Source organism: Hordeum vulgare, chromosome 6H, assembly GCF_904849725.1.
Source record: "Hordeum vulgare subsp. vulgare chromosome 6H, MorexV3_pseudomolecules_assembly, whole genome shotgun sequence".
In the NCBI taxonomy this organism is placed as follows: Eukaryota; Viridiplantae; Streptophyta; class Magnoliopsida; order Poales; family Poaceae; genus Hordeum; species Hordeum vulgare.
The window spans coordinates 477,578,481-477,650,569 of NC_058523.1; the positions used below are offsets into that span (position 1 = coordinate 477,578,481).

The 72,089-nt window shown below is 45.9% G+C and overlaps 3 protein-coding genes across 3 annotated transcripts; 1 reads left to right on the forward strand and 2 right to left on the reverse strand.

Annotated features, from left to right (window-relative positions):
• The first annotated feature begins 27,652 nt into the window (after positions 1 to 27,652).
• On the forward strand, positions 27,653 to 28,619 carry LOC123404094 (PRELI domain containing protein 3A). Its single transcript, XM_045098020.1, has one exon. It carries the CDS (start codon positions 27,840 to 27,842, stop codon positions 28,428 to 28,430), a length of 591 nt encoding a protein of 196 aa, XP_044953955.1. The 5' UTR covers positions 27,653 to 27,839; the 3' UTR covers positions 28,431 to 28,619.
• A 1,922-nt stretch (positions 28,620 to 30,541) lies between these two features.
• On the reverse strand, positions 30,542 to 34,574 carry LOC123404093 (putative F-box/LRR-repeat protein 22). The gene is made up of 2 exons (XM_045098019.1): positions 33,789 to 34,574; positions 30,542 to 31,510 (listed from the first exon to the last, which is right to left on the reverse strand). The coding sequence occupies exons 1-2, from the start codon at positions 34,304 to 34,306 to the stop codon at positions 30,640 to 30,642; spliced, it is 1,389 nt and encodes a 462-aa protein (XP_044953954.1). The 5' UTR covers positions 34,307 to 34,574; the 3' UTR covers positions 30,542 to 30,639.
• A 7,383-nt stretch (positions 34,575 to 41,957) lies between these two features.
• On the reverse strand, positions 41,958 to 44,831 carry LOC123405627 (putative F-box/LRR-repeat protein 23). The gene is made up of 2 exons (XM_045099246.1): positions 44,455 to 44,831; positions 41,958 to 42,903 (listed from the first exon to the last, which is right to left on the reverse strand). Exons 1-2 carry the CDS (start codon positions 44,829 to 44,831, stop codon positions 41,958 to 41,960), a joined length of 1,323 nt encoding a protein of 440 aa, XP_044955181.1.
• Positions 44,832 to 72,089: the final 27,258 nt, after the last annotated feature.

Consider the following 72,089-nt stretch of genomic DNA (forward strand, 5'->3'; position numbering starts at 1 on the left):
GAGCTGGTACGCAACGTCGCCTCTCTTGCCAACAACTCTGAACGGACCAACGAAACGAGGCGCAAGCTTGCCTTTGATGCTAAAGCGTTGTGTACCCTTCATAGGCGACACGTTGAGATAGACGAAGTCATCAAGCTCATAAGACATGTCACGATGCTTGCTATCATAATAGCTCTTCTGACGGGACTGAGCTGCTCTGAGGTTGTCGCGAATGACCCGACACATCTCCTCAGCTTCTTCTATGAAATCATTCCCAAGAATCTGACGCTCGCCGGTCTCGGACCAGTTGAGCGGGGTACGTCGCTTCCTACCATAGAGAATTTCAAATGGAGCTTTGCCAGAACTAGCTTGATAACTCTTGTTATACGAGAACTCTGCAAAAGGCAGACAATCCTCCCACTTCATGCCAAAAGAGATAACACAGGCTCTCAGCATATCCTCAAGAACTTGATTGGCTCGCTCCACTTGACCACTAGTTTGAGGATGAAAAGATGTGCTGAAGCGTATCTTCGTGCCCATCGCAGACTGAAAAGAGTCCCAGAACTTGGAAGTGAAGATACTTCCGTGATCCAAAGAGATCATCATAGGCACGCCGTGCAAAGACACAATCCTGGAAGTGTACAACTCTGCAAGTTGAGCTGCCGAAATGGATTCCTTGACTGGAAGAAAATGAGCCACTTTACTCAACTTGTCGATGACGACGAAGATGGCATCATTACCCTTCTTGGACTTCGGAAACCCAGTGACGAAATCCATCTCAATATGATCGAACTTCCACTCGGGAATGGGCAATGGATGCAAAAGACCTACTAGACGTTGATGCTCTGCTTTCACCCTTCGACATACATCACATTCATTTACAAATTGAGCAATCTCACGCTTCATACGAGTCCACCATAAGGTCTGTTTCAAGTCCTGATACATCTTGGAGCTTCCAGGATGAATAGAGAGCAGAGAGTTATGAGCTTCTTCCATGATTACCTTTCTGAGATCACCTATCGGAACGACAAGACGATACTCAAAGAACAACGTGTCTTTGGCATCAACACTGGAGCACTTACACTTGGGAAGACTCTTTGCCACACCAATCCTGACTTTCTTCACCATTGCATCAAGAAGTTGTGCTGCTCGGACCTGATCTTCCAAGGTAGGAGAGATATGAAGGTTTGCAAGAAATCCGTGAGGTACTAACTGAAGGTTGAGCTTCCTGAAAGACTCACAAAGGCCAGGCTGGAGAGGTTGCAGAATGAGACTGTTGCAGTACGACTTCTTGCTCAAGGCATCTGCCACGACACTAGCTTTTCCTGGCGTGTACTCAACACTTGGATTAAAATCTTGGAGCATTTCCACCCAACGAGTTTGCCGAAGATTCAGGTTAGGCTGAGTGAAGATGTACTTGAGACTCTTGTGATCGGTGAATATTTCAACCTTACGTTCCAACAAGAGGTGTATCCAAGTCATCAGAGCGTGTACCACAGCTGCTAGCTCAAGATCATGCATAGGATAATTCTTCTCCACTGGCTTCAACTGCCTGGAGGTATAAGCAACCACTTTCTTCTCTTGCATCAGAACTGCACCAAGACCCTGGAGAGAAGCGTCGCAGAACACCTGGTAAGGCTTGGAATCATCCAGAGGAACCAAGACTGGTGTAGAGGTGAGCTTCTCTTTGAGTGTGTCAAAGGCCAACTGACACTCTGGAGACCAAGCATACTTCACACCTTTCTGAAGAAGACTTGAGAGCGGCTTAGCAATCTTGGAGAAGTTCTCAACGAACCTTCTACAATAGCTTGCAAGCCTGAGAAAGCTTTGAAGCTTCTTCACATTCTGCGGAGGCTCCCATTCAACAATGGCCTACACCTTTGACGGATCAACTTTGATGCCCTCGGCAGAGATAATGTGACCAAGATAGACGACTTCTTTCATCCAGAACTCACACTTGGAAAACTTGGCATACAATTTGTACTCCCTCAGCTTATCAAGAACCAATCTAAGATGTTCTTCATGTTCTTCCTCAGTTTCAGAAAAGACCAGAATGTCGTCGAGATAGAGCAAGACAAAGTCATTCTTGAACGGAGAGAATAGGTAGCTCATCAATCGACAAAATGTCGGAGGAGCATTAGCCAGACCAAAATACATGACCGTATACTCATACGAGCCAAAACTAGTCCTGAAAGCCGTCTTCGGAATATCCTCTTCGCGAATGCGAATTTGATGATAGCCCATTCTGAGATCGAGCTTGGAGAAGATCTTAGCCCCTTTTAACTGTTCGAACAACTCAGTTATGTTCGGAAGTGGATATTTGTTCCTGATTGTCTTCTTGTTCAATGGACGGTAATCGACACACAACCGGTCCGTGCCATCCTTCTTCTTGACAAACAGAACTCCACAGCCCCACGGAGACGAGCTTGGTCTGATCAGACCCAAACGCTCCTTCTCATCGAGTTGCCTCTTAAGTTCCTTCAACTCTTCTGGACCCAATGTGTACGGCCGTTTGCACACAGGCTCAGTACCTGGTTCAAGCTCAATGACAAATTCAACTTCTCGGTGCGGAGGCATGCCTGGCAGCTCTTGTGGAAACACATCTTCATATTCGCAGACCACTCAGACTTGCGAAATAGGATTAATCTCACCCTTTTCATTCAACGAGAACATACAGATTGTATCATCGCACGCCGCGAATATAATCACGTCCTCCGAAGAGTGAGTAAGCTTCACTTCTTTAGCTTCACAATCAATTGATGCCTTGTTCATGGCCAACCAGTCCATACCAAGGATCAAGTCAATGTCGGAATTTCCCAAGACAATAGGAGACGCCAGAAAATAATACTGCCTATCTTGATAGAAGCATACGAAACCAACATGTGAGAACTCATGTGCATGCCCGGAGAAACCACATGGAAGGGACTATCCAAATGAATTGCAGGAATATCATGCTTAGCAATGAAAGGCTTGGATATGAAGCAATGCGATGCACCAGAATCAAATAACACTTTAGCAGGAATATCATTAACGAGGAGGTTACCCATGATCACAGCTGACGAGTTTTCTACCTCAGCTGCATTCACCATGTTGACTCGAGCTGACCTGGGGTTGAACTTGACAAGAGCATTGCTTGGAGGTTTGCCTGGAGGAGGAGGCGGCAGATGGAGCTGAGAAGTGCACTTGTTGGCATAGTGACCTTTCTGCCCACACTTGTGACAAGTAACCTCTGCTGGCTGACGGTACTGTGTCTGTGGAGGCCCTTGCTTCTGATGCTGGAATCTCTGTTGAAAGACTTGGTTGGGTGGGTGGGAAGAACCACGGCCACTAGAATGCTTGAGCTGCTGCAAGTGCCGAGGAGGAGGAGGAGACACCCAAAACTTTTGTTGCTTCTGAACCACGTGAGTAGAGGAAGAGCTGGAATCTCGGAAGCGCTTCTTAGAATTCTCCACCAAGAGCAAGGCTGCCTCTGCCTTGAGAGCTAAGTTGTAGAACTTGTTGAACTCCTCGGGATCATGCAAAGCAAGAGCTAACTGCAAATATTCTTTCAAGCCACGTGTGAACTGATAAATCTTGCTCTTCTGATCAGGGATATTCTGCAAGGCGTATCGGGCTAGCTCGTGGAACTCAACATTGTACTTGTACACGGAGTTACCACCCTGCTTCAAGCGCCTGAACTTCTCACGCATTTCCTCCACGAAGCTGGAAGGAATATAGTGGGACCTGAAGTCACGGCAGAACTCATCCCAAGTGATGTTGGAAATATGCCCTAGAGGCAATAATAAAATGGTTATTATCATATTTCCTTGTTCATGATAATCGTCTATTGTTCATGCTATAACTGTATTAATAGGAAACAGTAATACATGTGTGAATAAATAGATCACAATGTGTCCCTAGCAAGCCTCTAGTTGGCTAGCTCGTTAGTCAATAGATGATCATTGTTTCCTGGTCATGTGCATTAGATGTCATTGATAACGGGATCACATCATTGGGAGAATGATGTGATGGACAAGACCCAATCCTAAGCATAGCACTAGATCGTATTGTTCGTATGCTAAAGCTTTTCTAATGTCAAGTGTCTTTTCCTTCGACCGTGAGATTGTGCAACTCCCGAATACCGTAGGAGTGCTTTGGGTGTATCAAACGTCACAACGTAACTGGGTGACTGTAAAGGTGCACTACGGGTACCTCTGAAAAGTGTCTGTTGGGTTGGTACGAATCGAGATCGGGATTTGTCACTCCGCGTGACGGAGAGGTATATCTGGGCCCACTAGGTAGAACATCATCATGAGCTCAATGTGACTAAGGAGTGCGCCACCCCGTTCCCCTGCCCTGGCCGCCGCACCTCTCATATGGGGGGCCTGCCGCACCACCTAGGGTGGGAACCCTAGGGGTAGCACCCCCCTCCCCTCTTCCTATATATAGTGGGGGTTTTGGGGTTGTTTTGGCACACGGTTTTCCCTGTCCCTCGGCGCAGCCCTGCCCCCCTCCTTCCTCCTCTCCCACAGTGCTTGGCGAAGCCCTGCCGGGAGACCTCATCTCTCCATCGACACCACACCATCGTGCTGCCGGAGATCTTCCCCAACCTCTCCCTCCTCCTTGCTGGATCAAGGTACGGGATACGTCACCGGGCTGCACGTGTGTTGAACGCGGAGGTGTCGTGGTTCGGCACTAGATCGGAATCACACCGCGATCTGAATCGCCGCGAGTACGACTCCATCAACCGCGTTCTAGCAATGCTTCCGCTTAGCGATCTTCAAAGGTATGAAGATGCACTCACCCCTCTCTCATTTCTGGTCTCTCCATAGGAAGATCTGAATATGGCGTAGGAAAATTTTGAATTTATGCTACGTTACCTAACAGTGGCATCCGAGCCAGGTTTTCTATGCGTAGATTCTATGCACGAGTAGAACACAAAAGGTTGTGGGCGATGATTTGTCAATTGCTTGCCGCTACTGGTCTTATTCTTTTCCGGCGGTATTGTGGGATGAAGCGGCCCGGATCGACCTTACACGTAAGCTTACGTGAGACTGGTTCCACCGACACACATGCACACCGTGCATAAAGGTGGCTAGCGGGTGTCTGTCTCTCCTACTCTAGTCGGATTGGATTTGATGAAAAGGGTCCTTATGAAGGGTAAATAGCTTTGGCATATCATCGTTGTGGCTGTCACGTAGGTAAGAAAGCGTTCTTGCTAGAAACCCAAATCAACCACGTAAAACTTGCAACAACAATTAGAGGACGTCTAACTTGTTTTTGCAGGGTTTGACATGTGATGTGATATGGCCAAAGTTGTGATGTTGCATGTATGATGTATGAGATGATCATGTTATTGTAATAGGTTTCACGACTTGCTTGTCGATGAGTATGACAACCGGCAGGAGCCATAGGAGTTGTCTTAATTTATTGTATGAGATGCAACGCCATGTGCTTACTACTTTTACTTCATTGCTAACGGTTAGCTATAGTAGTAGTGATAGTAGTAGTTGGCGTGACGACTTCACGGAGACACAATGATGGAGATCATGATGATGGAGATCATGGTGTCACGCCGGTGACAATGATGATCATGTGATGCCTGAAGATGGAGATCGAAAGAGCAAAGATGATAATGGCCATATCATGTCACTATATGATTGCATTGTGATGTTTATCATGTTTTTCATCTTATTGCTTAGAACGACGGTAGCATAATAAGATGATCCCTCTTAAAATTTTGAGAACATATTCCCCTAAGTGTGCACCGTTGCGAAGGATCGTTGTCTTGAAGCACCACGTGATGATCGGGTGTGATAGATTCTAACGTTCGCATACAACGGGTGTAAGCCAGATTTACACATGTGAAACACCTAGGTTGACTCAACGAGCTTAGCATGTACAGACTTGACCTTGAATACAAGAGACCGAAAGGTCGAACATGAGTCGTATGGTTGAATACGATCAACATGAAGTTGCTCACCATGATAACTAGTCCGTCTCACGTGATGATCGGACACGGGTTAGTCAACATGGATCATGTAACACTTAGATGACTAGAGGGATGTCGATTTAAGTGGGAGTTCATACTTAATTTGATTAAATGAACTTAATTGTTATGAACTTAGTCTAAAAGTTGTCTTTATAAATATTGTAGATGGCCAACGTCGACCTCAATTTCAACGCATTCCTAGAGAAAAAACAAGCTGAAAGATGATGGTAGCAACTATGCGGACTGGGTTCGCAACTTGAAGCTCATCCTTGAAGCAGCTAAAAAGGCTTATGTCCTTGATGCGCCGCTAGGTGACCTTCCCGCTCCCGCAGCAGCCCAGGACATTCTGAACGTCTGGCAAACGCGGAGTGATGACTACTCTCTGGTTAGGTGTGGCATGTTATACAGTTTGGAAACGGGGCTCCAAAGGCGTTTTGAGCAACACGGTGCATATGAGATGTTCCAAGAGTTGAAACTAGTTTTTCAAGCTCATGCCCGTGTCGAGAGATATGAAGTCTCCAACAAGTTCTTTAGCTGTAAGATGGAGGAGAACAGTTCTGTCAGTGAGCACATACTCAAAATGTCTGGGTTACACGGTCGTCTGACTTCACTTGGAGTCGAACTTCCGGATGATGATACAATTGACAGAATCCTCCAGTCTCTCCCACCAAGCTACAAAGGTTTTGTGCTGAACTACAACATGCAAGGGATGGAGAAGACCATTCCCGAGTTGTACTCGATGCTCAAGTCTGCAGAAGTAGAAATCAAGAAAGAGCATCAAGTGTTGATGGTCAACAAGACCACCAGTTTCAAGAAGGGCAAGGGTAAGAAGAACTTCAAGAAAGACGGCAAAGTCGTTGCCGCGCCCGGTAAGCCAGATGCCGGGAAGAATAAAAAGAATGGACCCAAGCCTGAGACCGAGTGCTTCTATTGCAAGGGAAAAGGTCACTGGAAGCGGAACTGCCCCAAATACTTAGCGGACAAGAAGGCCAGCAACGTTAAAGGTATATGTGATATACATGTTATTGATGTGTACCTTACCAGCGCTCGTAGTAGCTCCTGGGTATTTGATACCGGTGTTGTTGCTCACATTTGCAACTCAAAGCAGGAACTGCGGAATAAGCAGAGACTGGCCAAGGACGAGGTGACGATGCGCGTCGGGAATGGCTCCAAGGTCGATGTGATCGCCGTCGGCACGCTACCTCTACATCTACCGTCGGGATTAGTTTTAAACCTTAATAGTTGTTATTTAGTACCAGCTTTGAGCATGAATATTGTATCAGGGTCTTGCTTAATGCGAGACGGCTACTCATTTAAGTCAGAGAATAATGGTTGTTCTATTTATATGAGTGATATGTTTTATGGTCATGCTCCGCTGGTGAATGGTTTATTCTTGATGAATCTCGATCGTGATGTTACACATATTCATAGTGTGAATACCAAAAGATGTAAAGTTGATAATGATAGTCCCACATACTTGTGGCACTGCCGCCTTGGTCATGTCGGTGTTAAGCGCATGAAGAAGCTCCATACTGATGGACTATTAGAGTCTCTTGACTTTGAATCATTTGACACATGCGAACCGTGCCTCATGGGCAAGATGACTAAGACTCCATTCTCAGTAATAATGGAGAGAGCGACCGACTTATTGGAAATAATACATACTGATGTGTGTGGTCCAATGAACGTTGAAGCTCGCGGTGGCTATCGTTATGTTCTCACTCTCACCGATGATTTGAGTAGGTATGGGTATATCTACTTGATGAAGCACAAATCTGAGACGTTTGAAAAGTTCAAGGAATTTCAGAGTGAGGTCGAGAATCAACGTGACAGGAAAATTAAGTGTCTACGATCTGATCGTGGAGGAGAATATTTGAGTCACGAGTTTGGCACACACCTAAGGAAGTGTGGAATCGTTTCACAATTGACGCCGCCTGGCACACCGCAACGCAACGGAGTGTCTGAACGTCGTAATCGCACCTTATTAGATATGGTACGATCTATGATGTCTCTTACCGACTTACCGCTATCATTTTGGGGATACACATTAGAAACTGCATCATTCACTTTAAATAGGGCACCATCTAAATCCGTTGAGACGACACCGTATGAACTATGGTTTGGCAAGAAACCTAAGTTGTCGTTTCTTAAAGTTTGGGGTTGCGATGCTTATGTGAAGAAACTTCAACCAGAAAAGCTCGAACCCAAAGCGGAGAAATGCGTATTCATAGGATACCCTAAGGAAACTATTGGGTATACCTTCTGTCTTAGATCCGAAGGTAAAACCTTTGTTGCCAAGAATGGATCCTTTCTAGAGAAAGAGTTTCTCTCGAAAGAAGTAAGTGGGAGGAAAGTAGAACTTGATGAGGTAATTACACCCCCTCTCGAACAGGAAAGTAGCGCAGCGCGGGAAATTGTTCCTATGGCGCCTGCACCAACTGAAGAGGAAGTTAATGATAATGATCATGAAGCTTCGGATCAAATTACTACTGAACTGCGAAGGTCCATAGGGGCACTCTCCGCACCAGAGTGGTACGGCAACCCTGTGATGGAAATCATGTTGTTAGACAACGGTGAACCTTCAAACTATGAAGAAGCAATGGCGGGCCCGGATTCCAACAAATGGCTTGAAGCTATGAAATCCGAGATAGGATCCATGTATGAGAACAAAGTATGCACTTTGGTGGACTTGCCCGATGACTGGCGAGCCATAGATAATAAATGGATCTTCAAGAAGAAGACTGATGCAAACAGTAATGTAACCGTTTATAAAGCTCGACTTGTCGCAAAGGGTTTTTGACAAATTCAAGGAATTGACTACGAAGAGACTTTCTCTCCCGTAGCGAAGCTGAAATCAGTCTGAATCATATTAGCAATTGCCGCCTTTTATGATTATGAAATTTGGCAAATGGACGTCAAAACAGCGTTCCTTAACGGGAACCTTAAGGAAGAGTTGTTGGGGAACGTCGCAAGGGAAACGAAAATTTTCCTACGCGCACGAAGACCTATCATGGTGATGTCCATCTACGAGAGGGGATGAGTGATCTACGTACCCTTGTAGACCATACAGTAGAAGCGTTAGAGAACGCGGTTGATGTAGTGGAACGTCCTCACATCCCTCGATCCGCCCCGCGAACAATCCCGCGATCAGTCCCACGATCTAGTACCGAACGGACGGCACCTCCGCGTTCAGCACACGTACAGCTCGACGATGATCTCGGCCTTCTTGATCCAGCAAGAGAGACGGAGAGGTAGAAGAGTTCTCCGGCAGCATGACGGCGCTCCGGAGGTTGGTGATGACCTTGTCTCAGCAGGGCTCCGCCCGAGCTCCGCAGAAACGCGAGCTAGAGGAAAAACCGTGGAGGTATGTGGTCAGGCTGCCATGGAAAAGTCGTCTCAAATCAGCCCTAAAACCTCCATATATATAGGTGGGAGGGAGGGGGCCTTGCCTTGGGGCTCAAGGAGCCCCAAGGGGGTCGGCCGAGTCCAAGCGGGAGGACTCTCCCCCCCCCCAAACCGAGTTGGACTTGGTTTGGTGGGAGGGAGTCCCCCTTCCTTCCCACCTCCTCCTTTTTTTTTCTTTCTCTCTTGATTTTCTTCTCCTTGGCGCATAGGGCACTTGTTGTATTATCGAGTGGGCCCCGAGATACCTCTCCGTTCACACGGAGTGACAAATCCCAGTCTTGATCCATACTAACTCAACTAACACCTTCGGAGATACCTGTAGAGCATCTTTATAGTCACCCAATTACGTTGTGACGTTTGATACACACAAAGCATTCCTCCGGTGTCAGTGAGTTATATGATCTCATGGTCATAGGAATAAATACTTGACACGCAGAAAACAGTAGCAACAAAATGACACGATCAACATGCTACGTCTATTAGTTTGGGTCTAGTCCATCACATGATTCTCCTAATGATGTGATCCCGTTATCAAGTAACAACACTTGCTTATGGCCAGGAAACCTTGGCCATCTTTGATCAACGAGCTAGTCAACTAGAGGCTTACTAGGGACAGTGTTTTGTCTATGTATCCACACAAGTATTGCGTTTCCAATCAATACAATTATAGCATGGATAATAAACGATTATCATGAACAAAGAAATATAATAATAACTAATTTATTATTGCCTCTAGGACATATTTCCAACAGTCTCCCACTTGCACTAGAGTCAATAATCTAGTTCACATCACCATGCGATTCCAACGAATCCAACACCCATATAGTTATGGGGTCTGATCACGTCTTGCTCGTGAGAGAGGTTTTAGTCAACGGTTCTGAAACTTTCAGATCCGTGTGTTCTTTACAAATCTTTATGTCATCTTATGGATGCTTTTACTATGTGCTATTCAGAAATACTCCAAATATCTACTCTACTATACGAATCCGTTTCACTACTCATAGTTATTCGGATTAGTGTCAAAGCTTGCATCGATGTAACCCTTTACGACGAACTCTTTAACCACCTTCATAATCGAGAAAAATTCCTTAGTCCATCAGTTACTAAGGATAAATTTTGACCGCTGCTAGTGATTCAATCATGGATCACTCTCTGTACCTCTCAACAAACTTTGAGTCAAGGCACACATCAGGTGCGGTACCCAGCATGGCATACTTCAGATTCTACGGCCAAGGCATAGAAGACGACCTTCGTCTATTCTCTTTATTCTGCCGGGGTCGGGTTTTGAGTCTTACTCAAATTCACACCTCACAAAGCAACCAAGAACTCCTTCTTTGTTGATCTATTTTGAACTCCTTCAAAAACTTGTCAAGGCATGCATCTTGTTGAAACTTCCATTAAGCGCTTTCGATCTATCTCCATAGATCTTTCATGCTCAACGTTCAAGTAGCGCAATCTAGGTACTCCTTTGAAAACTCCTTTCAAACAACCTTGTATGCTTTACAGAAATTCTACATTACTTCTGATCCACAATATGTCAACCACATATACTTATCAGAAATTCTATAGTGCTCCCACTCACTTCTTTGGAAATACAAGTTTCTCATAAACCTTGTACAAACCCAAAATCTTTGATCATCTCATCAAAGTGTATATTCCAACTCCGAGATGCTTGCACCAGTCCATTGAAGGATCGCTGGAGCTTGCATACTTGCTAGTATCTTTAGGATCGACAAAACCTCCTGGTTGTATCACATACAATGTTTCTCAAGGAAACCGTCGAGGAAACAATGTTTTGACATCCTATGTGCAATATTTCATAAATAATGCAGCAACTACTAACATAATTCTAACAGACTTTCAGCATCGCTACGAGTGAGAAAGTCTCATCATAGTCAACTGTTTGATCTTGTCGAAAACATCTTTGCGACAAGTCGAGCTTTTCTTAATAGTGACTAATCACCATCATCGTCTGTCTTCTTTTAAAGATCCACCTCTACTCAATAGTCTTATGACCATCAAGTAGTTCTTCCAAAGTCTACACTTTGTTTTCATACATGGATCCTCTCTCGGATTTTCATGGCTTCCAGCCATTTGTCGGAATCCGGGCCCACCATTGCTTTCTCCATAACTCGTAGGTTCACTGTTGCTCAACAACATGACCTCCAAGACAGGGTTACCGTACCACTCTGCAGTAGTACGCGACCTTGTCGACCTACGAGGCTTGTAGTAACTTGATCTGATGCTTGATGATCACCATCATCAGCTTCCACTTCAATTGGTGTAGGCGCCACAGGAACAACTTCCTGCGCCCTGCTACACACTGGTCAAAGTGATGGTTCAATAACCTCATCAAGTTCTACTACCCTCCCACTCAATTCTTTCGAGAGAAACCTTTCCTCGAGAAAGGATCCGTTTCTAGAAACAAACACTTTGCTTTCGGATCTGAGATAGGAGATGTACCCAACTGTTTTGGATATCCTATGAAGATGCATTTATCCGCTTTTGGGTTCGAGTTTATCAGACTGAAACTTTTTCACATAAGTGTCGAAGCCCCAAACTTTCAAGAAACGACAGTTTAGATTTCTCTAAACCTCAATCTATACTGTGTCATCTCAATGGAAATACGCGGTGCCCTATTTAAAGCGAGTGCGGTTGTCTCTAATGCATAACCCATAAACGATAGTGGTAATTCGATAAGAGACATCATAGTATGCACCATACCAAATAGTGTGTGGCTATGACGTTCAGACGCATCATCACACTATGATGTTCTAGGTGGCATGAACCGCGAAACAATTTCCACATTGTCTTAACTGCGTACCAAAACTCGTAACTCAGATATTCATTTCTATGATCATATCGTAGATAGTTCATCCTCTTGTTACGACGAACTTCACTCCGAAACAGAATTGAACTTTTCAATATTTCAGACTTGTGATTCATTAAGCAAATACTCAAGTATCTACTCAAATCGTCAGTGAAGTAAGAACATAATGATATCCACTGCGTGCCTCAGCACCCATTGGACTGCATACATCAGAATGTATCACTTCCAACAAGTTACTATCTTATTTCATCTCAATGAAAACAAGGCTTTGCTCATGTGGTATGATTTGCATGTCACTAGTGATTCGAAATTAGGTGAGTACAAAGATCCATCAGCATGGAGCCTCTTCATGCGATTTATACTAACATGACTCAAGCGGCAGTGCCACAAGTAAGTGGTACTATCATCATCAACTCGTATCTTTTGGCACCAATATCATGAACATGTGTAACACTACGATCGAGATTCAATAAACCATTGAAGGTGATTATTCAAGAAAATAGAGTAACCATTATTATCTTTAAATGAATAATCGTATTGCAATAAACACGATCCAATCATGTTCATGCTTAACGCAAACACCAAATAACAATTATTTAGGTTTAACACCAATCTCGATGGTAGAGGGAGCGTGCGACGTTTGATTATATCAACCTTGGAAACACTTCCAACACGTATCGTCACCTCGCCTTTAGCTAGTCTCCGTTTATGCCGCAGCTTTCATTTCGTGTTACTAATCACTTAGCAACCGAACCGGTATCCAATACCCTCATGCTACTAGGAGTACTAGTAAAGCACACATCAACATCATGTATATCTAATATACTTCTCTTGACTTTTGCCAGCCTTCTTATCTACCAAGTATCTAGAGTTGCTCCGCCTCAGTGACTGTTCCCCTCATTACAGAAGCACTTAGTCTCGGGTTTGGGTTTAATCTTGGGTCTCTTCATTAGTGCAGCAACTGTTTTGCCGTTTCACGAAGTATCCCTTCTAGCCCTTGCCTTTCTTGAAACTTAGTGGTTTTACAAACCATCAACTATTGATGCTCCTTCTTGATTTCTACTTTCGCAGTGTCAAACATCGCGAATTGCTCAAGGATCATTGTATGTATCCTTGATATGTTATAGTTCATCACGAAGCTCTCACAGCTTGGTGGCAGTGACTTTGGAGAACTATCACTATCTCATCTGGAAGATTAACTCCCACTTGATTCAAGCGATTGTCGTACTCAGACAATCTGAGCACATGCTCAACGATTGAGCCTTTCTCCTTTACTTTGTGGACAAAGAATCTTGTCGGAGGTCTCGTACCTCTTAACAAGGGAACAAGCATGAAATCACAATTTCATCTCTTTAGAACATCACTTATGTTCCGTGACGTTTTACAACGTTTTCGGCGCCTTGCTTCTAAGCCATTAAGTATTTTTGTACTGAACTATCGTGTAGTCATCAGAAACGTGTATGTCGGATGTTCACAGCATCCACAGACGACGCTCGAGGTGCAGCACACCGAGTGGTGCATTAAGGACATAAGCCTTCTGTGCAGCAACGAGGACAATCCTCGGTTTTACAGACTCAGTCTGCAAAGTTTGCTACTATCATCTTTCAACTAAATTTTCTCTAGGAACATATAAAAACAGTAGAGCTATAGCGCAAGCTACATCATAATTCGCAAAGACCATTAGACTATGTTCATGACAATTAGTTCAACTAATCATATTACTTAAGAACTCCCACTCAAAAAGTACATCTCTCTAGTCATTTGAGTGGTACATGATCCAAATCCACTATCTCAAGTCCGATCATCACGTGAGTCGAGAATAGTTTCAGTGGTAAGCATCTCTATGCTAATCATATCAACTATACGATTCATGCTCGACCTTTCGGTCTCATGTGTTCCGAGGCCATGTCTGCACATGCTAGGCTCGTCAAGCTTAACCCGAGTGTTCCGCGTGCGCAACTGTTTTGCACCCGTTGTATGTGAACGTTGAGTCTATCACACCCGATCATCACGTGGTGTCTCGAAACGACGAACTGTAGCAACGGTGCACAGTCGGGGAGAACACAATTTCGTCTTGAAATTTTAGTGAGAGATCACCTCATAATGCTACCGTCGTTCTAAGCAAAATAAGGTGCATAAAAGGATTAACATCACATGCAATTCATAAGTGACATGATATGGCCATCATCACGTGCTTCTTGATCTCCATCACTAAAGCACCGGCACGATCTTCTTGTCACCGGCGCCACACCATGATCATCCATCAACGTGTTGCCATCGGGGTTGTCGTGCTACTCATGCTATTACTACTAAAGCTACATCCTAGCAAAATAGTAAACGCATCTGCAAACACAAACGTTAGTATAAAGACAACCCTATGGCTCCTGCCGGTTGCCGTACCATCGACGTGCAAGTCGATATTTCTATTACAACATGATCATCTCATACATCCAATATATCACATCACATCGTTGGCCATATCACATCACAATCATACCCTGCAAAAACAAGTTAGACGTCCTCTAATTTTGCTGTTGCATGTTTTACGTGGTGACCATGGGTATCTAGTAGGATCGCATCTTACTTACGCAAACACCACAACGGAGATATATGAGTTGCTATTTAACCTTATCCAAGGACCTCCTCGGTCAAATCCGATTCAACTAAAGTTGGAGAAACCGACACTTGCCAGTCATCTTTGAGCAAAGGGGGTTACTCGTAACGATGAAACCAGTCTCTCGTAAGCGTACGAGTAATGTCGGTCCAAGCCGCTTCAATCCAACAATACCGCGGAATCAAGAAAAGACTAAGGAGGGCAGCAAAACGCACATCACCGCCCACAAAAACTTTTGTGTTCTACTCGAGAAGACATCTACGCATGAACCTAGCTCATGATGCCACTGTTGGGGAACGTCGCAAGGGAAACAAAAAATTTCCTACGCGCACGAACACCTATCATGGTGATGTCCATCTACGAGAGGGGATGAGTGATCTACGTACCCTTGTAGACCATACAGCAGAAGCGTTAGAGAACGCGGTTGATGTAGTGGAACGTCCTCACATCCCTCGATCCGCCCCGCGAACAATCCCGCGATCAGTCCCACGATCTAGTACCGAACGGACGGCACCTCCGCGTTCAGCACACGTACAACTCGACGATGATCTCGGCCTTCTTGATCCAGCAAGAGAGACGGAGAGGTAGAAGAGTTCTCCGGCAGCGTGACGGCGCTCCGGAGGTTGGTGATGACCTTGTCTCAGCAGGGCTCCGCCCGAGCTCCGCAGAAACGCGATCTAGAGGAAAAACCGTGGAGGTATGTGGTCGGGCTGCCATGGAAAAGTCGTCTCAAATCAGCCCTAAAACCTCCGTATATATAGGTGGGAGGGAGGGGGCCTTGCCTTGGGGCTCAAGGAGCCCCAAGGGGGTCGGCCGAGTCCAAGGGGGAGGACTCTCCCCCCCCCCCCCAAACCGAGTTGGACTTGGTTTGGTGGGAGGGAGTCCCCCTTCCTTCCCACCTCCTCCTTTTTTTTCTTTCTCTCTTGATTTTCTTCTCCTTGGCGCATAGGGCACTTGTGGGCTGTCCCACCAGCCCACTAAGGGCTGGTGTGTCTCCCCCAAGGCCTATGGGCTTCCCCGGGGTGGGTTGCCCCCCCCCCCCCCCCCGGTGAACTCCCGGAACCCATTCGTCATTCCCGGTACATTCCCGGTAACTCCGAAAACCTTCCGGTAATCAAATGAGGTCATCCTATATATCAATCTTCGTTTCCGGACCATTCCGGAAACCCTTGTGACGTCCGTGATCTCATCCGGGACTCCGAACAACATTCGGTAACCAACCATATAACTCAAATACGCATAAAACAACGTCGAACCTTAAGTGTGCAGACCCTGCGGGTTCGAGAACTATGTAGACATGACCCGAGAGACTCCTCGGTCAATATCCAATAGCGGGACCTGGATGCCCATATTGGATCCTACATATTCTACGAAGATCTTATCGTTTGAACCTCAGTGCCAAGGATTCATATAATCCCGTATGTCATTCCCTTTGTCCTTCGGTATGTTACTTGCCCGATATTCGATCGTCAGTATCCGCATACTTATTTCAATCTCGTTTACCGGCAAGTCTCTTTACTCGTTCCGTAATACAAGATCCCGCAACTTACACTAAGTCACATTGCTTGCAAGGCTTGTGTGTGATGTTGTATTACCGAGTGGGCCCCGAGATACCTCTCCGTTCACACGGAGTGACAAATCCCAGTCTTGATCCATACTAACTCACCTAACACCTTCGGAGATACCTGTAGAGCATCTTTATAGTCACCCAGTTACGTTGCGACGTTTGATACACACAAAGCATTCCTCCGGTGTCAGTGAGTTATATGATCTCATGGTCATAGGAATAAATACTTGACACGCAGAAAACAGTAGCAACAAAATGACACGATCAACATGCTACGTCTATTAGTTTGGGTCTAGTCCATCACATGATTCTCCTAATGATGTGATCCCGTTATCAAGTAACAACACTTGCTTATGGCCAGGAAACCTTGGCCATCTTTGATCAACGAGCTAGTCAACTAGAGGCTTACTAGGGACAGTGTTTTGTCTATGTATCCACACAAGTATTGCGTTTCCAATCAATACAATTATAGCATGGATAATAAACGATTATCATGAACAAAGAAATATAATAATAACTAATTTATTATTGCCTCTAGGGCATATTTCCCACAAGAGTTGTATATGATGCAACCAGAAGGTTTTGTCGACCCTAAGGGTGCTAACAAAGTGTGCAAGCTCCAACGCTCCATCTATGGGCTGGTGTAGGCATCTCGGAGTTGGAACATTCGCTTTAATGAGGTGATTAAAGCGTTTGGGTTCATACAAGTTTATGGAGAAGCATGTCTGTACAAGAAAGTGAGTGGGATCTCTGTAGCTTTCCTCATACTGCATGTGGATGACATATTATTGATGGGGAATAATATAGAGATGTTGGAGAGCATAAAGGCCTATTTGAACAAGAGCTTTTCAATGAAGGACCTTGGAGAAGCTGCATACATATTAGGCATCAAGATCTATAGAGATAGATCGAGACACCTCATAGGTTTTCGCAAAGTACATACCTTGACAAGATATTGAAGAAGTTCAATATGGAAAACTCAAAGAAAGGGTTCTTGCCAGTTTTGCAAGGTATGAGATTGAGTAAGACTCGGTCACCGACCATGGCAGCAGATAGAGAGAAGATGAGTACTGCCCCCTACGCTTCAGTTGTAGGCTCTCTAATGTATGCCATGTTGTGTACCAGACCTGATATAAACCTTGCCATAAGTTTGGTAGGGAGGTACCAAAGTGATCCCGATATGGAACACTGGACAGCGGTCAAGAATATCCTTAAGTACCTGAAGAGGACTAAGGAGATGTTTCTCGTTTATGGAGGTGACGAAGAGCTCGTCGTAAAGGGTTACGTCGACGCTAGCTTCGACACAGATCCGGATGACTCTAAGTCATAGACCGGATACGTATATGTTTTGAATGGTGGGGCAGTGAGCTGGTGCAGCAGCAAGCAAGAAGTCGTGGCAGCGTCTACATGTGAAGCGGAGTATATAGCTGCTTCAGAAGCGGCTCATGAAGGAATTTGGATGAAGGAGCTCATCACCGACCTTGGAGTGGTTCCAAGCGCGTCGGGTCCAATGACACTCTTCTGTGATAACACTGGGTCCATTGCCATTGCCAAGGAGCCTAGGTTTCACGGGAAGACCAAGCACATCAAACGCCGCTACAACTCCATCCAGGACCATGTCCAGAGTGGAGTAATAGATATTTGTAAAGTACACATGGATCTGAATATTGCAGACCCGTTGACTAAACCTCTTCCACGAGCAAAACATGATCAAAACCATAATGCTATGGGTGTTCGATACATCACAATGTAACTAGATTATTGACTCTAGTGCAACTCGGAGACTGTTGGAAATATGCCCTAGAGACAATAATAAAATGGTTATTATCATATTTCCTTGTTCATGATAATCGTCTATTGTTCATGCTATAATTGTATTAACAGGAAACAGTAATACATGTGTGAATAAATAGATCACAATGTGTCCCTAGCAAGCCTCTAGTTGGCTAGCTCGTTAGTCAATAGATGATCATGGTTTCCTGGTCATGGGCATTAGATGTCATTGATAACGGGATCACATCATTGGGAGAATAATGTGATGGACAAGACCCAATCCTAAGCATAGCACTAGATCATATTGTTCGTATGCTAAAGCTTTTCTAATGTCAAGTGTCTTTTCCTTCCACCGTGAGATTGTGCAACTCCCGGATACCGTAGGAGTGCTTTGGGTGTATCAAACGTCACAGCGTAACTGGGTGACTATAAAGGTGCACTACGGGTACCTCTGAAAGTGTTTGTTGGGTTGGTACGAATCGAGATCGGGATTTGTCACTCCACGTGACGGGGAGGTACCTCTGGGCCCACTCAGTAGAACATCATCATGAGCTCAATGTGACGAAGGAGTTAGTCACCCGATGACATGCTACGGAACGAGTAAAGAGACTTACCGGTAACGAGATTGAACAAGGTATAGGTATATTGACGCTCGAATCTCGGGCAAGTTCTATACCGACAGACAAAGGGAATTGTATATGGGATTGATTGAATCCTTGACATCGTGGTTCATCCGATGAGATCATCGTGGAGCAAGTGGGAGCCACCATGGGTATCCAGACCCCGCTGGTGGTTATTGGCCGGAGAGGTGTCTCGGTCATGTCTGCCTGTCTCCCGAACCCATAGGGTCTACACACTTAAGGTTCGATGACGCTAGGGTTATAGGGAATTCTTATACGAGGTTATTGGCCGGAAAGTTGTTCGGAGTCCCGGATGAGATCCCGGACGTCACGAGGAGCTCCAGAATGGTCCGGAGGTAAAGATTGATATATAGGATGGATGGTTTTGGACACCGAAAATGTTTCGGGCGTCACTGGTAGTGTACCGGGACCACCGGAAATGGTCTCGGGGGTCCACCGGGAGGGGCCACCAGCCCCAAGAGGTAGCGTGGGCCAAAAGAGGGAGGGAAACCAGCCCAAAGTGGGCTGGTGTGCCTCCCACAAAGAGGCCCAAGGCGCAGGAGGTGGAGAGGGGGGAAACCCTAGGCGCTGGTGGGCCTAAGGCTCACCTAGGGGTGCGCCACCCCCTCCCCCTACCCTGGCCGCTGCACCTCCCATCTGGGGGGCCTGCCGCACCACCTACTGTGGGAACCCTAGGGGTGGCACCCCCCCTCCCCTCCTCCTATATATAGTGGGGTTTTTGGGGCTGTTTTGGCACACGGTTTTCCCTCTCCCTCGGCGCAGCCCTGCCCCCCTCTTTCCTCCTCTCCCACGGTGCTTGGCGAAGCCCTGCCGGGAGACCTCGTCTCTCCATCAAAACCACGGCGTCGTGCTGCCGGAGATCTTCCCCAACCTCTCCCTCCTCCTTGTTGGATCAAGGTACGGGAGACGTCACCGGGCTGCACGTGTGTTGAACGCGGAGGTGCCGTGGTTCGGCACTAGATCGGAATCACACCGCGATCTGAATCACCGCGAGTACGACTCCATCAACCGCGTTCTAGCAACGCTTCCGCTTAGTGATCTTCTAAGGTATGAAGATGCACTCACCCCTCTCTCGTTGCTGGTCTCTCCATAGGAAGATCTGAATATGGCGTAGGAAAATTTTGAATTTATGCTACGTTACCCAACAAGTGATCACTCTAGCGCCCCTGGAATCCTTCAACTGTTGCCACCGGATAGATGCTTGCCCCTTTAGCTGGAATGTTGCAAATTTGATGAAATCCTCAGGACGAACATTGATGCACTAAAAATGCTTGTTCTTGTCGCGGATCCAATCCTCGGCATCAAACGGCTGGTCACAGGAAGTGAAAGTCTTCGGCTGATTCGACATGAACTGACTCAGATTAGCAAACTGATTGCCACCATGCTGGAAATTGCCTTGCTGCTGATTACCCCTCTCTTGCAACAACTGTAGCAGCATCTGAGTGTTTGCATTTGTAGAAACCATCACCGCTTGCCAAGCCTCAGCAGGAGGAGGCGGCGGAGGATTCTCCGGAGGAGGAGGTGGTGGCGGCACATCCTCACGCTCTGGATTCTGACGAGTTGGTGGAGCCATCCTGAAGACGGACAACACATTAGCCCACAGAATAAATTGAAGGAATTGCTGAATCAAAATGGCGGAATAACTGAACAGGAATATAGCAATTGCACTCGAACATAATAGTAAGAATGCTTCCTCAAAGTGACGGTCGACAAAATTCTGATTAAGACCACTTGCAAACAAGTATGAGCTAGAACTGCTCGAAACAAACATATGATCGAAATTTCATCCGATATCTTCGTGGATAAGATCGCATAAGCTCGAATTTACAGTAGCCATCTTGTGTAAGGTAGTGCACACGACTTACGAAGTATCCCCGAGTCGTAGCGAGCTACAAGGAATCTTTAAGACACAACGAGAACCGCTGTAAGACGACCGTGAACAAACATACCCACTGAACATCGAATCCCAACCTCACATCATGCATCTGTAGGAAGATTGTCCTATAAGTTACTACTTGATATCCCACCTATGAATTCCCGAAATATCTGGTCATGCAATCTGGTACACAGATACAAGGAGTAATATCACATAACTCCTATACTAACCCGTCACCTGTATCACATCCGTCAACACATAACCAGAGTCTCGGACCTTCATCTACAACAGACCCTCGTGATCACAAGGATACAAAGTATGGCAGTACTCCCGAACAATCTGCACCAGTACTGTGGACATCGGGGTTATCTCGCCACTACTAGTATTGAAGCAATTACGAACATCCTTCGTTCTTAGATACTCAGAAATCTGAATGATGGCGATGTGCGCAACAATCCCCTGGAGCTCAACTCCCCAGAAGAAATCAAGGCAGACAGGAGGCACCAAGACAGAACTCCGTCGCATCGAAATCATATAGATTTCAAAAATACCCGCGTGATCCTAAAAATTTTTTGAGCGAGAAGAGGAGTAGAATTAAGATTTCCTAAGTCGGGAACCTCACCAGAGCATGGAAGAGGAGAAAAAAGAATCCTACTCTCCGATATAACTAAGACTCAAAACATTTTTACTAGACTCGACTCGGTCAAGTACGATCACACAAAGGCTCCTATGGTCATAAGGCTCTGATTACCAACTTGTAACGACTAAGATGCGGTCCTTTCTGATTTGTGGAACGAGGCCCCGAATTGGAAAGAAGCGCATCTAAGCGTTTCGCAAGCATAGTAACATAGCACATACATAATAATAGAAGAATGACAATAAGGGATTCAACTGCCATCTCATAAATATATCTGAGTTATATCACGCATCCAAACAAGGTAGTTCCACTACGGACTACAAAACATGAGAAATGACTATGCTACCCTGCATGCTTGCCCACAATCACGACCACGCATCAGTCTTCTGGATAGTTCACGTACAGGCGGTCGTTTTCCTCATCGTACTGCCACGCCAGCTGCGTGTCGTCGGGATCACCTGTCTCGGGGGTACCTGAACCTGTTGGTGTTTTGAAGGAATCTGTGAGCCACAGGGACTCAGCAATCTATGACATCGGTGCCAGAACTAGTCAAGTTATTAGGTAAGGAAGGTAGAATATTTAGGTCGCAGCATCCTAAGCTTATATGGTGGCTAACTTACATAGAACATGATTTGAAGGTGGTCTATACTAGCGATCAATGATTAACTGATCACTAAGTGATCCTGAACACCTACTTACGTCAATCATAACCCCAGCGTGTTCCCGATCGAAGAGAGGTCTTCGAAGGGGACAGTCACGGTTACGCACACAGTTGGCAATTTTATTAGAGTTGTCTTTAAGTTATATATTACCGGATGTTAACAAATATTCCAAGTTGCCACATAACCGCCGACACGGCTTTCCGCAAGATTAAACCCTGCAGGGGTGCTCCAACTAGTCCATCACAAACGGTCACGGGCCGCAAAGTAATCCTCTATCACGAATCTCGTGATCTCGTCGGATTCCTTAGAGGAAAACCTCAACTCTGGGGAGAACCAAAGCTTCACCGGGATTCCTATGCGCAAGATATATCGCTAAGGTAATACAAGACTAGCAGGACCTCCCGACGTGTCGACGACCCTCATGAGAGCCGCGTATCTCAGTCTCAGGACACGCCGGATGAGCGATGGTTACCACGCCAAAACACCGAGTTGCCCCGGGGAGCGTAATAAGCTGCTTTGGGTTGGACCAACACTCATGAGGAGCACTGGCCCGGGTTGTTGATTAAATTCCTTGGGGTAGCTATTCTCTATGCAGATTATTATTAAGTGATTAGCAAATTAAAACCAATGTTGGGTCCTGCCAGACAAGTCTTAACACTACACGATTTATCGAGGGGGTCCCCATAACAACCCCGAACGTGTTAGGACCGATCAGTTATGGAATCAAACACTGGTAGCCGGTAACTATGGCGGCAATAACGGAACATAACACCCGACAAAAGGCTAGGCCTTCCGTTATTTACCAAGTATATAGGTGCATTAATTAAATAACAGATTTAACATAATGATATCAAGCTCATGTTAACACATGAGACAAAGCACCTGCAACTAACAACGCTAACATTAGTAGCTGAGCAAATCCTACTTAGCCATTCAAGATTTGCTAGGAAGGGATAAGTGTTTGGGTTTCATGGAAATATCAGGAGACAATTATTTCAGTGGTAGGCAGCGAGCATATGACAAAGGAAATGTAGTCTAGCATAACAAGTATAGAGATGGAATCAAGGTCATATCATCTTGCGTGTGATGTCCGCAGCTTGGAACTGCTCTTGTTCGTCCTGCCCGTACTCTCCCGGATCCACATACTTGTTCTCCGATCCCGGTGCTACCAACATAAAAACAACATCCAATGAACAACAACACCTCAAGATGCAACAAGCACACGATGCATGAGATGAATATGAACATGCATCTCTATTCTACTCACTAGCACAAGCATGAGAAGAAAATACAAGTTCCTGGACAGAACTGCACTCTAAGCTATCTTGACATGCATGAGGATGACATGAACAGATGCTTCACGTGAAAATGATGCAAAAGCATATAAAGAACATTACAAACGGAGCTACGGATCAACGGGATACAACGAAACAAGAAATGAAGTGCTACATGTCAAATACATCACAACACGCTCCAATGGCATAACTCTGGTGTTTCCAGGTTGCCAAGACATAGAACAAACCAACATGGATGGGGTTGTGCAAATAATATCACCACACCATCAACTATGCACTCACAAGCATCAAAACATCAAAACTATACAATCTGCCATAAACAACATCATAGCCTTTTGAGAGCTACATGCAAAGCACCTACAACCACCCAAATATGCCAAATAAGATATGTGGCAGAAGCTATTCAAAAGTACTACAAGCACAAGCAAAACGATAATGCAAAGGAGTTTCACACAGAAAGTTACACAGCTGCTAACTTGGCCAAAATATCAGTTTTCAGGGACTTGGTGAAAATTTCAGATTCTCGCTAGCTGTTTATGCTCTAAAGCATTTTGACAGCACCCAAAACAATATCTACATGACTCCAAATGGAATGAAAATTTACAGGGAGCTAGACAAACACAAAAGCTACAACTTCCCAGTTGAAAGCTAAGGCTGAATCACAACACATGGATCTCTACAAGCACAACAACAGGAGAAGAAAATATAAGTAGATTCTCAGACTCAGTGAAAATCACAGATTTTCACTAAACTGGAATTTCAGCTACATGCCTACTTTGACTAGGCACAACTTGCATATATGAGTTACTAAGCATGAAACAAAAGCAACAAGTGGTATAGGGGGTCACCCTCTAATGCCACAACAAGGAATCAACCTCTTGGGCTCACCTCAACTCATGGAACCAAGCTCCAAACATAGAACAAATCTGAAATATGTCATCTCCAGAAAGTATTCCAAAGGCAAAACTGACTTCACCAATGGATTCCTGGGATGATTCTACCCCAAAAACATATATAAAACATGGGCACTTGCATAAAACAATTGGGCACGAACTAGAAAAGAAAAACTACATGGAATCACATATAGTGAATAGTGCATCATCACATGTACTATTCACTAGAACAACACCTACACAAGCATATGCACACTCTCACAAATCCAATGGTGACATGAGGGTTTAGACCTCATGTATGTGTGCCATAGCACATCACCATTCCCACACACATACAACAAGCACAAGCCTAAAAGTCACCTACACATGTTAAATGGAATTCACTACTAACTTGCACTCACATAAGCACTTCTACACCTACACATGTAATCTTGCACATGAGCACATCAAAGCATATCATGCCATGACATGTGTGAGACATACACACATGAGCACACACACACACTCACATACACATGGGAAAACACCCACACATGCTTCTCACTTGCACAACATGGATACACCACCTACACATGTAATCTAGCAAACATATATATACATGCACCCCTACACATGATATATCTTCACATGCACACCTAGTGCAAACACACACACACACACATATGATTTAGAACCTCATGTGCACATATGCTCCAAAGCCCACAAATGCATCCATCTCAAACTAGCAACAAATGCTAAGAACACCTACTATTGGGAGCAAGAAAATTAATACTACAAGGTGCCAAGCCTACCTCATGCAAGTATGCAGCAAGAAAAGCAAAAAAAGTAAATAAATACAAAAAAAATAAAGGACAGGGGAGGAGTCGAACCCCAGACCCCTTGTATCTCCAACAACCTATTCGCCACTCTGCTACTGCATCTACACTTGACAGCGAAGGGAAGCCAGGTGGGATATGGTGCTACTGCAGCTACTGCAATTGTGCCGAAAAACATGTATTAAAAGGGGGCAAGCTCGGACTCGAACCCACGCCCTAGGCCAACACACACAACACCATGCACTGCAACCACTGGGATACGATACGGGGACTCGACTGAACAGAGGGGGTATACTAGGTATACTACCAGGCCTCCCTGCTCTGCTCTGAGCACAGAGAGACGCCGGCGGCAGGGACTCTCACCGGAGCAAGCTCTCTCTACTGACGCTACTGCCACACCCGCAGGGAAGGGGGAAGATCTACTACGCTACTGCTGCGAGGAAACCACTACGCTACTGCATCTAACCGAGCACACACGCTACACAGAACACATAGCAACACATGCAAGAACTCCTCTCGGGATAGAGGTGTGTGCCGACGATCTCTAGGCCGATCTACTCGAGGGGGAAGGGAGAGAAGAGCTAGCTCACCTAGGGAAGAAGAAGGGAACCGATCGGGAAGAAGGAGCGCCTCGAGTAGATATAGATGAACAGAAGAAGGCGTCTGCTGCAGACTGAAGCAGGGGAAGTAGACCGACAGGTGCACACCGTAGACGAGGATCTGCCCATCGGTGAGGTCGCTCCCCGGCCTCACCGAGGACGGGAATGGAGCGCGGGGTGCAGCCCCGAGCCGCTGGACATGGCGGCCGGCGCCGGAGACGACGGATGCAGGGTAGACGACGGCGGGGCTCTTCTTCTCTCTCTGCTAGATCGGCTACCGAACTTACCTTGGGGGAGGAAGAAGAGATGGGGAGAGTGACGGCGCAAGGAGGGGAAAGGAGGAACCCTAGGGAAGGGGCACGCACACCGAGGCTATATGGGGGGGCCTCGACGCCCGTGAGCCCTCACGGCACTCACTCTCTCTCGGTTGTGTGACGGAAAGCGTGCACCTGGGAGGAACGGCGTCAGGAAGGAGAAAGAGGGACGCGCAGGTGGGCTGCCACGCTGTGGAGAGGAGGAGTGGGCCTGCTAGTGGGAGGGAGCCCACTAGTAGCGCCAGATAGAGGAATAAAACTCCTGGAGTTTTATCCAATTTCAAATAACCTGAGAAGGCAAATAAAACACAGGCTAATATAATAAAATATAACCTATTTAATAAAAATAGAAAAGGAATTTTAGGAGCCTCTCAATATTTACAAAACATAATATGTTGGGTTGTTTTGTGAATATTTTGCACCTTTAAAACTTGGATCAAAACAGCACCTTCACTTGCTCACAAATCCCACAAAATATAATAAATCAAGGCCATTTTAAAAACAGGAAAGGATCAAGTGAAACTTGACCTTGAGATGAATTAGAGAGGGGGGGGGGAGTTTTCTAAAACCCTAGTGCAAACCAACATGGCTTCCTACTATCGCATGCACACTCCACACAAGCTAACACATCACATCACCACATCACATGGATCACGCCAACACATAAGATCACAAGGCATCAAACATAACACATGGAATGATATGGAATGCATGCATGCAAAGAAAGAATAAACAAGGTGACATCACATGAAATCATATGCATAGGATAGCTCTCATATCAATGACAAGTTGGACCCACATAGAGAAGGTTCCAAAAAGGGAAAGATACACTCTTGGGGCATTACAAGTTTGTCTTCAATAGAGTAGTCCACTGATGATAGATAACATCAGCTAGGTAGTTTTCATTTTCGTACATGTGGCCATTGATCTCAACACTAACCTTCAGACTGTTGCCTTCCGCAAGTCTTCCAAACATCAGAGATCGTTGAGGCATGTTGATATCATTGTGAGATCCGACCATGTCGAAGAAAGAGTGTCAGATGTCGTATTGCCCCTGCCAAGCAGAAGGGCAACTCTTTCACTGTCAGTGCATACAATCTATGCTATCAAGCATCCCCGTGAAGCCCCAACTCGCATCCATCTCCAACAGCTCGGCAATATCCGCAACATTTGGCTCTCTCAAGTACTCAGGGCCAAACACTACAATCACGGGCCTACAGAACCAGGCATCGCGGCGTTGTCGAAGGAGCTGACCGAGGGCACGGTGCCGAGGTGGTACTCGCGACAACGACACAGAAGTAGCTCCCGTGGCCCGGCGAGGAGGTGGGAAGGTGGCCTGATGAGGGGACGGTATGTGGGCGTGGAGCTGCTGGCAAGGGCACCCGCACTAGGCAGCGGCGACGAGGGAGCAATGACAGGGGGTGAAGGGGCTTGGTGTCGATGGGGAGAAAAAGAATGGGTAATGTACCACTAACCAGTGGGCCAGGGTAGGAGTAGCCGAGCGTCGCGCGCGTCCGTCTCGTGTGCACGCCGACGCAAACGAGGCTTAAATTTAAAAAAAAATAGATTGACACGCGAACGAAAAGCTAACACGTATCTATTTAGATCGACGCGCTGGATCTATTTTTATGTCTGTTTTAACTTCAACGAACACACGTACAAACAAAATGGATGGGGACGTTCGGAGGGCGTGAATATTCCATGGGCGTATTGTGTTCAAGAAAGCGGACTTCAAACTAGCCGCTTACGACGACACATGCCAGGACGAGAGAGCACGCAAGTGACACGCGGGACGGACCACCGCACCGCTCCCAGTTCCGGTTCCGGGTCCGCCTTCCTTCCTCTCCAATCCAGCTTCCGCCTTCCTTTCCCACCCCCCCTCGCCGCAAGTAAGAAATCGAACCGAATCGAATCGAGGAGCGAAATCCAAAACCCCGCGAGCCAGGCACCCACCCCGACCCCCCGGCCATGGTGGTCTACACCCAGGAGCACGTCTACCGGCACCCGTGGGACCGCGTGACGGCGGCGGCGTGGCGCAAGTTCACGGACCCGGCCTCCCGCACGGCGCTCTCCCACGTCGCCGACGTGCACACCCTGCAGCGCCGCGTCGACACGGACGCCGGCCGCCTCCACGCCGCGCGCTCCATCACCGTCCGCTCCCCGCCGCTCCCCTTCATCCTGCGCCGTCTCCTCCCGGCCGCCGCCGCCTCCCCCTCGGGCGCCGCCATCTGCCACTGCGTCGAGACCTCCGTCGTCGACGCCCCGCGCCGCGCCATGGACATCGTCGTCCGCAACGTCAGTCTCCGCGGCATCATCGAGGTGGAGGAGCGATCCACCTTCCGCCCCCACCCGGACCGCCCCGACGACTGGACGCAGTTCAGGCAGGAGACCACTATCCGCTGCCGCCCGCTCGCCAAGCTCGCCGCCGTCGCCGAGAAGGTCGAGACCCGCTGCGCCGAGAGGTTCCTGCAGAACAGCGCCAAGGGGAGGGAGGTCGTCGAGCGGATCTGCCGCTACCTCGAGGCCGAGGCGGCCGGCGCCGCGCCTTCCGCCGTCTGATCCGCACTGGTTTGCGCTCCCTCTCTCTTGGCCGTTCTGGATCTGATCGAATCCAAGGTTTCGCTCGATCTGTGCTGCGGGTGCAGACCCAGGCCTCGCGTCGAGGCCTCCTTTTGTTTTTTTAATTTAATTTTGTTTTGTATATGAGCTGAATCCTGAACGGAATAAAGCTTGTGAGCATAGACTTCATTGCTGTGTTGTAAGTGGAGAATTTTTAACTCTCTTTTGCGCATATTCTTGTTGAGCTACATTCTGATCTGCAACTCTGAAGCACCTGCATCTTATTGCGTTAATTTGAAAAATTGGATTAAATGTTAACCCAGCTGTTGTGATGGATTGATGGCCTCCTGTGAAGGGGCTATTCCATTCTATGACATGTTGGTTATTGAATATGGAAGATGGGCAACTATGTGATTTAACATAGATGTGTCTGTTTAGCTGATTATTGACTAAGCTAGATATGCTAGTGTGGAATTCATGATTGTCTGAATCATGTCCCTAACAGCAAATAAGCCTGCAGCTCCTCTTTTTTTTTTTTTTTTTTTTTTGGGTTGAGAAAACGCGTTTCATTGCATTGAAAAGAGAGAGTTTGGTACAATCCTCCCAGGAGGCAAATTACAGGGCAAGTACGCCTGCAGCTCCTTTGGATGCCTAAAAAGATTATGACAGTGGTTGATTCTTGTTATGACATGGATTGTTCTTCTGTTATTGGCCCAGTATATCGACATATTTCATGTCTGTTTTCATGGTGGATAAGCACTAAGTAGTTATGTTGAATTAGTTTAGTCGAACTCCTTGAGTCCTCCAAGTAAGAATTAAGACAGCTTGGAGTAATTTTAAATGCAGTTTGCGTTGAACAAAAAATTGAGTCTGCTTCTGTGAGAATGGTCTTTGTGCTGTTGTATTATTATTATGCTGTGTTTCTTTATCCCTGAACAAATCACTATATTCTGCCAAGATGCTGAATGTTTATAATTGGGGCATTAGAGTGACTTGAACTTTGTTGCATAGTTTTGTGGGAGGAGTGAAAATATAATGTGTTGTGAAATGTTTGGATCTCACCAATATTAAGGATTAAATTTAGCTCTCTTATATTCATATGCAGCTTCTACTTTCTTGTGATGATCAATTGTTAGTTTCACTTAATCGGTTTCAATGATACTTCAGATGATTTAATTCAGCATCTTGCAAAGCATAATCTCATGGTAGGGCATGGGCAACCACTTAGCTCAGAAAACACTCGAACCAGGAATGCTCGGTATGCATTTTTGTCGGCAGGAAATTGTGCATTGAGCCAATCTACTAGATTTTTGTTGTGCCTATGAATTTTGTTGCTTGGTTCTTAAATCTCGTATTTAGCTTTCTTTGCTTGATTTTGCTTCAACATTTATCTGTGCATACTACATTTGCACATAAGAACGGTTGATCTGAATTATGAACTGCGATGTTCAACAGTTGCTGAGATTGTTCATTATTGTGGGATGGAAACATTGTACAACCCGGTGATTATTGCATGCCACTGGGTTTACCGACAGCAGCCTCATATTTTAGTAAATCTGATGTGCTTTACTGCTGGTGACATATATCCTCGCTGGCGTAAATTCAGAGTGTTGCTTGGCTGTCTAAATGGTAATAGTTCTCCTTGGTTTTATTGTGCTCCAGTTTTGCTAAGACAGACCATCATGTTTCCTCACCGTGTTTCAAAATTTGTGAATTTAATATGTTGCTGTCGCTGAGGAGAAGTGCAGCTGCATATCTGTTCGATTTCTGATTCAGGCTGAGCTGGGTATACGGTTTGGATATAGCTTCGTTCCGTTGAGCCATTCCTTTATAATCTGTGAAACTTTATAATCTGTGAAAGAAGAGTTACGCCTCCAGAACCAACCTGACAGAGACATGTATGTATGTGACAGTTTTCATGGTTATTTACCTGAACTATTAGTAAGGTATACAAATTTGATCCATGAAATCAAACAAAGCATAACATGTACATCTACCGAAATGCAGCCGAAATTAATCACAGTGGGTGAAAAACTCTTATTCCAGAAGGGAAAGTTGGACAAGTGGATTGTGTTTTTCTTGCCTGTCTAATTTTTTCATGCAAATTCAAATGAACCATCGCTGACCTCTTTTATTTCTCTGATCTCTCTATACATTCTGGGCAATTCCAAATCAGAGAGGTGAACCACAACCAGATTCACCGCCAAAATCAGAGCAAGGAAGCGCCAGATATCAGACAGTGCAACAGATGGCCTGGCCTGGCTGGGGCACTTCCATCAGAACATCCAAATGTTGTGTACACCAGTCCTTCAGATCCTCCAGTACTCAAACTCGGCCTCCTCGGCATCGCTAAACAAGAGAGAATGGTCAGAGTCATCGGAGTCACAAGGCTCCACATTGAAAAACCGACAGTCGGGCTCTTCGCCATTGCTGCGACACCACCAATAACTATCCCGTGGAGAATGGCATCTACTAACAGGGCTGCCAGGCTCGAAATACTTGGAAGAATCATCGAATCCCGTGGAGAATGGCATCTACTAACAGGGCTGCCAGGCTCGAAATACTTGGAAGAATCATCGACGAAGTCATCACGGACGCCAGATGGAGAACGCACCCAGTCATCAGTTGGTGCATATGGAAACACCTTCTTGGTCTTGACACGGGCACACTTTGCTCGCATGCTGCTGTCCATGGTGATGCTGCAATAGCGTATGTCAAGGGACTCCAAGTGAGGGCAGCCGCCAAGGATGGCTGTCAACCCTTGGTTGTCGAGGCCGCTGTGATAAAGCTTCAGGGACCGTAGCTCATGCATCCCTGCGATTGCCAAGGCTTCACGGTTGTCGACGGGGTATAGGTCCCGTTCCCAATTATACCACGAATATCCTCTATCGTTGACATGTTTGAAGTGCTTCAGCCGTGGACAAGCGGCGGCAAGAATCTCGAAGACCCAGGTGTCATATCTCTCGCATTCACAAAGCTCGAACTCCTCCAACAGAGGGAACTTCTTTATTGCCTCTGCCAATCCTTTGCTGGTTACATTGCAGGACTTGGTAAGATGAAGGCTCTTCAGTAAAGGTGCCCTGCAAGGGTAACACGTGAATCTTAGTGGCTTGAAACATGTGTGTTTTCTACCTGTTTAAAATCTCTCCTTTTGGTTATTCACGAAATGAAGAAGCTAAACGTTCAGACGATAAAAGAGAACATGTCATCACTGTTTCAGAATTTCATTTGTTTAAAGTTCGTTCTTACGGAGTACTACAAGCCCCTAATTTATGGGAATTCTAACCCTCTAAGACACACATGATTTAAATCCATAAAAACAGAGAAACGATTTTGTCATTACACAATGTCAAGATGTTGTGTAAGCACAGTTCAAGGTTTTTTTGTTCCTTCTCCTATTTGGTGGTGAGAAAAAACTTAATGTATAGACATCAGGCAATGCATCTATATGTATACTACTCCCTCCATAAATAAATATAAGAGCGTTTATAGATCACTGAAACAGTGATCTAAACACTCTTATATTTCTTTACGGAGGGAGTACTACATAGTGTACAATTAACTTTAAATAACAACGCTGGATGAAGTCGTCGATCCAACGGTAGAGACGTGGGAAATCCTAGTGTTGCTGACCGTTGGATCTTCTCTTTACCACACCAAATCCTGCCACATGTAGCATCTAATCTCTTCGTTTCTAAATATAAGTCTTTTTAAAGATTTCAATACCGACTTCATATGGAGCAAAATGGATGAATCTTCGTTCTAAAGTATGTATGTATACATTCAAATGTATTTTTTAATGGAATCTTTAAAAAGACTAATATTTAGGAACCGAGGGTGTATAAGATTCTATGGTTGGGCTTATCCATATGAACATGTTGCACAAAACTTAAAAGTTAAAACACAGTTATACTTTGTTCTTGACTCCTAACTTCTTTTTGGATCGAAACTATCATTCATTTTCACTTGATGTTTTTTTCTATGTATTCAGGGCTACAAGCCTACAGATGTACTTTCTATGTAAAGAAATGTAAGAACGTTTAGACCACTACTTTAGTGATCTAACGCTCTTACATTCTTTTACCCAGGAAGTACCTTCATAAACCATATTTATTTTTGTGTATTGAGCAGTAGCCATTCTTGTCATTTATCTATTCAGAATAGCAACGAGTTATTCAAAAAGATGCCTAGAAAAAACACGCTCGATATATTTTACAACAGTTTTGCATCTTACACTTCACCCATGTGCCTCAGTTTTTTTTTTTCATTTTTCTGTTATACATCAAGAGCATCTTCAACAAACACACAAAAATTTCGCGTACTAAAATAGTTTTAGTGCGTCATTGTAGCAATTTTAGTGCGTCGGGACCAACATTGCTTTAGCAGATGCTCAAAAACATGCATCCAAAAAACGTACAGTGTAAACTGTGAAGCGCGCGTAATCCGTCGTCCAAAATGTGTTGCGCGTGATAGCGTTTTTCAACGCGTGCCTAAATTTTTTAAACGCGCGTACTGTTTTGCAGAGTCGGTTAGAGCTGTCTGGCGTCCAAAAAACAAATCTTTCAACGTGTGAAACAATTTTTGGGCGCCTGTTGAAGATGCTCTATGTTTATGTTTGGTTGTAGTTGGATTATCCGAGCTCTCACGTGCAATGAATTGCATGTACTATATAACTTACTATTCCCTCCGTTTTTAAATACTCCATCCGTCCCAAAATTCTTGTCTTAAATTTGTCTAGAAACAGATGTATCTAAATACTAATACATGACTAGATACATTCATATCTAAACAAATCAAAGACGAGAATTTTGGAACGGAAGGAGTGTAAGTCTTTGAAGAGTTTTCACTAAAAAACTAAATATGGATGTATATAGACATACTTTAAAAAATAGATTTATTTATTTTATTCTGTATGTAGTCATTTAGTGAAATCTTTAAAAAAAACTTATATTCCCTCCGTTCGAAATTAGTTGTCACCAAAATGGAAAGAAATAAATCTAAATATAAGACTTTTAAGATATTTCACTAGGTGTCTACATATGGAGCAAAATGAATGAATCTATACCCGAAAATATGTCTATATACATCCGTATGTAGTCCATTAATGAAACTCTTAGAAAGACTTATATTTAGGAACGGATGGAGTATAAAACTAAAATATGTCTAGATATATCCAACATGTCTAGATATATCCATTTATATGACGAGACCGAAGGAGTATTTAGGAACGGAGGGAGTAGTAGCAGTAATTTCAGAATACATTTTGTACCAAATCAAGGAAGGGCGGACAGCGAAATAGCCAGATAACCAGGAAGTAGAGGTGCGAGTTTGGGGATCATGAACAGGAAGGAATCTTACCGGTCGGCCAGGAAGAGGAGGAGGTTGTTGTCCAGGTCCTGCTGGCCGAAGAATTCTCGGCACTGCCCGGCGCTGGACCAAATGGAGAGCTGCGTCACCTTGTTGAGCCTAACCGTCTCCCGGAAGCGCCGGGAGCGGCCGCACATGTCGACGCGGCGCCACAGCTCGGGCTCGCACACGGCGTCGTGCCAGGAGCGGCACACCCTGGCCGGGCCGCCGAACATGAGCTCGACGTCGTCCAGCTTGTGGAGGACGTAGAGCATCACGTCCAGGGGCAGCTCCGCCCAGTTCCTCCACTTTGATCGTCGCCTCCGTCGGCTGCCCAGTCTCCGCCTCCCGCACCCGGGAGGCGCCGCCGGCGGCGGCGGAGGCGGTAGCAGTGGCATCGTGATGTGGATGGAGCTGTGCCGTTGACGACTTGTTTTATGGATCGGTTGCAACGGCAGTACGTAGCCAGGTCTCGTCTCGGGGCGCTTCTCACGGGATCTCTGTTTTCTTTTCTTCCTTTTTTTCATCATTGAAACATTCAAGTAATTTGAGAAAATTAAAAGAAGATTGCTGTGGAGTATGGTCCAAAGATGATCTTATTTTCATATATGCATGCCTACATCTTGCTCGACTCGATGAGCCATTGTTGATTTCAGTGATTACTTGTGTATAGCCTTGGCTTGGACATTTCCGTGCGCAAGCGCAAGAGGGGAACCCATCTGACCACATGCAAAACCAGCCCATAGTTAGTCTTTGGGACGGAGTGGAAGAAAAGACGGAGACTCTCGAACGAGGAAAAATATCCCTTAAAATTTTTTGACCCGGGAGCATAGATAGAAATGGTATATAGTCTTGCTCGATCAAGATCCTGAACATTAGAGTTCAGAATTCAGATCAAGCATTTACATTGACTTCTCGTAGAGTGAACAAATGCACTCTATCCAGATGCTAAATGATTATAATGTTGAAATTTGGAGGTGGGCCTTAGGCCCATTAGAGAATTTCAGAAAATCTACAAGGGCCCATGTAGGTGGTGGTATGGCAATGTGGTGGGAGTTTAGTCTCACCCCGTTAGTGGAGGAGAGTTTGGACCCCTTTATAAGGGTCTCTCTTCCACATGCTATTGGAGAGTGAGAAGAGAAGGTGCCCTCGCGCACTCCTCCTCCGCCGCCCGCCTCGCCACGCCTCGCCTCGTCACGACGCGGGTTGCGGGAATGAGCTGAGCTCATACCTACGCGCTTATTTTTGCCACTCCACCCAGCCGCCTTTATAAGCACGCGATCGCCTACCCTAGCCGTCACGAAATCAGATCACATCTGCCTCACGCGTTCGTTCCTTGAACTGCTGCTGCCGCCGGCGACTCCGTCCCGTTTACCGCGTACACGGTCGACGGGAGAGCAGGCCTCCGAAACCTCGCCTCTCCGGTTCCTGTACGGGAGAGGGGCGATTAGGTTTTTGGGGAGCGATCACGCGACTGCTCGCCTCCGTCCGTCTGCTTCGTCTACGTCCGCGTCGCCCTCGTCATCGCCATGTCTTCACCAAGCGAAGCTGATCGTCTCCGCGAGGAAGCCGAGAAGAAGACGGCAGAGGATACTGCCGCCGCCGCTGCTGCTGCTACGGCCAACTGGCCGATTGGAGGGTATGACTCGTTTATCCTCTTGTTCGTATTTATTCTAGCAGTACTACTTGTTTGCATAGATGTATCCACTATATGCGTAGTATGTGCTAGGTTAGCTCAAGATCAGTATGTCATTAGTCTAGTCAATGCCATGCTAGTTATTATTTTGTGGATTAATCTACTCGGAAAATTGCCTATTTACTCAACAATCCAAAAACCTAATGTCTGTAGGAATTTTTCGAGTAATGGTTTTGCTGCTGCACTGAAACCGGATAAGTTTACCGGTACTTTTTTCAAGCGTTGGCAAACGAGAACCACCTTATGGCTCACGGCTATGAACGTGTTCTGGGTAGCCGGTGTCACTCCTACGGAAACTATCACTCCTGAACAGGAGAAGATGTTTAAGGAGGCCACCATCCTATTCCTTGGAGCAGTCATTAGCGTGATCGGAGATAAGCTGGTTGATGCATATTTACATATGCATGTTGCCAAGGACTTGTGGGAGGCGCTCGAATCTAAATTCGGGGCCACCGATGCTGGGAGTGAGATGTATGTTATGGAGCAGTTCCACGATTACAAGATGGTTGACAACCGTTCTGTATTGGAACAAGCTCATGAGATAATATGCATAGCTAAGGAACTTGAGGTTCTTAAGTGCAATTTGCCGGGCAAGTTTGTCGCGGGCTGTATAATTGCTAAGCTCCCTAATTCCTGGAGGAACTTTGCTACTACTCTGAAACATCAGAGGCGTGAGTTCTCAGTAGAGGACATCATCGGCCATCTGAGTGTTGAGCAGAACTCGAGAGCAAAGGACTCCAATGGAAAAGCGGTGGAAAGCTCTTCTGCTGCCAATATGGTACATCAGAGGAACTTCAATTCTCACAAGCCCAAGGGAAAGAACTCTGTCCAACAGAATACCGACTTCAAGAAGAAGGGGAAGAAGCCCTTCAAGAAGAATAAGAAGGGAGATGGCTGCTATACTTGTGGTTCAGAGGAACATTGGGCGAACAAATGCCCAAACAAGTACAAGAAGCCGGCGCAGGACTCCAAGTCTGCAAACATGATTGTGGGCAACAATGAAAGTGGTGCATCTGGGTACGGTAATTTACTTACTGTATTTACAGTTTGTCAGTCCACCGATTGGTGGGTGGACACGGGTGCAAATATTCATGTGTGTGCTGACTTGTCATTGTTCTCTTCTTATCAGGCCACCGGTCGCGGGTCCGTATTGATGGGGAATGGCGCGAGTGCTTCTGTTCTTGGTGTTGGCACGGTCGATCTGAAGTTTACTTCGGAAAGGATCGTGCAGCTGAAGAACGTGCAGCATGTCCCCGCCATCAAGAAGAATCTCGTTAGTGGCTCCCTTCTGTGTAGAGAAGGGTTTAAGTTGGTGTTCGAGTCTAATAAAGTAGTAGTTACGAAATATAGACTTTTCGTTGGAAAAGGTTATGAATGCGGAGGTCTGTTCCGCCTTTCTCTAGCAGATTTTTGTAATAAAGTCGTGAACAATATTCATTCGAGTGTTAATGAATCTGAAGTTTGGCATTCACGTCTTTGTCACATAAGTTTCGGTGTTATGTCGCGGCTAGCAAAACTGAATTTAATCCCAACTTTCACTTTAGCCAAAGGTTCTAAGCGTCACTCGTGTGTGCAAGCAAAGCAACCTCGCAAGCCTCACAAGGCTGCAGAGGAGAGACACTTGGCACCATTAGAACTCATACATTCTGATCTTTGTGAGATGAATGGTGTGTTGACTAAAGGTGGAAAGAAATACTTCATGACATTGATAGATGATTCCACTAGATTTTGCTATGTGTATCTGTTAAATACTAAAGATGAGGCTCTACACTACTTTAAAATCTATAAGGCAGAAGTTGAGAATCAACTTGAAAAGAAAATTAAACGAGTCCGGTCTGATCGTGGTGGAGAGTACTTCTCAAACGAATTTGATTCATTTTGTGCGGAACACGGCATTATTCATGAGAGGACGCCTCCCTATTCACCCTAGTCAAACGGGGTTGCCGAGCGGAAAAACCGTACTCTAACTGATTTGGTTAACGCCATGTTAGATACATCGGGTTTATCCAAGGCATGGTGGGGGGAGGCTATATTGACCGCGTGTCATGTCCTGAATAAAGTTCCTACAAAAGATAATGAGGTCACTCCCTACGAGGAGTGGTCGAAGAGAAGGACGACACTCTCGTACTTACGTACTTGGGGCTGCTTGACGAAAGTCAATGTACCGATCCCCAAGAAGCGCAAGCTTGGACCAAAGACTGTGGATTGCGTTAATTTGGGATACGCTAAGAATAGCGTAGGCTATAGATTTCTAGTAGTGAAATCTGAGGTACCTGACGTGAAGGTCGGTACAATAATGGAGTCGAGGGATGCTACATTCTTTGAGGATATATTTCCCATGAGAGATATGCAAAGCACTTCTAGACAGGAATCTGAGATAACTCCTAAGCCTGCAATTCCTATGGAATATTATGAACAAACACATGATGAAAATCCTGAGGAGGATGACGAGGAAGCCCGTGGTAGGGGCAAGAGACAAAGGACTGCAAAGACCTTTGGTGATGATTTCTTCGTATACCTCGTGGATGATAATCCCACTTCTATTTCAGAAGCGTATGCTTCTCCAGATGCTGATTACTGGAAAGCTGCTGTCCGTAGCGAGATGGACTCCATCATGGCTAACGGGACATGGGAAATCACTGATCGTCCCTATGGTTGCAAACCATTGGGATGCAAGTGGGTGTTCAAAAAGAAGCTTAGGCCCGACGGTACGATTGAAAAGTACAAGGCTAGGCTTGTGGCCAAGGGCTATGCCCAGAAAGAAGAGGAAGATTTCTTCGATACTTATTCACCTGTGGCTAGACTGACCACCATTAGAGTACTACTCTCATTGGCGGCCTCTCATGGTCTTCTCGTTCATCAAATGGACGTTAAGACGGCTTTCCTGAATGGAGAGCTAAATGAGGAAATCTATATGCAACAGCCAGATGGCTTTGTGATAGAAGGTCAGGAAGGAAAGGTGTGTAAGTTGCTGAAATCTTTATATGGTCTGAGACAAGCACCTAAGCAATGGCATGAGAAGTTTAATACAACTCTGACATCTGTTGGCTTCGTTGTTAATGAAGCTGACAAATGTGTATACTATCGCCATGGTGGGGGCGAAGGAGTTATATTGTGCTTGTATGTTGATGACATACTGATATTTGGAACCAACCTCAAAGTAATTGAGGAGGTTAAGTCTTTTCTGTCTCAAAACTTTGAGATGAAGGACCTTGGGGTGGCTGATGTTATCTTGAACATCAAGCTGTTGAGAGATGATGAGGGTGGGATTACACTTCTGCAATCCCACTATGTTGACAAGATTTTGAGTCGCTTTGGATATTCAGACTGCAAGATTTGTCAAACACCATATGATCCTAGTGTGCTTATTCGAAAGTTTAAAGGCACAGCTATAGATCAATTGAGATTCTCTCAAATTATCGGTTCACTTATGTACCTAGCTAGCGCAACGAGGCCTGACATCGCGTTTGCTGTGAGCAAACTTAGCCGGTTTGTTGCAAACCCGGGCGATGTTCATTGGCGTGCTGTTGAAAGAATTATGCGCTACTTGAAAGGTACTGTCAACCACGGGCTTCACTATACGGGATTCCCATCAGTACTTGAAGGGTATAGTGATGCGAATTGGATCTCTGATGCTGATGAGATGAAGGCCACTACTGGGTATATGTTTACTCTTGGGGGTGGTGCTGTTTCCTGGAAGTCTTGCAAGCAAACGATCTTAACAAGATCGACAATGGAAGCAGAATTAACAGCATTAGACACATCTGGTGTCGAAGCAGAATTTCTTCGAGATCTTTTGATGGACTTACCTGTGGTTGAGAAGCCGGTTCCGGCTATCCTTATGAACTGCGATAATCAGACGGTTATTGTTAAAGTGAAGAGTTCAAAGGACAATATGAAGTCCAACAAACATATAAGAATGAGATTGAAGTCTGTCAGACGTTTGAGAAACTCCGGAGTGATAGCGTTGGATTATATCCAAACGGCTAAGAATCTGGCAGATCCCTTTACTAAAGGGCTATCACGTGTTGTGATAGATAGTGCATCGAGGGAGATGGGTATGAGATCCACATGAGTTGCCATGGTAGTAACCTAACCTATATGATCGGAGATCCCGTGAAGTAGGACCTGGGAAAACAAGCCAGTGGTGAACTGAGGAGAGTAACTTTACTAACCCACTCCGTTGGAGATGCAATACTCTCGGATACTGTATGGTAGGATGACTACTGTCTTAATGTGTTCTAAAGCTTATATGTAAGCAAGATGCTGTCCTGCAGAGCGATCTTTGGAGGAACACACCTATATGAGCTTGACTGCTGGTCACAGTCTATGAGATTTGGGTGATCTCTAGTAAACTCATGAATAGGCCAGGAGTGTGACTAATATGCTCCACCCGAGGGGTCACCTTCGGCAGCCTAGTACTAGTAAGACTTGTGGTGAAGCTCCTTTACGCCAAACTGACAATTCAAGGCATAGTCCATTGTTCAGTTGTGAAGGGGTGTAGCTACTTGTTCTAGGTGAAGCTCAACCTTAACAGGTCTTCACTGAAATGCTGGTATATTAAAACAGTGATTGGAACGAGGGAACACGATGTGCCCTTGAGATCTGGTGGGGATTGTTGAAATTTGGAGGTGGGCCTTAGGCCCATTAGAGAATTTCAGAAAATCTACAAGGGCCCATGTAGGTGGTGGTATGGCAAGGTGGTGGGAGTTTAGTCCCACCCCGCTAGTGGAGGAGAGTTTGGACCCCTTTATAAGGGTCTCTCTTCCACATGCTATTGGAGAGTGAGAAGAGAAGGTGCCCTCGCGCACTCCTCCTCCGCCGCCCGCCGCGCCGCGCCGCGCCGCGCCGCGCCGCGCCGCGCCGCGCCGCGCCGCGCCGCGCCGCGCCGCGGGTTGCGGGAATGAGCCGAGCCGAGCTCATACCTACGCGCTTATTTTTGCTGGTCAGGAACGGAGAATACGTAACGGACAAGGAAACGATCCGAGACGTCGGATCGTGATCGTTACCGACTCGGACTCTCCACCCAGCCGCCTTTATAAGCACGCGATCGCCTACCCTAGCCGTCACGAAATCAGATCACGTCTGCCTCACGCGTTCGTTCCTTGAACTGCTGCTGCCGCCGGCGACTCCGTCCCGTTTACCGCGTACACGGTCGACGGGAGAGCAGGCCTCCGAAACCTCGCCTCTCCGGTTCCTGTACGGGAGAGGGGCGATTAGGTTTTTGGGGAGCGATCACGCGACTGCTCGCCTCCGTCCGTCTGCTTCGTCTACGTCCGCGTCGCCCTCGTCATCGCTATGTCTTCACCAAGCGAAGCTGATCGTCTCCGCGAGGAAGCCGAGAAGAAGACGGCAGAGGATACTGCCGCCGCCGCTGCTGCTGCTACGGCCAACTGGCCGATTGGAGGGTATGACTCGTTTATCCTCTTGTTCGTATTTATTCTAGCAGTACTACTTGTTTGCATAGATGTATCCACTATATGCGTAGTATGTGCTAGGTTAGCTCAAGATCAGTATGTCATTAGTCTAGTCAATGCCATGCTAGTTATTATTTTGTGGATTAATCTACTCGGAAAATTGCCTATTTACTCAACATATAATCGGGGCATTGCAGTGTTTTGTATTTCGGAGAGGCGGAGACATAGTATGATGCGGGAAGTTTGGATCTCGACTGTAATAAAGGATTACATTTAGCAACCATCTTATATTCATACAGATCTGCATCTTTCTCAACTTGATGCAGCTTCTACTATCTTGTGAAGTTGTGATGATCAATTGTCCATTTCATTTGATCAGTGATACATCGAATGTTTTAACTGAACATTCTGCAAAATAGAATCCCGCGATAGGGCCAATGCAGTCATGGGCAACTGATATAGCTCAGAAAACGTCCCAATCAGGAATGCTGGGGGTATGTATTTTGTTGGCAGGAAACCCTTCATTGAGCCAATCCACTAGATTTGACTTGTTGGCGATCTCCGTCTGAATTTGTCGTTTGCTTTTTAATGTTCTAGCACATGCCGCCTCACATTTAGCTTTCTTGCTTGGTCACTATGCGTGGATAGATTGACTTCAAGATTTCTCTGTGCAGACTACATTTGCAAATTTAAACATTTGATCTGAATTCTGTATTGTGATGTTCATCAGTTGCCAAAATTGTTCATTATTGTGGGTAGAAACATTGTATGATCTGAGTTATGATTGTATATAAGTGCTTTTTTATTCTGAGTTATCTGCTTGAAAAATTCTACAACAACAAATCATGTGCTTACTGAATGCCACTGGGTTTACCCAACAGCCTCATGTTTTTTGTAATTCACTCCATGTTTTCGTAATGGCTACCGCCGGAAGCCGAAACACTTTCTGCTGATATGTTTTACTGTTGATCATACATATCCTCGCTGTCGTAAATTCGCTGCTGGTCACATATATGCAGAGGCAGAGTGCTGCCTAAATGTCCACATGGTAATAGTTCTGAAATTGCATTATGCAAGTTTTGCTGAAACATCGCCGACCTCTTTTATTGCTCTGAGCTCTATCCACTGTGGAAAATTTGAAATTAGAACTGCATAGCTTTTGTATGTAGAAATTAAACAATATTCAAACTTCATGCACAAAGGTGAACCATAACCAGAATTGTGGCCAAAATTAGAGCAAGAAAGTACTGGACGTCGGTGAGTGCAGCATCTGGCCAAGCCGGGAGCTTCCATCAGAAATTTCAAAAGATCCTCAGGTTCCCCAATATTCAAACTCCCCCTCCTCGGCACCACTAAAGAAGCGAGAATGATCAGAGTCCTCAGAGTCACAAGGCTCCACATCGAAAAATCGACAGTCGGGCTCATCATCATCGTCGCGATACCACCAATACCTATCACTACGCCATGAAAACAACAGCTACGAATAGTGATGTCAGGCTCTAAATACTCAGAGGAATCAATGGTGAAATCATCATGGATGTCAGACCAAGGGCACACCCAATTATCAGTTGGTGCATATTGATACAACTTCTTCACACGGGCACACTTTGCTCGCATGCTGCTGTCCATGATGATGTTGCTGCAATAGCGTATGTCAAGGTACTCCAGATGAGGGCAGCCCTCAAGGATGGCTGTCAATCCTTGGTTGTCGAGGCCACCGTGGAAAAGCTTCAGGGAACGTAGCTCATGCATCCTTGCAATTGCCAAGGCTTCGCTATTATCGACGGGGTATTCAACCCATATATGTCCTGAATCTCCTCTATCTTTGACATGTTTGACGTGCTTCAGCAGTGGACAAGCCATGGCAACAAGGTCAAAGACCCCGGTGTCATGCGTCTCACATTCCCAAAGCTCGAGCTCCTCCAACAGAGGGAATTTCATTATTGCCTTTGCAAATGTTTCACTGGTTATATCACAACGCTTGATAAGATGAAGACTCTTCAATAAGGGTGCCCTGCAAGAATAACACACGATCTTACTGGCTCGTAACATGTATTTCCACCTGTTCAAAATCTCTCATTTTGCTTATTCATGAAAGAACTAAGAGAAACATACGACAAAAGAGAACGCTTTATCACTGCTCCAAAATTTCATTTGTGTAAAGTTTGTTCTCGGGGAGTAAAACAAGCCTTGATACGCACCCTTTGAGTATGCGAGATAGTTTGATGTTGTAATTGTTGTTGATGCTAGATAGGCTTTAGGCCCATATACCAAATATTTCCTGAATAAATCTTGGAGTCCCATGTGGGGTTTCATGACATGCTGCAAAGTTTAGTACTAGCACAGTCGTGGAGGAGAGTTAAGATTAACATATGAAAAGCAGAGTGTTACACGCACACTCCTTTTCTGCAGCCCGCTTCGCTCACGTCAGATGCATGTCATGCGTGTGCTTTATTTTTACCGACTGAAACGGCTAAGTAACGTACGCATTACGAGCAACAGTATCTGAACTTTTCGGATCGTGGGTTGTTATCGACTCAGTTGTGGGTCTAACCCTCCTCGCGCACCAAACACAGTCGTTCCTTTTGTTGTTATGCTTTTGACAACTCCATTCTAACGACTGCATGCACGACTATTTGAGAGAGCAGCCTTAGGAATCCTATCCTTTGTGGTCATGCACCGGAAAATCGATAATTATTTTGGCAAGAGTCTCGGCGCGATTGTTCATCACTGTTCGTCTTCGTCCATTACTTTAATTGAGTCCTCAACCTTCCCCACATTGTCATAGATGACATGAGCGATGCCACAAAGAAGGTTACCAATGCCAACATTGTGGCTGCTGCTGCGGACCTGACTATTTCAACTGGAAGTATAATATGTTTATCATTTTTTTAATTGGTTCATGTGTTGGCCGCATTTAATGTTATCATACATTTACCTATACTATATTTAATACATGCTCACATATTTAGCTTTCAATATAAGATTGATTTAGTTAGTGTTGTCAATTTATTTATGGATTAAATTAATCAAAAAATTGCTAATTTACCCAAAGTTGTTTCTCTTAATCACTATGTAATGTGCGATAAGAGCGGGGTTCAGTCTTTGGTAATTCTTATTGCAGGGAAAGATGAGTCGAATCTGTATATAGCAACTACAAACTATTCCAACCCCCATTTACTTACTTTGTTCAGCAGTTATGTTATTCCTAGATGGTCATGCCCCTAATTTCTGCGAATTCTTTCTATAACTCCCTACGACTCATGATTTAAAAAAATAAAATCTACTCCCTTCGTTCTTAAATATAATTATTTTATAGATTTCATTACAAAACTACATACGAAGTAAAATGAATGAATCTATATTTTAAAATATATCGATATACATTCATATATAATCTTTTGATGAAATCTTAAAAAAAATTATATTTAGAAACGGAGGAAGTACCTAGTTGTGCGTGTGAGAAAAGTATTGGGCAATGCATTACAGTAATTTCGGAATAAATTATGTACCACATCAATATAAGTGCAGGTTCGAGTTTGGGGATCAAGAACAGGAGTCTTACCGGTCGGCCAGGAAGAGGAGGAGGTCGTTGTCGACGTCGTGCTGGCCGAAAAATTCTCGGCACTGCCCGGCGCTGAACCAAATGGAGAGCTGCGCCATATTTTTGAGGCTGACCGTCTCCCGGAAGCGCGGGGAGCGGCCGCGCATGTCGACGCGGCGCCACAGCTCGGGCTCACACACGGCGTCGTGCCACGAGCGGCACACCCCGGCCGGGCCGCCGAACATGAGCTCGACGTCGTCCAGCTTGCGGAGGACGTAGAGCATCACGTCCAGGGGCAGCGCTGCCCAGTTCCTCCTCTTTGATCGTCGTCTTCGTCGGCCGCTCAGTCTCCGCCTCCCGCACCCGGGAGCCGCCGCCGGGGGAGGTAGCAGTGGCATCGCGATGTGGATGTGGCGTTAACCTCCCAAAGATTGTTTTTATGGATCGATCGCAACGGTAGTGCGTAGCCAAGTCGATCGGTGCGCTTCTCAAGTGATCTATTTCTTTTCTTTCTTTTTTTCTTTATATTTAAGCATAAAAATCCTTTGAAAAATTAAAACTCGAGTGAGAAGATTTCCGTGCGTTTGTTATAGCATCTCTAGCACACCCACTTGTAATGCCTCGATCCGCAAAGTAATCGCCAAAATACGCGTTCGTGCAAAAAAAGTTGTGACCCCACAAATGTATTGGAATATTTTTGCGGGGCACGGTAAAAAGCTACCCCCGATCTGCAAAAAACGGTTTTCGCGTCTGCTTCTACGGTGCCTTGTATTGAGAGGAATCCCGCCAATTGCCACGAAAACTTCCGCGTCCGCCGTCCACGTCCACCGTGCGCCGCCCCGTGCATCGCCCCACCCGTCCGTGGACGACGCCCATCCCGTCCTGGCGGCCGCCCTACTCGTCTTGGCTCGTGGATGAATTCAAGGACGGGAGCTAGCTAGTTCTTGGATGGATTTCATGACCAGAGCTAGCTAGCTAGCTTATGGATGGATTCGTGGACGAAGAAGCTAGCTAGCTAGCTCCTGGATGGATTCGTGGACGGATGAGCTAGCTAGCTCGTGGATGGATTCCTGGATGGATTCGTGGACGGAGCTAGTTCGTTGACCATGAACACGGACGAGAGGAATAAGAAGATATGGAAAAAAAATATCGATTTACATTTTAAGTTGAAGGGTTCTGTTCGGCCGCAGCTCGAACCGACCCGTAAAAGAGCATCTTCTATGAATTTTTTTTACGGATCCGTTTTAAAGGGTCTGACTCTGCCTTCGCCCGCGCCGACCCGTAAAACCATTTTTCCGCGAACTGTAAACGCGTTTTGCGGGTCGTTGTTATGGACACAAAATTACATTTAGCTTTAGTTTTAACAAATTAATTAGTTACATTTAGTTTTTCTATTTAAGAAAGTATGTTTTATTAAAATCCCGAAATAATACAAAGTCTTTAACCCATACAACACTGGTAGAAAAGAGGGCTTTGGTCCAGGTCCTGAAATCCTATTAGTCCCGGTTCACATACGAACCGGGACCTATGGTGACATTGGTCCCGGTTCGTGAGGCCAGGGTGCCGGTCGGGCATCATGGGCCATTGGTCCCGGTTCGTCTCACCCCCTTTGTCTCGGTTCCAGTCAAGAACTGGGACTAATAGGCCGACAATCGTTCGTATCCCCTTTAGTCCCGGTTGGTGGATCAAACCGGGACTAAGGTGTGGTGGCGGGCGTTCGTACAACCGTTCGTATCCTCCTTTAGTCCCGGTTGGTGGATCAAACCGGGGTGGCGGCCCTTCGAATCACCCATTTAGTGCCGGTTTGTCGTCCAACCCGGGACTAAAGGTCCAAACGGTTCGCCCTCCCGCGTCGTTTCCAGCGATGAAAACTGCAACCGAAACAGAGTCTATCGCCATTCTGTGTTCTTCTCCTCTCCTCTGTTCTTCTTCTTCCTCTCTTCTTCCCCTCTCTTCTTCCATTCTTATTCCACCATGACATATGATACCGGAGAGGTGCGCGCAAATGGCACGGCCATGCTCAGGGTCGGGTACACGAACGAGAGCAGGGCGGTGCCAAATTTTCTGTCACGGTTCCGGGAGTGGGTTGACGCCGCGGCAGAGCATGAGGCGTTCTTGGGGCTTGATCTGGAGTTCACGGCCAACCATCAAGGTGTTGCCGTCATCCATGCTGTGTTTCAAACAACATGTCTTGATCTTTCAATGGGCGAGGTAAGTTTTGTGTCTTTCTTTGATCCAAGGTTATGAAAATTGCATGTATTGATCTTCTCTAGGTTGCATTTGATAGTAATATGGAGTTTCTATATACGTTCCACTAGATAGTTAATTGAGGGTTTCTTAATCAATTCATAGGACATGAAAATTGCATAGGATAGCAATATGTGTTACAACATTGGATATATTGATCTCCCTAGGTTCCATTGGATAGCATATATTGATCTCCCTAGGTTCCATTGGATATATTACAACATAGGCGTTCTTTGATCCAAGGTTATGAAAATTGAATATATTGATCTCCCTAGGTTCCATTGGATAGCAATATGCAGTTTCTATATATGTTCCATTGGATATATAGTTAGTTGAGGATTTCTTGATGAATTCATAGAATATGAAAATTGCATAGGATAGCAATATGTTATAATATTGGAATCCTATAAAGATTAATTTGTCTTTAGTTGTAGTGAAACAATTTTTCATTGGTAAGTTTTGAGGCTTTCTTTGATCCAAAGGTTATGAAAATTGCATATACTGATCTCTCTACGTTCCATTGGATAGCAATATGTAGTTTCTTTATATGTTCCATTGGATAGTTAACTGAGAGTTTCTTGATCAATTCATAGGATATGAAAATTGCATCGGATAGCAATATGTTACAATATTGGAATCCTATAAAGATCAATTCATAGGATATGAAAATTGCATAGAATAGCAATATGTTCCATTTGAATAGTTATGATAAATTTCTCTTTAGTTGTATTGAAACATTTTTCCTTGTTGCAGCAGTATGTAACATTTGTTCCATTTTAATTTTTTGATGTTGCAATAGTGACAAGCATTGTCCAGAACTCATGGACTTCCTTCGCAGCGGCATACGTTTCGCTAGCGTTGACATAACTAACGCCAAGCCGAATATGAGGCGCAGCTTTGGTATTGAGATACCAGCTGAGTGCCACATTGATCTCCAAGGCCTATTCCAGCTTGAATATCCGAGGACTTCGATGGCTGATATGGCAGTCGCCTTGATCGATGAGGAGTACCATGATACGAAGAAGGCTTTCCAGAAGTCTCGGCACAAGAAGTGGGGGAAGACCCCACTTGACCCTATCAACATTGAGTATGCAGCAAAAGATGCATACGTTGCATACGAGTTGTAACGCAAGATTAGTATCGTGAGATATGACCAACGTCACCTCGGAGAACCAGCTTTGGGACATTCAGATTCAGATTCGGACGAGTAGTGTTCAGAACGGCGAACACTTGTATATATATGTATGCTAGCTATTATTATGTACTGCTTGCATGTATTATTATGTACTGCTTGGACCAATTTGTATATATCTAGTTTCTGTTTGTGCCATTATATAGAGTTTCCAAATTTGAATGGTTATTTAGCCCTTTCTTTATTCATCGTCGTTTTAGGTATTGTTGTGAACTAATTCTTTATTCATATTGGTGTAATATTTACTGTATTCAAACTTCTCCATGGTTCATACCCCCCATACAAACCATAGATACATCGATATAAGCAAATAACACAAAGAAAACAGAATATGTCAAAAACAGAATAGTCGGAAGTAATCTGTATAATTCGAATACTTATGTAACTCCAAAAATTATGAAAAATTAAGACAATCTAGGTAAATTTTATATGAATCTTGTGTAAAAAATTGAGATCAAAAGCATGCTCCAGTGAATTAAAAAAAGTCCTGGACTGAGGTCGATAGTTTTTGTTTTTTCAGCAAAATTAAATTGCAAACACCGTAGACCATCCCAAAGGTCTTACTTGGCGCAAACACAAAATGCTATATGGGTGAAATGATGATACCATGCCAACTTTCAACCTATTCAGAGTTCCTTTATAGTGCTTTCAATTTCTGGGTCATTTAGCTCAAAAAATCAGTAATTGCATTAAAATTACCAAATGAAGTCAGAAATAGTTGAAAATTGATGATGTGGCCTTGAATAGTGCATTTTGAACACACAAAAGGTCTGGACTTTAAATAATTCCAAAAAATGAAATCCCTTTTGTAACAGATGAGTTTTCGTATGAAACCCTCATACTTCGAAAAAGATTGTCCGATTTGTACACGAAGTGCTTCCAGTTTTTGCCGCAACCCTCTCAACTTTTTAGCACATGCTATGTGGGTGAAATGATAATACCATGCCAACTTTCAACCTATTCAGAGTTCATTTGTAGTATTTTTTAATTTCTGGGTCATTTAGCTCAAAAAAAAATCAATAAATGCATGAAAAATACCAAATGAAGTCAGAAATAGTTGAAAATTGATGATGTGGCTTTGAATGGTGCATTTTGAACACACAAAAGGTATGGAGTTCAAATAATTCCAAAAAAAGAAAGAATCACTCAAAAACAGTAAGTAGGCACAAAAAACTATATTTAAAAAAATGTCAACTAATGGGCCACCACAGCCTGAATACGACTAGAAACCCAACTAGACAGTTAGGCCAGGATTCAGGCCCGCAGAAGGCCCAACAACTAGTGAAAGTTTAGGCCCGGAAGCCTGCATATGAGAGGAGCTCGAGACTGTGTGCGCACAAGCGCTTATAAACCACCAAACTTCTTGCTCGGTTAGCGAGATGAGACTAAACATCTAAATGCACCACGGCTGTGCCAGACACAAGCCTTTCGTGTCGGTTTTTGGCACAAGCCGGGACCAGAAAAGGACTTTAGTGTCGGTTGGTGGAACAAACCGGGACAAATGGCACCCTTTCGTCCCAGTTGGTTCCGCAAACCGGGAGTAAAGGTATCTTCTTCCCCGCCATTTGGCAACTGAAAATTGACCTTTAGTCCCGGTTTGCTGAGTCAACCGGGACGAAAGGGTGGTATTGGTGCCGATTCGGGCCACCAACCGGGACAAAAGGTTTTCGCATATAGGCAGGAGTTGTCAAAATTTTCCCCAAAACTCTCCCATTGCTCGCCGCCGCCACCCGAGCCAGTCCTCATCGTCGCCGCCCCCGATCTAGTCCTCCTCGTCGTCGCCGCCATCCCTGAGCCCTTCGTCGTCGACCCAAGCACGTCATCGTCGTCGCCGCCCCCGATCCAGTCCTACTCGCCGTCGTCGATGCCCCCGAGCCCGCGTCTTGCCACCCCGAGCATGTCATCGTCGTCGCCCCGAGCCCGTCGTCGTCGCCGCCCCGAGCCCGTCGTCATCGCCGCCCCGAGCCCGTCGGCCATGGTGAGCTCCTCCTCTGCACGTGCTCTGCTTGTCGCCGCCGCCGCCCGTGCATATTTATGTTCATAGAAATTTTGTTCATATATAGATTATACTAGAGATGTATTCGAGATTAAAGTATAAAGCAGGATTCGTCAGTTCGACAAAAGTTCCCAATGGTGGAGCATCCACACAATGTCATCTGGCGCGAGGGAGGCACATGCCAAAGTCTAGAAAAAATACATATCAAACGACATATTTAAACGACATTTTTGTAGGTGAAAGAGAAAAAGTTATCTATTCTAGTCATGTAGCACTAAACGGATAATATAAGAAATATACAAATTATCTATTTTAATGTAGCTATCGACCGGTGTTGTTTTATATCTGTATGTTGCTAGCTTTGAAATATTTGAGGTACATGAGATTTAACAAAATCTTAATATATAAAATCATTATACTGATCCCTTCGAGTTAAATTGAAAAGACTCAGCTTAAGAGAGCCATGTGATACTATTTCTTTTATTAGTAGGTATAGATAACGTACATCTATGAACTATTCAACATTTGAAAATGAATATAAAAAAGTTTTTGGGGGAAATAATGCTCGGTGATTATTTGCAGAAACTATATGGATGAAAGAGAACAGTTGTTGGGGGAGATAATGGTCGGTGATTATTTGTCGTATCTCAACGACACCAATGGTCTGGAAGGAGAGGATGACGGCTCGGATGATCGAATAATGGAGGAGCAAGGACATGATCATGATGGTTCCGGTGACCGAAGGCCGGAGGAAGAAGGAGACCATGATGGCGGCTCCGGTGACCGAACGGAGGAGGGAGATGTTGCAAAGTCCGGCGAGGTATATATATTAATTAAGCCCGAAGGTATGTATGTATATTAACACTTCATTCTTTCTTCTTTATAGCCCTCCGGATCGAGCCAAACTTCGGTGAAGAGACGAGGCTCGTAGAGAAAGTTGTGCATGGATGAAAAGTTCACAATCACAGCAATCGCGGCCGATGGCCTACCGATTAAACCCAAGCTGACCAAGGACGCATTTTCTGCTCAGTGCGGAGCTATTGTTAGGGACAACATCCCGATCAGCGTCAAGCAATGGAAAAAGCCTAAGGGCGACGACATCCCTGAAGGTGATTATGTCACCGATAGGCAGAAAGATGATCTTTGGACCGCGCTGAAGGCAAATTTCACACTACCGCTAGAGGAAGATCCGAATAAGCCAGTTATAGAGCCACTTGTCAAGGCGTGTGCTCTTAAGAAGATGACTCATCTATTCGGGAAGTGGAAGAATGATTTGAAATCAATGTTTGTCGACAAAGGGAAGACTCCAGAATTCGTCGGCCGATTTGAGAAGATGAGATCACTGGCCCGCATTTGTGGCCTACAAGTCATCGGAGAAGAGTAAGAAAATGTCAGAGACAAACAAGAACAATGTCGCAAAGAAGCAGTATCACCATCACATGGGGTAAGGTGGCTACCGCCCCGGCCGTTCTGGGATAAAGCTGAGAATGACCTGATAGCTAAAGGGGTCCAACCACAGACATTCAACTAGCCAGAGCGTTCAAGGGCTTGGTTCTTCGAGGTTGGGGGAACTTTGGACCCTGAAACAGGGAAGTGTCGTTGGACGGACGAGCAACTTGCGATACCCATGATCAAGCTTCAGAAGTGTATCGCCACGGCGCAGGAAGGGACGTTCATTCCAGACAGAGAGAATGACAAGCTGACTGAGGCCCTAGGGAATGTTGAGCACCCTGGACGAACACGAGGCACACCAGGCTCCGTTCCGTGGAAGTTTGGGTTTCCTAACGCAAGCGGTTACAGAAGCCAGGAGAGAAAGAGGAAAGCAGAGCTGAGCGACATGCAACAGATCAAGGCAATACTGCAAAAGCTAGAGGAACTTGAGAGCCAGCGAGCTGCCGGCCAACCATCTCAGTGGCACGAAGCTACCCTAGAAGGTACCCCACCATCTCAGCAGAGAAGCAGCATGGCTTCCACAGAGCCCGTTCGGCATGACTTCATGGCTCCTAGCTACCCCGTGGATACTATCACGGAGGCTCAACGTTGCGAGCTTGTGATGGTGGATCAAGTAATGGAGGATTTTGAGCAACTCGAGCTTGACCACCCTACAGGTGAAGGGGAGATTCAGCTGGTTCTTGCTGTGGGGAGTACATGTCTATGACAGAAGGAGTTCATCAAGCTTCCAAACTGGACTCCTCCGCCTCCTCCGACGATTCAGGGCACTCCGCCTCCTCCCCCTCCTCCTCCTCCTCCTCCTCCTCCGACGAGTGATCAGGGCACTCCGCCTCCTTCTCCAGCTCCTCCGACGCGTGAGGGCACTTCGCCTACTCCGGCGCGTCACAACAGTCTGCCTCCTCCTTTGCCTCGTCGGCAACGTCAGAAGACAAACACCGCCGCTCCGAATCGTCCGACGCGTCACACAAGTCCACCTCCTTCTCTCAAGCGGAAGAGATACGCCTCCTTCTCTCTGTCGGCTAGTAGTACAAGCAGAGGCGGGAAATTCGGTCCATCTCTCAAGCCTTTGGAAAAGTTACCATATGAGAGGGCCAAGGAGGAAAACGAGGAGATATGTCGTGCCAAATTGAGGGCCCATTTTGCAAAAAAAAACTCCACCTCCGAAGGAGAAGCTAGATCCGGTGAGAGTGGAGCGCACTATCAATCAACTGCAGCGTCCACCATCACCTCCGCTGGATACCAAGTATGACCGCATTCTTAAAAAGCCATATGCACAAGCGGTGCGGTCGGGAACTACTTCTAGTGATGCAAGCAAAGTTGGCAGAATCGCGATTCTGAATCGGATTGGACCTTCGTTGCTAGGATTGTGAATCGTAGAATCTTAACTATCAAGATCGTAGAAACGTAGATTCTATGAGCAAACTCGTAGAATCAGAGGGGCTATTTTGGATCGTAAGATCGTAAGATTCTAAGACTTGAGTCACGATCCTGCCAACTTTGGATGCAATGTTAGCAGAACGAAGAAGTGGGAAAAAAATTCCCGAGCTCGATATCGTCGTTGCTAATCATCCGGAGATGGTGCCCGGTACCAATCCTGATGATCACTTGGGGGATGATGTAACAAAAGAACAATATAAATACGTGCATGGGAAGCCACTCGTCAAACCTGGTCATCCTTCTCTAACAACAATGATGCACAGATTGCATGAGTGGTACATGAAAACCTACAGGGAGTCTGGGAAAAAAGCTATGTATGTGGCAGTGAAACCAGAGAACGAATTCATTGGACTTCCCATGATTACTATTCAATTTGAGGAGTTATTTCAGTTATACAATCAACTGGCCCTCGACAAACAACCCATGGCTTCCTACTGTCTGTAAGTATTACTTCTATAGTTAAGTCTCTAGCTCAACTCGTTCATTGCATGTATATATAATTATCCTCACTATATATATTATGCAGATTGAAGATCGTCGAATTAAAAAAAGCAGGAATCGTCGACGTTGGGTTCGTTAGCCCAGATGTCGTAAATGAATTGATGATACGAAACTCAATCAAAGAGACCGAGGAGAACTTGCTAAACTCGTTCCTTATACATAAAAAATGTGGAAATAATCTTTCCTTACAACTTCAAGTGAGTGTTGCTGTCTTCTCTGTAAACTCGGTTTCGCTTACTCGAGGTTAATTAAGTAAAGTAATTGATAAGTTATATATGCGTGCAGAGAGACCACTTTATTCTGCTATCCATTGACGTTGGCAGGGCAGTAGTAAATGTCTTAGACTCCAGACATAAAGTTGAAGAGGATTATGAGGACATTACTGCAATGCTCAAAAAGTAAGTTCAGTCAATATACCGAGACCATATCGGCATGCAACTTTCGTTAATTTCCTGATATCAAGTAATTATTTTCTTTGCCTGGCAGGGTTTGGACGAATTTCGCCAATATGGTTCCCGGTCTAAACAAAGATTTGCGATTTACGCACCCCCAAAGTAAGTAGTACTAGCTAGTTCCGCGCATCTCTAATTGATTCAAATTTTCATCAATATATCATTACCATGCTTTCTTATGAGTTTGATTGAACTCTATTCTCGTAAAGTGTATGTACCAGAAAGAAGGCACTGTTTTATGTGCATACTACGTATGCGAGTTCATTCGCCACTCGACCTCTGAGCGGGTCTTCTGTAAGAAACAATTTCAAGTACGTAAATAATATTCACAATTGTGTTGAGTTTTATTCATATGTATGCATGTATTGACCCCTTCTTTAAATTAGATCTGCGATATGCGGGATCAACTCCTACCATATGATCGCATACGAGCAATTCAAGAGGAATTGGCGGGATTCTTTGTTGACCACGTCATACTTAAAGACGGAGAATGCCATGTGGATTTGTCATTGGATCTTAATTAGATGATGTTTTGGATTAATTGTAAAAGATGTTATATTATATATATGTAATAGCGTTGGATAGATATACGAAAACTTGTTGTTCGACCAAGCATGGAGAAACAAAGGACACTTCTCTCTATTAGCTAGCTAACACAATATGAAACAACTAAATTAACGCTCCAACCCCCCCCCCCCCCCCCAAACCCAACCCCTCCCCCCATTCAAAAAAAACAAAAACTCCAGCTCTGGCCAGATGCTGATGCGTGGATGTCATGTTGTCCTAGTTGGTGTGACCAACCAAGACTAAAGAACCTCCTGCCCGGGCTACCCTCACAGGCCACGTGGAGACCCTTCGGTCCCAGTTAGTAAGGGAACAGGGACTAAAGGTTATGGGCTTTAGTCCCAACCATTTAGTCCCGGTTCCAGAACCGGGGCTAATGGGCCTCTGGAACCGGTTCAAATGGACCATTTTCTACTAGTGCAAGCAGACCACAACAGATACATATAAAAGAATCACAAAAACAGAGAGCATCCTAAAATAACCAGTTTTCGCCATCTATGGCTTTGAGTACCACTATATGTGCCCCTTCCAATAACACAAAGAATGAAGAAGAGTAGCATTAGAAAATCATACTGGCGAGGAGGAAGAGGAATCTCCGTCTCCACACAACAACCTCCCATCCGAGGACCCAACCAGCCAGTGTTGGTTGACCCCCAGACATCATAACCCACGACCTCGATGGGATATATGGACCCCCTCCCCCACCCTGATGGCTCCTAGGCAAAGGTAAGAGCTCCGTTTGATTGCAAACAAAGTGTTGGGCTATATCGTAGGTGCATCACATGCAAATTAAAATTTTCCTACGCGCAGAACAAGCAAGAACATGCTACGGAGATGGATCACAGATCGTTAACACTAGACGCTCAATGTCGTGCAGCGGAAGTAGAGTTGGGGCAACGTGACCGCGTGGTCCGTCTCCTCCTCGTCCGATCTCCCTCGAATAACCGCCGCCAGATCCCACGTACAGGTTCGCAGGAGAGGTGCAAGTGCACCACCTCTAACGGTATTCGTGCGTGCACGAGGAACACCGTGCGACGGACTGCTAGGTCCGATTGCACATTTAGCAGCGATTGGAGGTGGCTAGTTGCAACATATGAAAAGTCCTAATGACGATGCCGAAGCGATGAACTCATTAAGTGTGCCGCACCTCCACTATATATAGGCATCCGCCGCGGGCTCGACTCTTGGGCCTCACACAGATCCTAAAGCCCACGCGTTCCTTCCCTTAAGCACGCGACCCCTTAGGTTCTCGTTCACTTGGTCGCGGGTTAGATCATATCTGGCCGGACTAGTAGGTAGCGGCCTCTAGCAAAGCGTGCCGACTCCAAGTGTCCGATGAAGCTGGTTAGGCGAACATGAACTTCATACTTCCGTTCCCTTTGCCACACGATATATGTTGTTGTGCTCAAGGCGACATGGTCATCCTTGTTGCAGCACAATCTCTTTCTCGTTCTGATGAATCCAACCAACACTTCCGATTATCTCATAATCCTCATCACACCATGCTTATCTAGGTCGGATCACCCAAGGAGCCGAGAGTATATCTCTCCTGATCAGAGGGGCAAATCCCATCTTGCTTGACCATGTCTCCCAACATGGATCTGGGCATGCCCGAAACCTACCTTTATAACTACCCAGTCACGGAGTAGCTGAAAGGACGTGGATGTCGCCTAGAGGGGAGGGTGAATAGGTGCTTTAAAATCATTATGGTTTAGGCTTGAACAAATGCGGAATAAAAACTAGCATCTAATTAGTCAAGCACAACACCTAAAACAAACCGGCTCACATATGTGCACCAACAACTTATGCTAAGCAAGATAAACAACTAAGTGATAGAAAGATATATGACATGAAACATATGGCTATCACAAAGTAAAGTGCATAAGTAAAGGGCTCGGGTAAGAGATAACCTAGGCACGTGGAGATGCTGATGTATCCCGAAGTTCACACCCTTGCGGATGCTAATCTCCGTTTGGAGCGATGTGGAGGCACAATGCTCCCCAAGAAGCCACTAGGGCTAGCGTAATCTCCTCACGCCCTTGCACAATGCAAGATGCCGTGATTCTACTAAGGGACCCTTGAGGACGATCACTGAACCCGTACAGACAAGGTTGGGGCAATCTCCACAACTTAATTGGAGGCTCCCGACAACACCACAAAAGCTTCACCACAATGGATTATGGATCTGAGGTGACCTCAAATGCTCAGGGCAACCTCCACAACCTAATTGAAGACCCCGACGCTTGCCGGGAGATTTATGCCACAATGATTGAGCTCTGAGGCACCACCAACCGCCTAGGGCGTTAAAGCACCCAAGAGGAACAAGCTATAGGGTACCAAGCACCTAAGAGTAATAAGCTTCTCAACTTTTCACTTCCACGTATCACCGTGGAGAACTCAAACCGATGCAACCAATGCAATGGAAAGAACATACAAAGTGGTCAAGTCCCTCACACTCAAATCCCTCCACGACAACAAAAGCTATGGAGGAATATGAGCGGAAGAACAACGAGCTCACAAAGAACTCCAAGATCTAAATCCAAGGGCTTCCCTTCACATAGAGGGGAAAGTAATTGGTGGAAATGTGGATCTATATCTCCTCTCTCTTTTCCCTCAAGAACTAGCAAGAATCATTGGAGGGATTGAGAGTTAGCATGCTCGAAGAAGGTTAACAATGGGGGAAGAACACGAGCTCAAGAGTTAGAAAACCATTGGGGAAGAAGACCCCCTTAAATATGTCTTCCCAAATACAATCGTTATGTGCATAGGTCGTGCACAAGCGGTACTACCGCTTGGCTCAGCGGTACTATCGCTCCGCTCCCAACGGTACTTCCGCTCAAAACAATCAAAGGCACCTAAGGCACCAAAGAGAAAAACTAAGCAGAAGAGACGTCGGGGGGGGGGGGGGCAGTACCGCTTAGCCCCCAACGGTACTTCCACTCAAAATGGGCAAAGGCACCAAAGATGCCAGAGACAAAAACTGAGCAGAAGAGGGGCCGACAGGGGAAGGCGGTAGTACCGCCAGAGTGGTACTCCCGCTTGCCCCCAACGGTACTTCCACTTGAGAGAGAAAACCTGCCATGGCACTAAGACTGCCATAACTTTCACATACGGGCTCCAAATTGAGCAAACTCAAGCTTGTTGGATAGCACACGACAAGCTTGTTATCTTAAGAACATGCAGTTTTGAAAATGCTAACGATATAGAGATTTGAAACCTCTATGAATGAGGAACAGGAAAAAACTCCAACATCGAAAACATCATAGAAGATGCACATGAACTCCATTTTCGATGAACTCGAGCTTGTCATGAAGATGACAATAAGCTCAAGAATCCAAATAGACAAAAGCCAACCAAGAACCAAGACAGATGATGATGCCAAGAATGCAATGTTTTGAGGTCTCAATGAATGATACAATCAAGCTACTCATTTGAGAGCCCCCTTGATAGTATGGCAATCTATCCTATAACCGGTCTCCCAATTAACACACTGAGACTGGTAAAATAGAAAACCTATCAAGGACAAACCTTTGCCTTGAGCATAGTCCACTTGAGCTAAATAATGATGGTGTTGTCCTCCTCAAGATGGACCACCTTTCTTGATTGTGTTGGCTCGATGAAGACTAGTTGGCTGCTCCCCCATATTCCACTACAGGTGATCCACTCTTCGACTCATCTTCACAAGTCCATTGTTACCACAATGGACAAAAAGCTTCAAGCATGATCTCTTCGTGATGCTCCACTTGAACTTGCACATTGCAATATTCCATTGGTTGAATGAGATCTTCCTCTTGATGCAAGCCCATGGAAACACACCTAACCCCACATAGAACTCTCATGAATACCATGGGTTAGTACACAAAACATAATGGACAATGCTTAACATACCATGGGATCACTTGATCCCTCTCAGTACATATTGTATGCTTTGTGTGTTGATCAACTTGATTCACTCTTTGACTTAGCCTTGATCAACATTGTGTCTTTATGACCAATCTTTAGATAAAACCTTGAGTACCACCTTGGTCATCATATAAACTCCTTGAAACCAACAGATGGACTTCAAGAAGTGCCTATGGACAAATCCTTTGAATATAACTAAAGGCAACCATTAGTCCATAGGGATTGTCATCCATTACCAAAACCACATATGGAGAAATATGCTCTAACAGTAGCGTTTGGTCAGCCCAAAAAAGGTTTGTCACCATCTCGAGTACATGCGTGAGCTCAGGTCTTAGGACATAGAATGTATGTTGTACTAGAGACTCACAAATGACCTATCGTTGCGTCCCATAGTTGGATCTGTCCATCTCAGACCTTATCTCGACTCGGATCCGACTACGTTGAATCCTACTAGATCTTTCTGACTCCATATTATCCGACTAGTATCCAATGGTACATGGTCAGTGAGACCGAACCATCCACCATGGCATATGCTAGTCTGATTGGTTGCGCGTCCACACAACCTTTTGATTAGGGACCATTTAGGACAGTCATCATACAATGCATAGTCTCAGAAAGAAGTCACGTAGTTGTTAATACACATCATTGATAATGTCCAAGGACTATATTTACTCATAAACACATAGGAAATATCGTCATACATGATTGCCTCTAAGGCATATCTCCAACACGAAGCCTGATGAAACTTATTCATACGCGATACCGCCGCAATGACCTTGACATCGTCTCCCACAACCCTAACCCTAGTACAAACCCACCCCTCATACAATTCTGAGGCTCCCTCTCCCTCTGCCGGTAGAGAGAGGGAGGGAGAAACAGCAGCAACACCAGTGATATGCAAAGGGAAGTCGTGTCGCCTCCTTTTTCCTTGTGTATGAGATCCAACGATGGTATTTAGCTATTTTTTCTTGAAAAATATGTTGGAATTATGCCCTAGAGGCAATAATAAATATAGTTATTATTATAATTCCTGTATCAAGATAATCGTTTATTATCCATGCTATAATTGTATTGAATGAAGACTTATATACATGTGTGGATACATAGACAAAACACTGTCCCTAGCAAGCCTCTAGTTGGCTAGCCAGTTGATCAAAGATAGTCAGGGTCTTCTGATTATGTACAAGGTGTTGTTGCTTGATAACTGGATCACGTCATTAAGAGAATCACGTGATGGACTAGACCCAAACTAATAGACGTAGCATGTTGCTCGTGTCATTTTGTTGCTACTGTTTTCTGCGTGTCAAGTATTTGTTCCTATGACCATGAGATCATATAACTCACTGACACCGGAGGAATGCTTTGTGTGTATCAAACGTCGCAACGTAACTGGGTGACTATAAAGATGCTCTACAGGTATATCCGAAGGTGTTCGTTGAGTTAGTATGGATCGAGACTGGGATTTGTCACTCCGTGTGACGGAGAGGTATCTCGGGGCCCACTCGGTAATACAACATCACACACAACCCTTGCAAGCAATGTGACTTAGTGTAAGTTGCGGGATCTTGTATTACGGAACGAGTAAAGAGACTTGCCGGTAAACGAGATTGAAATAGGTATGTGGATACTGACGATCGAATCTCGGGCAAGTAACATATCGAAGGACAAAGGGAATGACATACCGGATTATATGAATCCTTGGCACTGAGGTTCGAACGATAAGATCTTCGTAGAATATGTGGGATCCAATATGGGCATCCAGGTCCCGCTATTGGATATTGACCGAGGAGTCACTCGGGTCATGTCTGCATAGTTCTCGAACCCGCAGGGTCTACACACTTAAGGTTCGACGTTGTTTTATGCGTATTTGAGTTATATGGTTGGTTACCGAATGTGGTTCGGAGTCCCGGATAAGATCACGGACATCACGAGGGTTTCCGGAATGGTCCGGAAATGAAGATTGATATATAGGATGACCTCATTTGATTACCGGAAGGTTTCCGGAGTTACCGGGAATGTACCGGGAATGACGAATGGGTTTCGGGTGTTCACCTGGGGGGGGGGGCAAGCCACCCCGGGGAAGCCCATAGGCCTTGGGGGTGGCGCACCAGCCCTTGGTGGGCTGGTGGGACAGCCCAAGAAGGCCCTATGCGCCAAGGATAGAAAATCAAAGAGAAAGAAAAAAAAAGGAGGTGGGAAAGGAGAGAAGGACTCCACTTTCCAATCCTAGTTGGACTAGGATTGGAGGAGGACTCCTCCTCCCTTGGTGGCGCAGCCCTTGGGGCTCCTTGAGCCTCAAAGCAAGCCTCCCTCCCTCCTCCTATATATATGGAGCAATTAGGGCTGATTTGAGACAACTTTTCAAAGGCAGCCCGACCACATACCTCCACGGTTTTACCTCTAGATCGCGTTTCTGCGGAGCTAGGGCGGAGCCCTGCCGAGATCAGATCACCACCAACCTCCGGAGTGCCGTCACGCTGCCGGAGAACTCATCTACCTCTCCGTCTCTCTTGCTGGATCAAGAAGGCCGAGATCATCGTCGAGCTGTACGTGTGCTGAATGCGGAGGTGCCGTCCGTTCAGCACTAGATCGTGGGACGGATCGCGGGACGGTTCGTGGGACGGTTCACGGGGCGGATCGAGGGACGTGAGGACGTTCCACTACATCAACCGCGTTCACTAACGCTTCTGCTGTGCGATCTACAAGGGTAGGTAGATCGGAAATACCCTCTCGTAGATGGACATCACCATGATAGGTCTTCGTGCGCGTAGGAAATTTTTTGTTTCCCATGCGACGTTCCCCAACAGTGGCATCATGAGCTAGGTTCATGCGTAGATGTCTTCTCGAGTAGAACACAAAAGTTTTTGTGGGCGATGATGTGCGTTTTGCTTCCCTCCTTAGTCTTTTCTTGATTCCGCGGTATTGTTGGATTGAAGCGGCTTGGACCGACATTACTCGTACGCTTACGAGAGACTGGTTTCATCGCTACGAGTAACCCCCTTGCTCAAAGATGACTGGCAAGTGTCGGTTTCTCCAACTTTAGTTGAATCGGATTTGACCGAGGAGGTCCTTGTATAAGGTTAAATAGCAATTCATATATCTCCGTTGTGGTGTTTGCGTAAGTAAGATGCGATCCTACTAGATACCCATGGTCACCACGTAAAACATGCAACAACAAAATTAGAGGACGTCTAACTTGTTTTTGCAGGGTATGCTTGTGATGTGATATGGCCAACGATGTGATGTGATATATTGGATGTATGAGATGATCATGTTGTAATAGATAATATCGACTTGCACGTCGATGGTACGACAACCGGCAGGAGCCATATGGTTGTCTTTAAACTAATGTTTGTGCTTGCAGATGAGTTTACTATTTTGCTAGGATGTAGCTTTAGTAGTAATAGCATGAGTAGCACGACAACCCCGATGGCGACACGTTGATGGAGATCATGGTGTGGCGCCGGTGACAAGAAGATCGTGCCGGTGCTTTGATGATGGAGATCAAGGAGCACGTGATGATGGCCATATCATGTCACTTATGAATTGCATGTGATGTTATACCTTTTATGCACCTTATTTTTCTTAGAACGACGGTAGCATTATGAGGTGATCTGTCACTAAAATTTCAAGACGAAATTTTGTTCTCCCCGACTGTGCACCGTTGCTACAGTTCGTCGTTTCGAGACACCACGTGATGATCGGGTGTGATAGACTCAACGTTCACATACAACGGGTGCAAAACAGTTGCACACGCGGAACACTCGGGTTAAGCTTGACGAGCCTAGCATGTGCAGACATGGCCTCGGAACACATGATACCGAAAGGTCGATCATGAATCATATATATGATATGATTAGCATAGGGATGCTTACCACTGAAACTATAGTCAACTCACGTGATGATCGGACTTGAGCTAGTGTAAGTGGGTCATGAACCACTCAAATGACTAGAGAGATGTACTTTTTGAGTGGGAGTTTAGCAAGTAATTTGATTAAGTTAAACTCTAATTATCTTGAACATAGTCTAAGTCCACTTTGAATATATTTGTGTTGTAGATCATGGCTCACGCGACAGTCACCCTGAATTTTAATACGTTCCTAGAGAAAGCTAAGTTAAAAGATGATGGAAGCAACTTTGTAGAGTGGGCTCGTAATCCTAAGTTGATCCAACAAGCTGGGAAGAAGGATTATGTCCTTAATGCCGCGCTAGGAGATGAACCACCCGCTACGGCTGACCAGGATGCTAAGAACGCATGGTTAACATGTAAGGAGGACTACTCAGTTGTTCAATGTGCAGTCTTGTATGGCTTAGAACCGGGACTTCAACGTTGCTTTGAGCGTCATGGAGCATATGAGATGTTCCAGGAGTTGAAGTTTATCTTTCAGAAGAACGCCCGGATCGAGAGGTATGAGAACTCCGATAAATTCTATGCTTGCAAGATGGAGGAGAATTCGTCTGTCAGTGAACATGTGCTCAAAATGTCTGGGTACTCAAACTATCTAGCTGAGCTGGGGATTGAACTCCCGCAAGAGGCTATCACTGACAGAATTCTTCAATCACTGCCGCCAAGCTATAAGGGCTTTGTGTTGAACTACAACATGCAAGGGATGAACAAGTCACCCGGCAAGTTGTTTGCGATGCTGAAAGTCGCAGAGTCTGAACTCTGCAAAGAACATCAAGTGTTGATGGTGAATAAGACCACTAGTTTCAAGAGAAACGGCAAAGGCAAGAAGGGTAATTCAAAGAAGAGCGGCAAGCCTGTTGCCAATCCGACGAAGAAACCCAAAGCTGGACCTAAGCCTGAAACAGAGTGCTACTATTGCAAGGGTATGGGTCACTCGAAGCGCAACTGCCCCATGTATCTGACTGATAAGAAGGCGGCCAAAGAAAAATCAGGTATATTTGATATACATGTTATTGATGTGTACTTAACCAGCTCTCGTAGTAGTGCCTGGGTATTCGATACCGGTTCTGTTGCTCATATTTGCAACTCGAAACAGGAACTGCGGAATAGGCGAAGGCTGGCGAAAGATGAAGTGACGATGTGCGTAGGAAATGGTTCCAAGGTTGATGCAATCGCCATCGGCACAGTTTCACTTTAGTTACCATCAGGATTAGTTATGAACTTGAATAATTGTTATTTAGTGCCTGCGTTGAGCATGAACATTATATCTGGATCTTGTTTATTGCGAGACGGTTACTCTTTTAAGTCAGAGAATAATGGTTGTTCTATTTCTATGAGTAACATCTTTTATGGTCATGCACCCAATGTGAGAGAATTGTTCATATTGAATCTTGATAGTGATAATACACATATACATAACATTGAGACCAAAAGAGTTAGAGTTAACAATGATAGCGCATATTTTTGTGGCACTGCCACTTAGGTCATATTGGTGTAAAGCGCATGAAGAAACTCCATGCTGATGGACTTTTGGAGTCACTTGACTTTGATTCACTTGACACGTGCGAACCATGCCTCATGGGCAAGATGACTAAAACTCCGTTCTCCGAAACAATGGAGCGTGCCAGTGACTTGTTGGAAATCATACATACCGATGTGTGCGGTCCGATGAGCGTAGAGGCACGCGGCAGATATCGTTATTTTCTCACCTTCACTGACGATTTGAGTAGATATGGTTATGTCTACTTAATGAAGCACAAGTCTGAAACATTTGAAAAGTTCAAGCAATTTCAGAGTGAAGTTGAAAATCATCGTAACAAGAAGATCAAGTTCCTACGGTCTGATCGTGGGGGTGAATATCTGAGTTTCGAGTTTGGTGCTCACTTAAGACAATGTGGAATTGTTTCACAGTTGACACCGCCTGGAACACCATAGCGTAATGGTGTGTCCGAACGTCGTAATCGTACTTTATTAGAGATTGTGCGATCTATGATGTCTCGCAAATCGTTTTGGGGTTATGCATTAGACACAGCTGCATTCACTTTAAATAGGGCACCATCAAAATCCGTTGAGACGACACCATATGAACGGTGGTATGGCAAAAGGCTAAAGTTGTCGTTTCTTAAAGTTTGGGGATGTGATGCTTATGTCAAAAAGCTTCAGCCTGAAAAGCTGGAACCCAAAGCGGAAAAGTGCATCTTCATAGGTTACCGAAAAGAGACAGTTGGGTACACCTTCTATCTCAAATCCGAGGGCAAAGTGTTTGTTGCTAAAAACGGAGCTTTTCTCGAGAAGGAGTTTCTCTCGAGAGAATTGAGTGGGAGGAGGATAGAACTTGATGAGGTTGTCGAACCTCTCGTCCCTCTGGATGGTGGCGCAGGGCAAGGGGAAACCCCTGTCGTTGCGACGCCGGTTGAGGAAGAAGTTAATGATGATGATCATGAAACTCCGGTTCAAGTTCCTATCGAACCACGCAGGTCGACGAGACCACGTGCTGCTCCAGAGTGGTATGGTAATCCCGTTTTGTCAATCATGTTGTTAGACAACAATGAACCTGCAAATTATGAAGAAGCAATGGTGGGCCCAGATTCCAACAAATGGCTGGAGGCCATGAAGTCCGAGATAGGATCCATGTATGAAAACAAAGTGTGGACTTTGGAAGTACTACCTGAGGGCCGCAAGGCTATTCAGAACAAATGGATCTTTAAGAAGAAGACGGACGCTGACGGCAATGTGACCGTTTATAAAGCTCGACTTGTGGCAAAGGGTTTTTCACAAGTTCAAGGAGTTGACTACGATGAGACATTCTCACCCGTAGCGATGCTTAAGTCTGTCAGAATCATGTTAGCAATAGCTGCATTTTTCGATTATGAAATCTGGCAGATGGATGTCAAAACGGAGTTCCTTAACGGTTTCCTTAAGGAAGAGTTGTATATGATGCAACCCGAAGGTTTTGTCGATCCTAAGAATGCTAACAAGGTATGCAAGCTCCAACGATCCATTTATGGACTGGTGCAAGCATCTCGGAGTTGGAAAAAACGCTTTGATGAGGTGATCAAAGCATTTGGGTTTATACAAGTGGTTGGAGAATCTTGTATTTACAAGAAAGTGAGTGGGAGCTCTGTGGCGTTTCTAATATTATATCTGGATGACATATTGCTGATTGGAAACAACTAGAGTTTTTGGAGAGCATAAAGGATTACTTGAATAAAAGTTTCTCTATGAAGGACCTAGGAGAAGCTGCTTACATTCTAGGCTTTAAGATCTACAGGGATAGATCGAAACGCCTGATAGGACTTTCACAAAGCACATACCTTGATAAAGTTTTGAAGAGGTTCAAAATGGAATAGTCCATGAAAGGGTTCTTGCCGGTTTTACAAGGTACGAGATTGAGTAAGACTCAGTGCCCAGCAACTGATAAAAATAGAGAGCATATGAGCACCGTCCCCTATGCTTCAGCCATAGGATCTATCATGTATGCAATGTTGTGCACTAGACCGGACGTTAGCCTGGCCATAAGTATGGCAGGGAGGTTCCAGAGTAATCCAGGAGTGGATCACTGGACGGCGGTCAAGAATATCCTGAAGTACCTGAAAAGGACTAAGGAGATGTTTCTCGTGTATGGAGGTGACGAAGAGCTCGCCGTAAAGGGTTACGTCGATGCAAGCTTTGACACAGATCTGGACGACTCTAAGTCGTAGACCGGATACGTATTTATTCTTAATGGGGTGCGGTAAGCTGATGCAGTTCCAAGCAAAGCGTCGTAGCAGATTCTACATGTGAAGCGGAGTACATGGCTGCCTCAGAGGAGGCTAATGAGGGTGTCTGGATGAAGCAGTTCATGACGGATCTTGGAGTGGTGCCAAGCGCACTGAATCCAATAACCTTGTTCTGTGACAACACGGGTGCCATTGCCTTAGCAAAGGAACCACGGTTTCACAAGAAGTCCAGACACATCAAACAACGCTTCAACCTCATCCGCGACTACGTCGAAGGGGAGGACGTAAATATATGCAAAGTGCACACAGATCTGAATGTAACAGACCCGCTGACTAAACCTCTTCCACGGGCAAAGCATGATCAACACCAGAACTGTATGGGTGTTAGATTTATTACAATGTAATTCGCATGATGATGTGAGGGCTAGATTATTGACTCTAGTGCAAGTGGGAGACTGTTGGAATTATGCCCTAGAGGCAATAATAAATATAGTTATTATTATAATTCCTCTATCAAGATAATCGTTTATTATCCATGCTATAATTGTATTGAATGAAGACTTATATACATGTGTGGATACATAGACAAAACACTGTCCCTAGCAAGCCTCTAGTTGGCTAGCCAGTTGATCAAAGATAGTCACGGTCTTCTGATTATGAACAAGCTGTTGTTGCTTGATAACTGGATCACATCATTAGGAGAATCACGTGATGGACTAGACCCAAACTAATAAACGTAGCATATTGATCGTGTCATTTTGTTGCTACTGTTTTCTGCGTGTCAAGTATTTGTTCTTATGACCATGAGATCATATAACTCACTGACACCGGAGGAATGCTTTGTGTGTATCAAACGTCGCAACGTAACTGGGTGACTATAAAGATGCTCTACAGGTGTTTCCGAAGGTGTTTGTTGAGTTAGTATGGATCGAGACTGGGATTTGTCACTCCGTGTGACGGAGAGGTATCTCGGGGCCCACTCGGTAATACAACATCACACACAAGCCTTGCAAGCAATGTGACTTAGTGTAAGTTGCGGGATCTTGTATTACGGAACGAGTAAAGAGAGTTGCCGGTAAACGAGATTGAAATAGGTATGCGGATACCGACGATCGAATCTCGGGCAAGTAACATACCGAAGGACAAAAGTAATGACATACGGGATTATATGAATCCTTGGCACTGAGGTTCAAACGATAAGATCTTCGTAGAATATGTGGGATCCAATATGGGCATCTAGGTCCCGCTATTGGATATTGACCGAGGAGTCACTCGGGTCATGTCTGCATAGTTCTCGAACCCGCAGGGTCTGCACACTTAAGGTTCGACGTTGTTTTATGCGTATTTGAGTTACATGGTTGGTTACCGAATGTTGTTCGGAGTCCCGGATGAGATCACGGACGTCGCGAGGGTTTCCGGAATGGTCTGGAAACGAAGATTGATATATAGGATGACCTCATTTGATTACCGGAAGGTTTTCGGAGTTACCGGGAATGTACCGGGAATGACGAATGCGTTCCGGGTGTTCACCGGGGGGGGGGGGGCAAGCCACCCCGGGGAAGCCCATAGGCCTTGGGGGTGGCGCACCAGCCCTTGGTGGGCTGGTGGGACAGCCCAAGAAGGCCCTATGCGCCAAGGATAGAAAATCAAAGAGAAAGAAAAAAAGGAGGTGGGAAAGGAGAGAAGGACTCCACTTTCCAATCCTAGTTGGACTAGGATTGGAGGAGGACTCCTCCTCCCTTGGTGGCGCAGCCCTTGGGGCTCCTTGAGCCTCAAAGCAAGCCTCCCCTCCCTCCTCCTATATATATGGAGCAATTAGGGCTGATTTGAGACAACTTTTCAAAGGCAGCCCGACCACATACCTCCACGGTTTTACCTCTAGATCGCGTTTCTGCGGAGCTCGGGCGGAGCCCTGGCGAGATCAGATCACCACCAACCTCTGGAGCGCCGTCATGCTGCCGGAGAACTCATCTACCTCTCCGTCTCTCTTGCTGGATCAAGAAGGCCGAGATCATCGTCGAGCTGTACGTGTGCGGAACGCGGAGGTGCCGTCCGTTCGGCACTAGATCGTGGGACGGATCGCGGGACGGTTCGTGGGACGGTTCGCGAGGCGGATCGAGGGACGTGAGGACGTTCCACTACATCAACCGCGTTCACTAACGCTTCTGCTGTGCGATCTACAAGGGTACGTAGATCGGAAATCCCCTCTCGTAGATGGACATCACCATGATAGGTCTTCGTGCGCGTAGGAATTTTTTTGTTTCCCATGCAACGTTCCCCAACAAAATATACATATCTTATATGGACAACGCTACACGTTGGCTGATGGGGTTATACACTAGGGGCAGGCCTACGGATCTATTTCCTTGGGCCTATCTAGGACCCTCTACGGACATGAGCATCCTTAAAGTCGCCAAGACATCCTCGACCTCACTCGGTTCAGCAACCGCCACTCGGTCTGCCTGGAGTCACTCGGATCCCCTTTGCGCCAGTTGGATGTGTCATGCCACTCAGACTACAGCAAGGTGAAGGCACCAAGGAGGTGGCAATGGCTAAGGACTTAATTCACCACATGAAGTGCACTCAAGATTAACGTTACCATTAACACCAAGAGTTAAGGCTGCCGTTTCTAGTAACTTCCTTCTTTATTATCATTTATTGCCTTGTAATGGTTCTCGGCCAGTCGTGGCAGCCACTATATAAGCCACTCCTGCGCACTGGCTCAAGTGTTCAACACTTGTAATCTTTTACACCCTCCAAAAGAAAACACCAGCCTCAGGGCTCGAGGCATAGGGCTATTGCCTCTTTCGAGTGGGGCCTGAACTCATAAATCCGAGTGCATCCACTGCGCCAAGCTAGGCTTTGCCCCTTAGTTCGTACCCCTGGTACTATTGCCACGATCATTCCCACGACAGTTGGCACCCACCATGGGGTTGTGCTTCTAGCAAATCCAGTGTAGTTGGAGTTTTTCACAATTTCGTCAGCATGATGACACTCGGCGGAGAGATCCTCTTTGGTTCCCTCAGCTTCATCGTTGACAATTCAGCGTGGTTGCATGATTCTCCACTCGACACCGACGCCTTCCCCGCACGAGGTGTGTCGCATTTCAGCATAGTAGCGCACGGATTCTTGATCCGACAGCCATCGATGCTGTATCATTTGGTATCGCCACGACTCGCTGCCGTCCGCTGCAAGCGCTCTGGGCGCTCGCGGATGCAGCGATGGATCGAGCATGCTATGGACAACCAGGCCATCTTCGGACAGGTGGCCATGCTCAACTCTCATGAGCCCACCGTCAGCCTCTTCCCTTCATCGAGCGAGGGGTTATTCGGTGACTCCGACAGCGATAATAGCAGAGGTGCGGCCGAGATCCTGATGGCCGACACCAACAGGGGAAGCAACCCCGACCACGCCACGGAGAACTCTCTCAAGTGTGACGGCAGGGAGCGTCACCACAGTGACGGCAACCACCACATTCCGCAACCGCTCACTAAGCAGTAGCGTGAAGAACTACGGCAGAGGAACGACCAAGTACTTTGCACCCCCATCACTGGGAATGCCCCGGAGGAGATCGCGTTGGAGAACGCGCGGCTGACCAACCTGGCTGAGCGTGAGCGCCTCGAGTGGCTCCAGTGTTCACTCGACGCTCGGGCTGCGAGAGACCAGACGAACTCTAGTCGCAGGCGATTGTTTCCGAACGACCGCCCGCGGCACATCGAGGTGATGCGGAATCCTCTGCTGAACCTGGCGCCGCCAATCGGATCACTGATTCCATTCAGCCAAGTGACAACGCGGCCGAGGAAGGCATTCGGTAGGTCCAAGCTATGCTGAAGACGACCCTACAGCAGAATTTTGCAGTGTCGCAGTCGCGGCACCGCATCCACATCAAGTTCGTCCAGGCGGACACCGTGCAGTCGTCCCATAGTCCGCACGTGCACATGCGACGCCAAAGGTCTCCTCCTTTTTCGAGAGGCCCGCAGGGAGACTGGAGGCAAGGTCATCGGGACCGAAGCAGGTCACCCCCTCAAGGGAGTGGCTCACTCGGTCGTCGTCCTCACGACCGCTGGCCAAGCCCCAATCGGCGGCGGCATCACGAGGGCGGCGACTACCGCCCCCTCCCCCGAGTTTAATGCTCGATCCATCATGACGCAGCAAGTGATAGATCGGTCACGAGCAGGTCGGGGAGTGTCCGGCCTCGAGTGCTTCAGCCGACACATCCGAGAGGCCGAGATCCCCTCCAACTATCGGTTGGCCACGAGGATTGGCAAATTTAATGGCGACGACGACTATGTCACGATGAAGCACCTACCCATCATGTTGGAGGGGTCCGTGAGGGTGTGGCTCAACCAGCTGCCGCCAGCAGCATCCACAGTTGGGGCGATCTCGTTCGGGTGTTCATCAAGCCCGTCAAGGAGCACCTGCGCCGCTCCTTCATGGAGAAGCATAAGGCAATCGGCGAGGAGATCGCTCGGCTCCTAGCTGTCGAGTTCATCTGCGAGGTCTACCACTCCGAGTGGTCGGCGAACGTGGTCTCGTGCCAAAGAAGAACAATACACTCCGAATGTGTATTGACTTCAAGCACCTCAATCGGGCCTGCCTGAAGGATCACTTCCCTTTGCCTCGCATAGATCAAGTCGTAGATTCTACTGCCGGATGTGGACGCCTGTCGTTCCTGGATGCGTACTCCTGGTACCACCAGATCCGAATGTATGGACCGGATGAGATAAAGACAGCCTTCATCACCCCATTCAGGTGTTTTTGTTACATCATGATGCCATTCGGTCTAAAAAACAATAGAGCTACATTCGAGCGTATGATTCAAAATTTTTTGCAGAAACAAATCAGTTAGAATGTCGAAGCGTACATGGACGACATCATGGTCAAGTCGAGGAAAGGTTCCGACATCCTGGCCGACCTCGCCGAAACCTTCGCACACCTTCGACGCTTCAGGATCAAGCTCAAACCGGCCAAGTGCACCTTTGATGTACCGGCAAGTAAGCTACTCGGTTTTCTCGTTTTCGAGCAAGGGATCGATGCTAGCCCCGACAAGATTGGAACCATCATCCAGATGAGATGGCCCGAGCGCACCCACGATATGCAAAGGCTTACGGGATGCCTCGCGGCCCTCAGTCAATTCATCTCGCGAATCGGTGAGAAGGCCCTGCCTCTCTATCGACTGATGAAGAAATTCGATAGGTTCGAGTGGACCAATGAGGCCTGATACGTCCCAAACATATCTATAATTTCTGCTTCTTCCATGATCTTTTGGGTGACATTGTTATATGTTTTACTACACGTTTATATCAATTTACACATATTTGGACTAACCTACTAACTCAGTGCACCCAGTGCCAGTTTCTGTCTGTTGATGTCTATTTTGCAGGGACTTTTACCCAATTTTGCAAAGCCCGAAAAATTCTAGAAAAAAATATAAAAAATCAGCGAAGCAGAAGCTTCCGGATCACCGAAGATGGGCCAGAGGGGGGGCAGGGGCCTCCCAGGCGACCTGCTGGCGCGGCCAGGCCCTAGGCCACGCCAGGAGGCCGCCTGGGTGGATCCCACCTACTCCAGTGCCCTCCTTTGGCCTATATGTAGAGTCCCGAAAGAAAACCCTTGCAAACTTTCTGGAATCATGAATTTCTCCATCGTTCCGCCACCACAACGCTTCCAAGATCAGGAGCGTCACGAGACCTCTTCCCGGCACCCTGCCGGAGGGAGGATTGACCTCCGGGAGCTTCTCCACCGCCATGGACGCTTCACGGACGTGCCGTGAGTAGTCCTACTTGGACCATGAGTCCATGACCAATAGCTATGCGATGTCTTCTCTCCAATCTTGTGCTTCAATGGTTAGTCCTTATGAGATGCCCTACATGATCAAGGCATCTATGCAATTATCTTGCTATTGCTATGCTCGATTTGTTGGGATCCGATGGATTATGAGATTATGTTCAGATTGTTATGAGTTATATATTTGATTATCCTTTTATATTCTGTTCCTTAGTGATTCATGCATGTTCTCCGTTGCTATTTATTGCTTTGGCCAAGTAGTAGATTGTAACTCCAAGAGGGAGCGTTATGCACGATTGTGGGTTCATGCCCCTCGATGTGTAGCTTGAGTGACTGAAACATGAAACTAGGGGATGTGTTTGTTGCCACCAGGGAGAAAACAAAGGTGCTTGTGACCACGGTTGCAAGGATTATTTACCTTAAGCATAGTTTGTTAATGCAGTTGTCCGTTGCTTTGAGTTTACACTTTGGGTGGGGCTCGCAACTTAATACCGGAGAG

Excerpts from the sequence above, each read along its gene's own strand:
- LOC123404094 (XM_045098020.1), top strand. The coding sequence starts at position 27,840 with ATGGTGGTCTACACCCAGGAGCACGTCTACCGGCACCCGTGGGACCGC.
- LOC123404093 (XM_045098019.1), bottom strand. The coding sequence starts at position 34,306 with ATGATGAAAAAAAGGAAGAAAAGAAAACAGAGATCCCGTGAGAAGCGC. Across the intron at positions 31,511-33,788 it reads CTCCTCTTCCTGGCCGACCG|GGCACCTTTACTGAAGAGCC; the intron begins GTAAGATTCCTT and ends TTACCCTTGCAG.
- LOC123405627 (XM_045099246.1), bottom strand. The coding sequence starts at position 44,831 with ATGCCACTGCTACCTCCCCCGGCGGCGGCTCCCGGGTGCGGGAGGCGG. Across the intron at positions 42,904-44,454 it reads CTCCTCTTCCTGGCCGACCG|GGCACCCTTATTGAAGAGTC; the intron begins GTAAGACTCCTG and ends TTATTCTTGCAG.